General features: G+C 38.9%; 2 protein-coding genes across 3 annotated transcripts; both read left to right on the forward strand.

Moving 5' to 3' along the window:
* Positions 1-39,886: 39,886 nt before the first annotated feature.
* On the forward strand, positions 39,887-41,993 carry LOC135082796 (putative nuclease HARBI1). Its single transcript, XM_063977557.1, has 5 exons — positions 39,887-40,128; positions 40,205-40,399; positions 40,470-40,602; positions 40,711-40,852; positions 40,965-41,993. The coding sequence occupies exons 2-5, from the start codon at positions 40,383-40,385 to the stop codon at positions 41,066-41,068; spliced, it is 396 nt and encodes a 131-aa protein (XP_063833627.1). The 5' UTR covers positions 39,887-40,128; positions 40,205-40,382; the 3' UTR covers positions 41,069-41,993.
* A 12,552-nt stretch (positions 41,994-54,545) lies between these two features.
* LOC135082591 (THAP domain-containing protein 5-like) lies at positions 54,546-59,603 on the forward strand. 2 transcript variants are annotated; one of them, XR_010259415.1, is made up of 6 exons: positions 54,546-55,322; positions 55,557-55,801; positions 56,019-56,072; positions 56,482-56,634; positions 57,106-57,192; positions 57,310-59,603. XR_010259415.1 is itself a non-coding variant. In XM_063977370.1 (5 exons), the coding sequence occupies exons 1-5, from the start codon at positions 55,222-55,224 to the stop codon at positions 57,222-57,224; spliced, it is 672 nt and encodes a 223-aa protein (XP_063833440.1). In that variant the 5' UTR covers positions 54,546-55,221; the 3' UTR covers positions 57,225-57,286. The 2 variants fall into 2 exon arrangements, 1 of the variants encoding a protein (XP_063833440.1); XM_063977370.1 differs by lacking the exon at positions 57,310-59,603 and having other exon boundaries at positions 57,106-57,286.
* Positions 59,604-69,702: the final 10,099 nt, after the last annotated feature.

Genomic DNA, 69,702 nt, shown 5'->3' on the forward strand with positions numbered 1-69,702 from the left:
GATTCACGAAACCCCGTCTGAATTTCAATAACCAACAGCAAGGCTCAACTCAATCTCAACCCCAACCTTCGGGTTCCAATTCCACTGTCGTATGTCGGTACTGCAAAGCCCCTGGGCACACTATCGACGTCTCTCGGAAATGGGAACATAATAACAGAATGAGGGGTCAAAGGCCTCCAGTCAACACCCCAAATCCTCAGTTCCGTAGGGTCAACTTCAACCAGGACAAACAGGAGGACGACGCAGGTCATGACGAAGTTGACTTCAATCCCTCAGAAAATTTAAACGAGTAATGGACTCCCGGCGGTGTCCCGCAAGTCCAAAACGCAAACCAATCCTATTTCCAAATGAAAAGGCACCTACTGCATCCACTGTATCCGCCGAACCAAAGGCAACCACTGTATCCGCCAAACGAAAGGCAACCACTGTATTCGCCAAACCAAAGGCAACCACTGTATCCACTGTAACCGCCGAACCAAAGGCAACCACTGTATCCGCCGAACCAAAGGCGACCACTGTATCCGCCAAACCAAAGGCAACCACTGTATCTGCCGAACCAAAGGCGACCACTGTATCCGCCAAACTAAAGGCAACCACTGTATCCACTGCATCAAAGTCAATCACTGTACCCAATACAAAATCTACTACACCCAAGCGCAGGCCTTCCCTGACGACTCCACTAGCTGAAAAAAACAAATATACGAAATATCATTTGATCCCTCAATCAAATTGTTACCACACGTTGTAATTAACACAGCCGTTTCCGAAATGCCACTGTCGCTTTTAATCGACACACAAACCCCAAACTCCGCTGAACGAGGAAAAGCTCAAACCTAAAAGCTTTAACTCTGCTGACGAATACGTCCCAACGTTGGGCTCACTCAATTTAGCATTATACCTAAAAGACAAATCCAAAATTTTCATCAAACACAAGTTCCACGAAGTGGGAGACATTGATTTCCCCTACGACGGCATAGTGGGTAACGACCTCCTTAACCAATTCAATGGCAGCATCGACTTCACGCGCGAAGTCCTGAAGCTTGGAAAACATAAAATATTATCAAATTTTTTTTTTCATAGATCCTTATTACACCATTCCAGTACGCTCATACAGTGTTCAGTTTCTAATCATGATCTTAAAGAAGGTGTCATCCTAGATCAGCATATGTCCGAGAACCTACTAGTATCAAACTGCCTAGTAAAGGTCAAAGAAAATGATAAAATCAACATAACGGTCGCCAATATTTCAGAGCAACCAATAAAATAATGTCAAACCTCTTCATACCTCTGCGTATCCAGTCAATACAAGTATGCAAACGACATCTAAAGAACAGAAGAAGTAATTAATTCAATCAGAGCAAATCTAATCACTTGAACCATGAAGAGAGAGATGCTCTTATAGATCTCTGCTCCCAGTATTCAGATATCTTCCACCTTCCAGGGGATCAGCTAACCTTCACCACCGCTCTCGATCATAAAATCAAAACCACAGTCGACGAACCCGTTCATACTAAATCCTACAGGTTCCCAGAGTGCCACAAACAGGAAGTAGAGTCACAAATTACCCAAATGCTGTACCAGAATATTATCGAGCCCTCTTCGTTACCGTGGAGCTCTCCCATCTGGATTGTTCCCAAAAAATTACCCTTCGGCCGTTAAGGAAACCGAAAAAGCCTTTTTTTATACTTCTACGTAACTGGTTTCCTAAAAGGCTTTTTTTATACTTTTACGTAACTGGTTTCCTAAAAGTCTTTTTTTATACTTCTACGTAACTGAATTACTTATCAACCTCTTTTGTATGTCTGGCCAGTTATCGTTTTAGAAGACGTCATCTATCAGTTAATTACCTATGATGCACTTGACATTGATTATATGTCAACAGATAATTTTGTAGTTTGGCTTATGTATTATTGCTCGGATTCATTAATATAAATTATTTACAATGGAATTAAGAGATGTGGAATTCATATCAACGAAAAAAGGAGGAGTTGCCGTCCTACATGAGGGACACAAATATCACAGAAAAAAAAAATATGAAAACGGTAACTCGTTCTGGCTTTGTAGCAATTATAACCGAGGGTGCCATGGCAGTATAACATTGAATGAAAAAAACGAAGTCGTAAAATGTAATCCACATTTTGAGTGTATGGCAAACAATGAACAAAATTTAGTTTTGAAGCAACTCGATAATCTAAAAGACGCAACAGGATCTAATTTTGAGTCCATACAAAAACAGTACGACGAGATGGTGTATAAATTAGAATGTGAAGGAATACATTTGATGGCTGACATTCCTTCATATGAAAATAAGAAAACAGGATTAGTTAATAATCGGAATAAAGTCTTGGGTGTACCTAAATTGTGATTTCCAACTTCATGTGCTGTAGTAGTGCCAAAAAAGTTTGAAGAAAAATTCCTTTTAGCGGACTACATCAATGAAGAAGGTGATAAACGTATTCTTATATTCTGTAACAAAAATGTCCGGCACTTAGTAAAAAACTTCAAACATATATTATGCGATGGGACGTTCAAGTCCTGTCCAAAAGTTTTTAAACAATTATACTCAATACACGGTTATAATGAAGAACATAGATCAGTAACACCATTAATATATTGTCTACTCCCAGATAAGAAGCAGCAAACTTATGAAGTCCTTTTCCGACTTATCGAATCGATTTTTAAAGATTGGAGGCCGTTAAAAGTTACGATGGATTTCGAAAAGGCTGCTATGAAAGCAGTAGGTAAAGTTTTTAGAGGAATCGAAATCAAAGGCTGTTATTTCCACTTTAACAGATGCCTATTCAGAAAGAGTAAAAGGTTGAAAATATCAACCCCTGCCAAGAAACGCCATGTATCACGTTGTGCCGGAATAGCACGATTGCCACGAGATTTCATAAAAAGTGGTATTCAGTATGTGATGCTAAAGTCGCCCGCCGGTGAAGACATAAATAAATTCAATACATATTTTAAAAAAGAGTGGCAAACCAATAGTGTCATTGAGAAAATTTGTTGTTGTGCTACGGAACAGATCCGAACAACCAACAACTTGGAAGGCTTTCATAGCCGGATCAACAGATACATTGCCAAGAAAAATGTTACAGTAGCTCACTTGCTAGAAATTTTGATTAAAGAGACTAAAATTACTAATATTTTTAAAAGTAATACGAAAAAAAGTATAGCCTACCAAGAAATAGATACTGAAATTAATAATGCATTAAATGATTTGGAAAAGGGACTAATAACTGTGGGGCACTGTATAGAAGTTATTGCTCCATATGCATTTTTATTTTAAGTTGATTAATATTTTATTTTAGTTTTATTTCATGTCAAAAAGAGTATTTATGTTTTAAGTGTTTTGATTATATCCAAATATTTCAAAATTGGTCGAGTAGTTAAATCCGCCCTCTGTCCAGTAGGATCTACTATCTCGATCCATCAGTGGATTTAATAGCACGCTGAAGTTCACTGATCCACCATTTGGCTCGGCGGATCCTGTGATACTTGCATCTATCTTTGTAATACCTAATTATTGACAATTATTGACAATTGACATATCTCTATCTGTACCTATTATTCGTCTAATACTGGGAATGCACTGGCTGCATACGTGCCTAGTGCCTACTAGACTAATGAATTTGTTATTATTCTTGAATAGATTGGTAATACTTATTATTAATTAATGTCACATACATAGTTATTACTTTAACGGCCAAAGGGTACTGGATGGAGGGTAAATCCGGTTATAGTTTCATAGGCGGCTGAAATAACAGAAACATAGTACTTTTAGGAAACCAGTTACGTAGAAGTATAAAAAAAGCCTTTTAGGAAACCAGTTACGTAGAAGTATAAAAAAGGCTTTTAGGAAACTAGTTTCCTAACTTCGGTTTCCTTAACGGCCGAAGGGAAAAATTAGATTCCCAGGGCAGAAGAAAATGGAGGGTTGTTATCGACTATAGGAAGTTGAACGTCATGAGATAGAGCAAAGAAGTCAAAATTTGTCGGAGGTAAGAGGGTCAATTATGCCCTTAAACGTGCATATCAAGCCAGATGTGCTGGTGCGGTTGTATCATTTAATACAGGGCGAATTCTCACTGCAGTCCATAAGACCATTCATAGTGAGAGTCCTCATTCACGAATAAAAAATTTGAAATGGATGTAGAGAGAAAGAGAGCATACAACCAAAGTCTTCAGCGTAAGAAAAACAGAAAATTGTTTCCCAAGAAGATAAACTTTGAATACGGGGAAAACGCCAGTAAACCAGACATGGCCGCAGAAACGTACGAGCTTGCAAAAACAATATTTCTGGACAGTTTGAAAAAGACGGAAGCTGAACGTCATGAGATAAAGCAAAGAACCATTCTACAGAGTGAAAGTGGGGAATGGTTAGAGCTGCGAAGAAATCTTTTGACGGCCTCTAACTTTGGAAAGATAGTTAAAAGAAAAAAAACCAGTCCATGCAATAATATTGTTAAAAATATGCTATATAAACCAAACATCGATCATGTTTCCTCTATACATCACGGGAAAAAATATGAAAGTGTTGCTCTGGACCAACTTTCAAAACTCCAAAATATTGATATTCAACCATGTGGACTTTTCATTGATGATCAGCATCAATTTTTAGGGGCAACACCAGATGGAGTTACAGATGACATGATTATAGAAATAAAATGTCCCGTGGCAGCATTTAAAACTGGAATAGACGATGCAATAAATAATAATAAAATGCATTTCTAAAAGAAAGATAAAAAAACAGGCAATATTTATGTAAATAAAAAATCAGACTGGTATTTTCAAATCCAAGGCCAATTACATGTTTGTAAAAAAGAGAAATGCTTATTAGCTGTGTGGTATGGTCAAAACAAAATAAAAACCGAAATAATAAAAAAAGATGACGAGTTTTGGTTGGACAACATGGAGTCACAGTTGTTATCTTTTTATTTTGATTGCATATTACCAGAGTTGATAGACCCTCGGCATCCAAGGAATATGCCTATTCGTAATCCAGACTATGTGATTATGAAAATTAAAAAAACTTAAATGTAAATAAAATAATTACTTTACTATCTTATACAAATAAAACTTGATTTTTTATTTTAATGATTGTTTTAATGTTTACATATTTATCTAAATCAAAACCTGTAACCTAACCTATGTAGGGTTCAAAGATATATAATATCAATGGGTATAATATCAAGCGGTTTTGACGATATATCAATAAATTATATATTTTTTTAATTTTACTGTATTTTTACTTTTTTGACATAAGATTTTATGCTTTTGCTTTGTCTGATTTTAAGTTTTAAAAACATTCAAAGTATTTTCTTTTTTATCATAAATAAAATACATTAAAATAATAGTAGCCTTTCATACAAAATTGATATTACATATCAAAGTATAGGTTTTTATTCAAATCTAACAATAATCTATACATATAACAACAAAATGTTAACAAATAACTACTAAACTAAACTATAACTAAATAAAAAAGGGTAAAAATTAAAATTATGAAATATATAAATTAATATCAAAGTTGATATAATATCACAAATATCCGATATATTATTGATATTTATAATAAACATTTTCCGTATTTTCGAACCCTGCTATGTAGACCTTCATATTATTTAAAAAATTATAATACCTACACTCTCTATCCTATTTGTTCCAAGCCATCGTAAGAATTAAAATGACTATTAATAGCAGATAAATAAAAAAATTTAAACCGACTCCAAAAAACCTGCACTAAAAAAGTACAAAATAATTACGTTATTTATTTATTAGGACAAATATATTATACACTATGATTGATATTCTCGGAGTCGGTGCCAGCCTGCTCAGTGCCAAGGTCAAAATTTTTTCTATATTTATTGATATTTTTGGAGTCGGTGCCGGTAAATTTATTAGTATAGACTAATATGTTCCCCCGCTAATAGAATTGCTACCACAGACCGTCATCCAAGTCTTTCAGATGAAGACAGCCATGGACTCATGGGTGGAATCAGTATCTATGTCAGATCAGCAAGAATTAGAGTGCGTCTTGTCGGGATGTCCAATAACTTGCTATGGAGACATAATAATGCTCCAAGTGAGTTCAAGGACATGTTATGTGGTGCCTTATACTTTACTGCTATGTCTTCGAGACATCACAAATAGCTGGTTCAGCACCCTGTTATATTCGCACATGTACCGGGACAAATACTCAGGGCACGATCTATACGAAGAGACCTGGAGAGTGATTACATCGGGCTATCAGACCCTGCATATGCTGCATGAGGGCACATATGCTCTCCTTAAGATGTGGCCATCTCTCGTCATAAGCGTAATCCTCCGCGATAAAGAAAGAAATTTATTGTTCTGGAATACATTGCATGAGTCCATCTCGGAAGAACTCAGATCCACGCCCCTCTATTATTATATGACGCAAACAGTGGCCACTCGGGACGATGTGATGTGTGCGCTGGAAATGTCAGGTCTATGGAAGATATTTGGACATCCGATCATAGATAGCATAGCAAGCGCCCAAGCTTGGATGCGGAAAGGTCTGGTGATGAAAACTGGGCTCGAGGATGCTGGCAGGCTCCTAGACAATGGGTTTAAGCTTGAGTTTGCACGGCAGTACTACAAACAGCACGGAAAATGGCCCAATCTCAGTCTGGCCTCAATAACAGATCCTGAGCTTAGGAGATGTTATCTAACAAGAATCTGGGGTGAATGCCCCACCAGGCGATGGTATCCAGAGATGTTCTCAGGGGTGAGGTTCGAGAAGACATTTCAGTTTGATTATCAGGCGGATGCAATCGATGTTATTGCTGATAAGTCAATAATACCAAAGAAAGAGGAGTGGATATACGAGATTGACTGGAAAGCCCACAGGACTCTTCATGGGAGGATGCCCGCAGGATCCCCATCAACTACTAAGAGCGTCATCCTTCATTATCTAAACCAGGAAACCGTTTCTTGCGAAGAGATCATACGAACTATTGACAGAGGTATCATCCCGGAGGACTGGCGAGTGATGGTGGCCGTGTACAAAGAGCGTGAATTCAAGCAGAAAGACGCCAGGAGCTACGGTAAGCTTACGCCAGAGATGAGGCTATATCAAGTGATTACAGAGAAAAACACAGCAAAGATAATTTTCAGATATGTAAGACATCAGTCAATGACCCTTTCTGAGGAAGAGCTGGTGCGTACACTGCTCCGAATGAGTGCTCCCTCAAGCACAGGAGATTACATGTTTATCGTGTTGGACTTTTCCTCTTGGTGCACTCACTTCAGGAAAGAACTCCTGGAGGACCTGTTCAGGAGTCTCGACGACTTGTTTGGGTTTGATAATGTATATAGGTTCACTCAGACATTTCCTCATCTATGTCACTTAATCTTCCAGGACCGATTTCGTCCTCCTCGGCAAGGCGATGATGGTGATCCATGTGAAGGAAGCCATTGCGTATTTGGGCCTGAGGCCTGGTTAGAGGGTTTGCGTCAAAAAGGATGGACTCTTGCCACCGTGATCCTGATTTTACTGGCCTCGTGGCAGTGTGGGACAACAGCCTCCCTCCTAGGACAGGGGGATAATCAAGTAATCTTGTTGAAATTACCCTCGGCGAAGATCCTAGAGCAGCGTGGGGAAGACGTAGATGCTTACATAGCCAGTTTCTTAAAACATTTGAACAACCTTTGTGATGCAGCAGGGATTGTAATCAAGACTCAAGAATCGTGGTACTCCAGAAAACTTCTTGAATATGGGAGGAAATATTACTACGAGGGGGCACAAGTCAGCTGTGGTCTAAAACGTGTCTCGAGGCTGACCAGCGAGGCAAATCAAACCCTCCCCACTTTGAACACCGTGTTGTCAGGCATCTTTGCTTGCGGAGCATCTTGCGCCGGGGAGGATTATAGTCCCATCCCAGCCTACACAACCACAGTTGCTGAAGCTGTGTTGCTTCTTTACTCACGATTCCCATGGACCAGAAGCCAACCAAAGGAATGGATGACAGTGCTGCTCTGTATGAGCAGAACCATAGGGGGATACCCCATCTCACTATTTCATCAGTTTGTGACCCGTTCTGTCCAGGACCCATTATCTACCAATCTCCATCTTATGCGCACCTTATTGCGAGACCCCACATACTCCCAACAGGTTAGAGCCCTCCTGAATTTGTCCCGTCCATCCAATGTTGACCACATGGCACTGATTAAAGATCCACCAAGCATACCCCTCAACCACCCACCCCAACCCGAAAACATGGTACGCAACCGCATCAAAGAAGGATTGCCCTCTATCATTAAGAATGTTCAAGTCGCCTACTTATTCTCAAGAGACTCTACAGAGAGTGAAGAGACGCTCAGGGATGACATACTGTCCATAGAGCCGCACCACCCCAAATTAATGAACAAGCTGTGGCAGTTGTCAAACCTCGGACAACAAGAGAAGGTCCTCGGGAAATTCTCATCCTCGCGGTCGATACAAAAGGCGGCTTTGGACAATTGGATTAGTGAGCGGGACATGCTAATAACTATCCAAGCATTGGAAAAAAGACAAGAGGACTTCTTCAGGCGGGCCCCTCCCGCTCGAGCACAGGATATACTTGATAAGCTCAGAAACACACCGTGCGTTACTCGTTTCACCCAAGCCTTAAGGGAACATCTATGGCAGCTAGATCTAGAGGGTATAACCATGGCCCCTATGCAAGAGTTAATCACTGTCGTGCCTTGGAATTCAGTCCCGGAGTCTCTCACAACTACTGCCATCTACGTCGAATGTACTGCACCCACTGATGTTGATCTTGTCAAACAAAGGGGACCTAACACCCCGTACATAGGGTCTCAAACAAGACTAAGGGCAAGAAGATCTGCTCTCCAGGTAGCTGAGATTGGCTCCCTCGTAGAATCAGTTAAGACCCTTATGGAACTTAGGAGTTGGTTGAAAGGTAACACCGCAATGCTTGAGCTTGTCGACAAGCTCATAGGGGAGAAAACAAACTTGCCAAAGGAAACACTAGATCGGTTTACCAACAAAGTATATTCCGGTTTGCTTACACATCGCCTCCCGTGCCCTGCTTTGCGTCGAGGAGGAATGATTAACATGAACTCGACACTGTGTTCCTGGTTACGGGTAATTTCCGACACTGCCCTCCAGTACGCCAAGCAGGCCACCAACTATAATTTATGTTGGCAGGAGATATTCTTAACTGGTGTAGCGAGAATAGCCAACATATATCATAGCCAAAAGTACCTGCCCCAACGCAGCGCGATTCTAATCCACTCCAAGTGTTGTGTTTGGGAGTTACCACCCAAAACTTTTGAAATGCGTCACAGTGGCTACATACCGTTATGCCACACATCCTTCATAAGTCATTTGACTCCTACGGAAGACCATTATCTCGTGGATCCCAAGGACGTCACCGACCCGATTGTGAGCTACTCTGTCCATATGGCGCATAAGTTTACTGCCTGGATTCTCAACCTCTCCAAAGAAGAATTCATCACAAGCTTAGAGAACCGGGCCTTAGAGGAAACATATCGAGCCTCTTTTGTTAACCTCACAGAATTCCAACATTGCAGGTTAGACATCATGCTCCCTTGCATGGTCTTCTACATGATGTTATACAACAGAGACTTCATCAGGGAAGGTGCATCACTACTCGACAATATCCTTGTGACAAGTAGGAAGACCCCGTATGATGTGTTAATAGATACCATTTTATCCTGCAACAAAGCTCATGAACTGTACAACAGGCTCTTAGACCTCACCATACCAAGATGCTCGGACATTATCGCCGACAATGATCTCACTGTTTTACCATCCAGTGGGTTCCTCAGCTGGGGTCTCACCCATCTTCTAGACTCTTCAACTTGCCGATCAGCACCCACTCTTCAAAGAGCCTACTCGACTGCACTGGAGACAGCTCGCATATCATGTAAAGACTACGGGCTGACATATTATGTTCCCCCGCTAATAGAATTGCTACCACAGACCGTCATCCAAGTCTTTCAGATGAAGACAGCCATGGACTCATGGGTGGAATCAGTATCTATGTCAGATCAGCAAGAATTAGAGTGCGTCTTGTCGGGATGTCCAATAACTTGCTATGGAGACATAATAATGCTCCAAGTGAGTTCAAGGACATGTTATGTGGTGCCTTATACTTTACTGCTATGTCTTCGAGACATCACAAATAGCTGGTTCAGCACCCTGTTATATTCGCACATGTACCGGGACAAATACTCAGGGCACGATCTATACGAAGAGACCTGGAGAGTGATTACATCGGGCTATCAGACCCTGCATATGCTGCATGAGGGCACATATGCTCTCCTTAAGATGTGGCCATCTCTCGTCATAAGCGTAATCCTCCGCGATAAAGAAAGAAATTTATTGTTCTGGAATACATTGCATGAGTCCATCTCGGAAGAACTCAGATCCACGCCCCTCTATTATTATATGACGCAAACAGTGGCCACTCGGGACGATGTGATGTGTGCGCTGGAAATGTCAGGTCTATGGAAGATATTTGGACATCCGATCATAGATAGCATAGCAAGCGCCCAAGCTTGGATGCGGAAAGGTCTGGTGATGAAAACTGGGCTCGAGGATGCTGGCAGGCTCCTAGACAATGGGTTTAAGCTTGAGTTTGCACGGCAGTACTACAAACAGCACGGAAAATGGCCCAATCTCAGTCTGGCCTCAATAACAGATCCTGAGCTTAGGAGATGTTATCTAACAAGAATCTGGGGTGAATGCCCCACCAGGCGATGGTATCCAGAGATGTTCTCAGGGGTGAGGTTCGAGAAGACATTTCAGTTTGATTATCAGGCGGATGCAATCGATGTTATTGCTGATAAGTCAATAATACCAAAGAAAGAGGAGTGGATATACGAGATTGACTGGAAAGCCCACAGGACTCTTCATGGGAGGATGCCCGCAGGATCCCCATCAACTACTAAGAGCGTCATCCTTCATTATCTAAACCAGGAAACCGTTTCTTGCGAAGAGATCATACGAACTATTGACAGAGGTATCATCCCGGAGGACTGGCGAGTGATGGTGGCCGTGTACAAAGAGCGTGAATTCAAGCAGAAAGACGCCAGGAGCTACGGTAAGCTTACGCCAGAGATGAGGCTATATCAAGTGATTACAGAGAAAAACACAGCAAAGATAATTTTCAGATATGTAAGACATCAGTCAATGACCCTTTCTGAGGAAGAGCTGGTGCGTACACTGCTCCGAATGAGTGCTCCCTCAAGCACAGGAGATTACATGTTTATCGTGTTGGACTTTTCCTCTTGGTGCACTCACTTCAGGAAAGAACTCCTGGAGGACCTGTTCAGGAGTCTCGACGACTTGTTTGGGTTTGATAATGTATATAGGTTCACTCAGACATTTCCTCATCTATGTCACTTAATCTTCCAGGACCGATTTCGTCCTCCTCGGCAAGGCGATGATGGTGATCCATGTGAAGGAAGCCATTGCGTATTTGGGCCTGAGGCCTGGTTAGAGGGTTTGCGTCAAAAAGGATGGACTCTTGCCACCGTGATCCTGATTTTACTGGCCTCGTGGCAGTGTGGGACAACAGCCTCCCTCCTAGGACAGGGGGATAATCAAGTAATCTTGTTGAAATTACCCTCGGCGAAGATCCTAGAGCAGCGTGGGGAAGACGTAGATGCTTACATAGCCAGTTTCTTAAAACATTTGAACAACCTTTGTGATGCAGCAGGGATTGTAATCAAGACTCAAGAATCGTGGTACTCCAGAAAACTTCTTGAATATGGGAGGAAATATTACTACGAGGGGGCACAAGTCAGCTGTGGTCTAAAACGTGTCTCGAGGCTGACCAGCGAGGCAAATCAAACCCTCCCCACTTTGAACACCGTGTTGTCAGGCATCTTTGCTTGCGGAGCATCTTGCGCCGGGGAGGATTATAGTCCCATCCCAGCCTACACAACCACAGTTGCTGAAGCTGTGTTGCTTCTTTACTCACGATTCCCATGGACCAGAAGCCAACCAAAGGAATGGATGACAGTGCTGCTCTGTATGAGCAGAACCATAGGGGGATACCCCATCTCACTATTTCATCAGTTTGTGACCCGTTCTGTCCAGGACCCATTATCTACCAATCTCCATCTTATGCGCACCTTATTGCGAGACCCCACATACTCCCAACAGGTTAGAGCCCTCCTGAATTTGTCCCGTCCATCCAATGTTGACCACATGGCACTGATTAAAGATCCACCAAGCATACCCCTCAACCACCCACCCCAACCCGAAAACATGGTACGCAACCGCATCAAAGAAGGATTGCCCTCTATCATTAAGAATGTTCAAGTCGCCTACTTATTCTCAAGAGACTCTACAGAGAGTGAAGAGACGCTCAGGGATGACATACTGTCCATAGAGCCGCACCACCCCAAATTAATGAACAAGCTGTGGCAGTTGTCAAACCTCGGACAACAAGAGAAGGTCCTCGGGAAATTCTCATCCTCGCGGTCGATACAAAAGGCGGCTTTGGACAATTGGATTAGTGAGCGGGACATGCTAATAACTATCCAAGCATTGGAAAAAAGACAAGAGGACTTCTTCAGGCGGGCCCCTCCCGCTCGAGCACAGGATATACTTGATAAGCTCAGAAACACACCGTGCGTTACTCGTTTCACCCAAGCCTTAAGGGAACATCTATGGCAGCTAGATCTAGAGGGTATAACCATGGCCCCTATGCAAGAGTTAATCACTGTCGTGCCTTGGAATTCAGTCCCGGAGTCTCTCACAACTACTGCCATCTACGTCGAATGTACTGCACCCACTGATGTTGATCTTGTCAAACAAAGGGGACCTAACACCCCGTACATAGGGTCTCAAACAAGACTAAGGGCAAGAAGATCTGCTCTCCAGGTAGCTGAGATTGGCTCCCTCGTAGAATCAGTTAAGACCCTTATGGAACTTAGGAGTTGGTTGAAAGGTAACACCGCAATGCTTGAGCTTGTCGACAAGCTCATAGGGGAGAAAACAAACTTGCCAAAGGAAACACTAGATCGGTTTACCAACAAAGTATATTCCGGTTTGCTTACACATCGCCTCCCGTGCCCTGCTTTGCGTCGAGGAGGAATGATTAACATGAACTCGACACTGTGTTCCTGGTTACGGGTAATTTCCGACACTGCCCTCCAGTACGCCAAGCAGGCCACCAACTATAATTTATGTTGGCAGGAGATATTCTTAACTGGTGTAGCGAGAATAGCCAACATATATCATAGCCAAAAGTACCTGCCCCAACGCAGCGCGATTCTAATCCACTCCAAGTGTTGTGTTTGGGAGTTACCACCCAAAACTTTTGAAATGCGTCACAGTGGCTACATACCGTTATGCCACACATCCTTCATAAGTCATTTGACTCCTACGGAAGACCATTATCTCGTGGATCCCAAGGACGTCACCGACCCGATTGTGAGCTACTCTGTCCATATGGCGCATAAGTTTACTGCCTGGATTCTCAACCTCTCCAAAGAAGAATTCATCACAAGCTTAGAGAACCGGGCCTTAGAGGAAACATATCGAGCCTCTTTTGTTAACCTCACAGAATTCCAACATTGCAGGTTAGACATCATGCTCCCTTGCATGGTCTTCTACATGATGTTATACAACAGAGACTTCATCAGGGAAGGTGCATCACTACTCGACAATATCCTTGTGACAAGTAGGAAGACCCCGTATGATGTGTTAATAGATACCATTTTATCCTGCAACAAAGCTCATGAACTGTACAACAGGCTCTTAGACCTCACCATACCAAGATGCTCGGACATTATCGCCGACAATGATCTCACTGTTTTACCATCCAGTGGGTTCCTCAGCTGGGGTCTCACCCATCTTCTAGACTCTTCAACTTGCCGATCAGCACCCACTCTTCAAAGAGCCTACTCGACTGCACTGGAGACAGCTCGCATATCATGTAAAGACTACGGGCTGACATATTATAAATGCGAAAGTAACTCTGTCTGTCTCGCTTTCACGCCTAAACCACTAAAAGGATTTTGATGAAATTTGGCATAGAGATAGTTTGAGTCCCGGGAAAGGACATAGGATAGTTTTAATCCCGGTGTATGAAACAGGGAAGCGCGCGCGATAAAGTTTTCTGTGACAGACAAAATTCAACGCGGGCGAAGCCGCGGGCGGAAAGCTAATGGTTTATATTTTTGTCCTAATAAATAAATAACGTAATTTTTTTTCTACTTTTAGTGCAGGTTTTTTGGAGTCAGTTTAAATTTTTTTTTGTTAATATTTATTTATTTCATACTTTTTAGTTGATTAGTCCTTGTTATTGTCACTGAAGATGGACACTATGGACAGTGCCTATGTTTAATAAGATTGAGACTAATAGTTTTCCATTTTAAGTGTAAATAATCTTCCCTACAAAATACAGGCTACCTACTTTAAATATTGGCAACTAAAAAGTATCATATAACTCCTAACTTACGAAGTTTGACCTTTCATCATCAGCTCACCTAAAAAACCTGAAATAATACGTTAAAAAAATAACATACGTTCGTTCGTTCGTTTCAGCCAAATGACGTCCACTGCTGGACAAAGGCCTCCAAGGTTTTCCACAATGAACGGTCCTGCGTTGCCCGCATCCAGTCTCTTCCCGCGACCTTCACCAGATCATCGGTCCACCTAGTAGAAGGCCTGCCCACGCTACGTCTTCCAGCCCGTGGTCGCCACTCGAGAACTTTTCTGCCCCAACGAGGGCCGTTGGGGCAGAAAAGTTCTATGAGCTACGAGCTATGTGCTCTGCCTACTGCCTCTTGATTTTAGCAATTCTGCGAGCTATGTCGGTGAATTTGGTTATCCTGCGAATCTCCTCATTTCTGATTTGAATACGCAGGGAAACTCCGAACATAGCCCACTCCATTGCCCTTTGGGTGACCTTGAGCCTTCTTATGAGGGCCATAGTGAGAGACCACGTTTCAGATCCATATACTATCACTGGCAACACACACTGGTCAAAGACTTTTGTCTTGAGACACTGCGGTATTTCGGACGTGAGTATATCGAGAAGCTTCCCGAACGCTGCCCAGCCGAGTTGGATTCGACGATTGACCTCTTTCTCGAAGTACCTATCTAACTTTGAGCCGAGAATTCCCGGGAAATCGTTAGCCTCTGTTCCCGGGAAATCAATCTCGAGAAAAGTCGAGAACTCGAGAAATCATATACATATAGGGTCCTTCTAAATCAGCTACGTTCCGTTTAATGGGAGCATGTATACGTCACACTGAATACGTTCCCAAAGTTTGAGCCAAAAATTCAGGCTAGTTTCCGAGATAATTAAGGAAACAACTTCATTTCTTATCAACCCAATACAACACCCTGTTCAGCTGATTCACTACTACACTGACAAAAATCCGCACGCACACGAGCTTACGTAATGGCCGCCATTGCGCTTGTGCTGCCGTTGGGCCACTGGCCGCGAACACAAGAGTGCCGCCGGACGACGGACCGGCGGGCGGCGCCACACAAGCTATTCTAGGGCTACTACTAGTTATTTAAGGAATTAAATGAAGCAGAAAATTAAAGTTTATTTATTTTTGGTAACATAAAAAAATCTTATGTGGTAAGTACTTATTTAGTGGCCTTAATGGAATGATGTTTATTCAAAAGTTCGTTAAAATACCTTTGCGCTTGCAAAAATCTTTTATTTCAAACGTAGCAACGAAACGAAGCAACGAGACGAAGCAAAAAAGTTAGTTGCCGAAATCAATGACTTATTTTTATGCCATACACAAATGGGATAGTTACCATGACTACGAAATTTAGAATTACGGTTAAAGCAGGCACATCTTTCATGTTAATTTTAATCGCTTAATATCCCCTTAGCAAATTAAAAATGTGATTCGTAATTGACTCGATCATAGCAGAAACTAAACGCTATCGAATTATCTACCTGTGATTATCGGCGGTCTTTAGTATTCCGAAGTAAATAATTGTTCCCAACTATCAATTTTAAACTGAAATAATAATCATTAAAATCATCGTAGAAACAAAAAAAAATTATAAAAGTAAATAAAGATAGTTTTATTATTGTTAAGATTAGGAAGAATTTTGGAGTTGACATCCTTATTTATGCGTGGCGGAGTCGGTGGTATCATCAAAGACAGCCGTCCCTCACAATAGCCGACCGCGCTAGTGTTGTAAGAACCTCGAGTCTTTAAAGTCCTTATTTCGAGACTTGAGTTTATTTTTAAGACTAGGACTCGTTAGTCACATGAATAAGGGAATAATTGAGTCTTCCGAGTCCTTTCGAGTATTTTAAGTTCTTTGAGCTAGACTGAATCATGACATGAACTTGAGTTGGTGTATACTAATAGGCAATAATGAGTGATTTCATATCATCATCTTATGTTATATCCTAATTGAAAATAAAATAAATCGCACAATACAAATGTAATATCAATAAAATTGCATTAAACGCAAATAATCGAATCAGAAGTATCCATCTAAAGACTGACGATTTTCGTAATCAAAAAGTTAAAACGGTCCAATAAAATAATAAACACACAGTCTTAATTCATTGCTATTTTATTTTCTTCAAACTTTTAATAAGTAAGATTCCAAGACTCGAGTGTCGTATCGTACAACACTAGCCGGCGCAGCAAACGAACTTGCCGCCGCCTTTAGACACGTGCCGCCGGCCGCCGGCTAGCGCAATGTACACTCACCAAAATAAAATTAAGAAATGCAACAAACTTTTTTTTACTATTCAAATTAAAATTGTGTTTATTGTTAAATCACAGGTACATAAGATAGGTCATAAATAAATACCAAGTTGGAACGGAAATGATTCGGAAATTTTATTTAACTAATTAGGTACCTACCTACCTCATCTACTTTTCTATTGTGATAGAAATGATGACATTAACGATTAATTTAAGAATGGACTGTGATTTAGGATAAATGGAATATCAATACAAACAAATTGAAGAGTTTTATTTGCTTCAATAGTCTAATTTAATGTTTCTAAATAATTGACTAGGCCTTTGAATTACCTTCACTAAACAATAAGTTTGATTAATTTTTAATTATTATCTGTTATAGGATATTTTACCATGAAATACTCAACACCATAATTTAGATTCGAATCAATTGAAATCGAAAGCAAGCAGATAAAATAATAAACAAATAAGTTTCTTTTTTGTCGACTGTACGCTTATGCCAACTTTTCGGCTCTTGCTTTGGCGGCGTCGGCGTCTTTGTGTCAACAAAAGGCGTGCGGCTTGTCGGCATTTGTCGGCGCGTGCGCTTTGATTTAATTCAGTTTTTGACTAGCTTTCTTGTGTGAAGGTGCGTTTTGTAGTGCTCGTGAAGTGAACTATGACGCACAGGTGCACAAATGCAAATAAATTTACTAAGACGCGCCTTAAAAATCATGGCCTTTGCTGGTTGATTTTTCGATGGTATCGTGAGTCCGTTTTACTGTGATTAACATAAGATAATAAGGATAAACAACGATATGAGAGTAGGCCTGCAACATTGAAGTGATAGCTCGCCCAATCAGTCGATCAGCTAATCGGCTATCAGCTGTGACGACTGCTGTGAGTTGTTATGACGTGAGTGTAAACAACAAAAAAGTGTGCAGTGGTCAGCGTTGCCAGACGTCCCGATTTTGGCGGGACGTCCCGATTTTTAAATCAAATTTAAATGTCCCGCGCGGGACAGGCTCTGTCCCGCTTTTCGGAGAGAGACACTCACTTCACCAGACTATTGTTTGAAACTCCATATTATTCTAAAGAATAATTTTTTTATTTCGATTTTTGTTTTTTTATTGTAAAGACGAATTTAACGATAGAGTAAATCTGATTTAAAATATTATTTTTTTGTTAAAATACATTTTCTATGGCTACTTTTGCTATCTATTGTCACGTAAACGTAATTTTAAGTCAAATAAAAGGATAAATATTTGAAAACCTTTGATTATATACGTTTTTTTACTATGTCCCGCTTCTGACGGAAGAATCCCGCTATTTTCACTCAAAAAGTACCAAAGTCCCGACTTGGCGAAAAAAAAAACTGGCAACGCTGGCAGTGGTAGTGAGCGTTGTGTGTGTTGTGTCTCGTGTTCCTGTGCAGAATGAATACACTACAGCTTTGTTGTGTGAGTAAAAAATACAGCATGTTCCATTATGTAAGACGAAATGAATTTTTATTTTTGTTAGAAAATGTAACGTTGTAAAATCATTATAAAACACATACTCAAATTTGGTGAACTTGTTCAGTGTACCGTATAGATGCCCCCATTAAAAGGAATGTAGCTAGTTTAGAAGGACCCTGTATATAGAAATTAAATCGCTGTTTGTTGTGTTGCGTGGCGGCGAGGACCATACCGCAGCGACACCCTTTGATCTCGCTGCAAACGCTCTGCGGCGTCGTTTTTACACGTTCATTCGTGTTTCCACTCTAGCCAAGTATAGTTTGTTTATAAATTCTAAATAACCAGCCAAAAATGGTGCTGTATGTCATCACTACATAGTATAAAACAAAATCGCTTTCCGCTGTCTGTCTCTATTGTATGCTTTTTAGAACTACGCAACGGATTTTGATGAGGTTTTTTTGACTCAAGAGGAAGGTTTATAGGTATCAAACATGTCATTGTATATGTTACAGTCAAAACTGATAATCGGTCAAAGCCACTTTCGATTGTAAAAAAAAGTCGCCAGATGCCCTTGGTCAATATTGCTTTTGACTGATTTTTCCAGTCAAAAGTGGTTTTGACCAAGTGCGTTAGTCAAAACCACTTTTGAGTGCAAAAATGTATTTATCCGGCCGAACAAATTGATAATCTACTTAACTTTTACCTGAGAATATCCAGATTTCTTAAAAGTAGTACCTAAGGTAGGTGTGTTCATTTTGTATGCACATATCAGAAAAATGTTACACTTTAAAATGATTTTATAACACATTTTTATGATTTCTAAGTAATTTTCACTAATCCTAACACTTTGTATGAATTTTGACTGATTGGTAAAATTTTATATCAGGTGAAACCACTTATTGACGGATTTTTGCACTCAAAAGTGATTTTGACTACGCGCTTGGTCAAAACCACTTTTGACTGCAAAAATCAGTCGGAGTGGGTGGGTCGGGTGGGTGAGTGAGTGAGTCAGAATGGGCGGAGTTTGTTGAAAACAAATTTTACGAGGTAGCGCCTTAAACTGAAGTAAGAATCAACTAAAATAATCTGGGGGCACGGCAGTGCCCCCACCAAGTCGAGCAAAAAAGCGGCACGGCCGTACCATCCTTTTCTCGAAGCAATTCAGGCCATTTTCGACCGCCTGTAACTTCGTTGTGGATAAAACTAGAAGGCTGAATTTTCATTAGCTATGCAGGCATTGTAAAGACACGGTATATTTAAAATTTCATTCAATTTGAACCAGTAGTTTAAGAATTATAACGGGTCAAAGTTACTTAATTTTGTCACTCACTGACTCACTGACTCACTGACTGACTCACCGATCATCAAAATTCTAAGGCACTTCTAGCAGACCTAGAAGCTTCAAATTTGGAATATAAGTAGTGTTTGGTGTATGAATCAAGGAAAAACTAAAATATTTGGGGGCACGGTAGTGCAACCGCCAAGTCGAGTAAAATTTTTCAATTTCGGTCCAGTTTTCTAGATACATAACTGCTGTCTACAAAATACAAAAAGAAATGAGATTTGGGGGCACGGTAGTGCAACCGCCAAGTCGAGTAAAATTTTTCAATTTCGGTCCAGTTTTCTAGATACATAACTGCTGTCTACAAAATACAAAAAGAAATGAGATCCCATCAAAAACAATACTTGTCAAAAAAACCAAGTCTCGCAACTCAGTTGTTCTACGGTAAAAAGTTGTGAGATCCATGTAATACCCAGGCCAGGAAATCTTTAACGTTTTACATAAATATATTGACTTGGCCATCGCATGAAAACACGTGTAAATTAAATTATTTAGTGCGATGGCCAAGTCAATAATTTATGTAAAACGTTAAAGATTTCCTGGCCTGGGTATTACATGGATCTCACAACTTTTTACCGTAGAACAACTGAGTTGCGAGACTTGGTTTTTTTGACAAGTATTGTTTTTGATGGGATAAACTACTACTAAAGGCCACTCCATGAGTTGGGGCCTAAGGGGCTAAACTGTGTTAAGCGGGGACCCACGCGGTTTCATACAAAAGTTGTCCATCGCGGAGACACGCATCGGCCAACCATACAATTGCAGCAGTATTGTTTTAATGCTTCCCGCCCATTAAAATTATTTTCATAAATAAACCATAATATATTTTACGGCTGCTACTGGTCGAAAGTGTAGGGTAATCGTTCAGTAGGTTGCTGGCTGTGTCTCTACATACTTCAATAGTATAGGAACCGTTGCCTCTGATATGTTCCCCATAATATGATCGAGCCTGTTTTAGCTGGTATGTACCACATGCTATTAAAATAAGTTCACTAAATTCCATTCTAGGGAGTGACACATTTTCGATGTTCACATTTATAATGCGAAAGTCTGCCCGCCGTCTATTTAAATTATATTGTTTAGCAAAATCAGATAATACATTGTCAGTGTACATTTTTTGATTTATTATGTCCAGTATTATACCTGCATCCTCTCGATCAGTAAAACTCTGGTGAAACCTGTTTATAATTGCTGCAGCAACGCGAAAATCTGTCATAGCATGTTTAGATGCGCGGTTGAAAAATTCATGCCTAAGCAATTTGAAACATTGTTTGAACATACTATTCACGGCTTCAATCATCCATGTACATACTGTGACAGATCTCGATTTGCAATTGTTGATGGCATGTGGACAGAATAATTACAGTTCCTTAACAGCGGCACAGAATCTCTGAAGCCCCTATCCACTATAAAAACATCTCCTTGTTAAAAATACAGCCTCAATGGCTTTGTCTTATCGCTAAATTCATTGGACATAATAGTCGCATCAGATGTTGTAGCTGGATAGGGGCCCAACACATCGACAATGTATCCATCGGTACATACGATTATAAAAGGCTTCATAAGGTATACTTGTGTAAAGAGTAAGTATCTTTTTGATACATATAATTAGAACTTTTTTGAACAAATAAGTATGTTCCATCAATTATAACAATTGGTTTACGATCGACACCACCGAACAATCAAGTCTTGGTAGTTCCGAATAGAGCTGTTCGAATTTGGCTTTTGTTAAGCTACAGATACACATGCTCGAAAGTAGCACGAAAGCATGCTATTTTTGAGCAAATGCTATCAAGTAGCACGTGTGTATTGGGCCTTGCTGGAAAATAGCATGCTAGTTAGTAGTTTGCTAGTAAATCGACCAACTGTTGATTTTTGAGCACGCTACCTGAGGAGCGGGGTAGTGGGGGCTGCGTTTAAAGCATGTGTGAACGTGTTTGCTTTGTAGCATGCTTGTTAGTAGCAAGCAGTGAGTTTAGTCAGTTCACTGTTGGTTGTGCGTAAAATGGCGCGTTGGGGAGACGAGAAGACGCAAAATTTTGTTATTAATTATATTACCGTAACCATGAGTATTTGTGGAATCCACGTTCACCTCTGTATAAAAACAACATTGCTCGAAATAATGCTTACGCAGATTTATTAAGTACTATTGACGAGCCAAAATTTACATTAAAAATGTTGAAAAGTAAAATTAAAAATTTAAGATCGGTATATCATACAGAGTCTAAAAAAATAGAAAGTTCAAAGCAATCTGGTTCTGGTGCGTCCAATGTATATAAGCCCACTATTTGTTGGTTTGAAGAAATGCACTCATTTTTGAAAGACTCGAATGAGTATCGTCCAACTACAAGTACTGAAGTTTCTCATGTAAGTATTATTTGCTTCTTCTTATATATAAATTATATGTATAGTTATATCCAACACCGTTAATGATGGCATGTGACCTCTCTTTTTAATTTAATGGCATTTGAAATTACAAACTTGTGAAAGAAAGAGAAGCGCCGCGCTTCAACATGAAGCTTGCTAATATAAATATCTAAATGTTGATCATATAATTTTGACAGGGTACCGCTTCTGTTGTTTCAAAAAGTTGTGCGTATGTATTTCTAATGGCAACTGCTTGTCGAGAAGCGTGGTTATTACGTGTCGGTGGTATATTTTCCAAAGCTGAGCGCATTTGCTGCCGCCATGTTCCTGGTACTACACGGCGTTGTTGTAAATCTTCAAAATCAACACACCGTTGTGTGATATACATATCAGAAGTTTTAATTAACCAATTGTATAAGGATATAGCTGCCCATGTAATATCATCAACTTTACTTGATGTCATTTGTATTGTTTTTAGAAACACTCGAAATCTAGTTACTAAAATCCCAAAAGCGTTTTCTGCGATCCTTCTGGCTCTGGATAAGCGATAATTAAATATCTTTTCTCTCTGGGTAGGTGTTATTGCATATGGCTTCATTAGATATGGCTTTAAGGGAAATGCGGCGTCTCCAACGATAACAGATTGCTCTGGTATACTTAAAGATTGGCTTTCTAATGCTTGTCCCAAAGATGATCTTGCGAAAATGCCTCCATCAGAAGCTCTTCCATTTGTTCCAATGTTCACATATGAAAAACAGTACTTATCATCAACTAAAGCCAGCATCACAATGCTGTGGTCCCCTTTGTAATTAAAATAATCTGAATTATCGCCCGGAGCAAAAATATTTACATGTTTACCATCCAGAGCTCCAATACAATTAGGAAAATTCCATTTAGTTCGAAATCCGTATTTGATTAACTTCCATTCATCATAGGATGGCATCTGCAAAACACACATTACTCAAATTAATAACATTTATGTCTTATGAGTATTTTTTTATTTTTCAGGATGACCCGGGATCACCAAATAATGACGACACCCAGCGGCCTAGAAGTGCTTCGCAGTCATTAATGAGCGAAGATAGACCTGACTCTCGAAGCACTACACAATCGGAAATGGAAACTAGACCTCGGTCACAAGTAGAAATTGGACCTACTGATGAAGAATCTACCACGAGTCATTCTAGCCGAAATGTAACATATCAGAGATTCACTCGCAGAGAAAGAAACGCAGTGTCTACGACAACAAATGATTCAGTAACTGCTGCTTTAGAGCGCCTAGAACAAATATCCTCTAATATAAATAATCCACCACATTTTGATGAATTTCATTATTTTGGTCTTAATGTAGCTTCGCAACTACGCGCACTGCCATTACATTTAGCATTGGATGTGCAAGCTGAAATTCAAGCAAGTTTACTATCAGCTAGACGTCGACAGTTGTATCCAAATATTGGTAGCGTATCCATTCCTACTATGTACACCCCAAATCAACCAATTGTGATTCAAGAGAATCCAGCTAACTCACAAAATGTGCAACCGTTGCCATCATTTGGACAGGCATCTATTCAAGGTACTTCAGAATGCACAAAGTATTCATCTAACATACAAAATCAAGACTCTTTTTCGTTACTTAGACGGACATCTATGCAAGGCACTTCAGAAGGAACAGCTGATGTCCTAAGCAAAGCTTGGGATATGTCTTGAGTGAAATATTTCTCAATTTGATTTTGATTGATGCTATAAATGTTGATTTTTTAATTAATAAACATTTAAAAAAATAATGTTTGTTTTTCTTACCTTATTATATTCCTTTAAAGACATGGTTATAGCAGCACAAACTTCGGGTATAAATTGAGATATAGTAGATCTTGCCACTCGGTGAAGTGCCTCTAATGTGTGCAAAGAATCTCCAACAGCTAGAAATCTCAAAGTGATTTCTAATTTAACTCTAGCAGGAATAGCATCTCGCAGATGTGTGTCCCGCTTTTGTATAGAGGCTTCAACTTTTGAAAGTAACGTATCAAATTGATGAGGCAACATGCGTAAATGGTTTTTATAGCCCTCGGTATCTTCGTCTCGCATTTCTGCCAACAAACGAGTGCTCGCTCCAAGATTGGCTCTTCTTGCTATCCAATCACGAACCCAAATCGTTCTATTTCTTGTTTTTTTGGTGTTTTTCAGCAACAATTTTTTAGTACATTTCACCGCGAGCAAAAACACAATTTTATTGAGTTCAGTACGAATATCTAATTGATTATTCATTTCAAGGCAGCGCTTGTACTACCAACAAGAGTTCTGTAGCAAGTGTGACTGGGATGTTTGCTTTGAGCATGCTAATACAACGGCATACTCAAAACTAGCATGCCAATACCTAGCATGAGTACCCAGTACGACAGCATACTCAATATTAGCATGCTGTCAAGCATGCTTAGTAGTGTGCTACTTTCGAGCATGTGTATCTGTAGCTTTTTTTTTTTTTTTTTTCGTCAGGAAATGCATGAAATTGCATACCCACTGGCCCGGGGGAACCAGTGGGTTATGTAAGGCTCTCCCTGCCAGATGGGCAGGGCCTACTTACTAAAACCTGACGGTGTCCTCCCGAAGTCTTTGGGACGGTGCTGCGAGTAGTACCGATTCGCGTGCAAACATACCTACGATACAATGTTAGGTGCACAGTACGGAGTAGTAGTGGGCGATATAAATCGATACTAAAAAAATATCGATACATTACGCGATAATATCGCTTCCATCCGATATTATCGAAACGCCTAGTATCGAATTGAATATCGATATATTTCATCCGATATACCAAAAATCGAATTGCTTATTCCTTTAAATAAACTGGTTCAACGAATTGGAAAACAAATAATACCAATGAAAGTCTTTCAGATGAGTTATCGCTTTATTTGAGGACTCCAGTGAGTAGATTGACGAAAACCCATTAGAAGTGTGGGCAGACTATAAAATACAGTTCCCAACGTTATACAATGTGGCTTTTAAATATTTAACCATGGTGGCTAGCTCAGTTCCATCTGAACGACTTTTCTCAAAAGCCGCACAGGTTCTTACACAGCAGAGAAGCAGATTGCAAGCCAAAAGGGTCATTAAAATTTTGTTTTTGCAAAGCTTAGAGAAGAAATACTGGGATTTATAAATCTTTCACTTTTGGGTCGTATGGCCATTGATTTCATTTGCATGATATACAGTGTGAGTCACGTTAAAGTGTACATATGAAAATAGATGAAACTAGACCTATTTTTATCGACAAAAAAGAGGTCAAAAAATTTTTGAGATTTTTTTTTAATTTTTTATATAATTTTTTTTCTTCCAATTACTTATTGTAAAGAAAACGTAACAACTTTTAAACTAAGCTGTATATCCTAATAAAATAAAAACAGTAATAATGCTAAATAACAGGCGATACTAAAAAAATACATAAAATACACAAAAAAGGCCAAAAATAATAAAAAATTATACTTTTTGAAAAAAATCTGCTTTTAAATTCGTGTTTTTTTGGTTATTTGATAAATTTCTCCAAAAAATGCCCCTATAACCGGTGGTTTTTACTACTTTGTATTATTCTCTATCGTATTACCTTCGTAAACCAAAAATCGCATGTCTCTATCCCTATCACAACATTTGCAATGAACTTTAACGTGACTCACACTGTATAAATAAAGTTGATTTGTTCTAGATGTTGTGACTCATATTAATAATATCAACCTTCCCTATTTAATATTAGAAACTAGTTTAATACGAGTAAGTAGGAAATTACTTACGATATTTCAAAAATATCGATATATATGTTCGATATATCGCAAAGTATCGATAGAACATTACGATATATTATATCGAAAATAATATCGATATTTTTTTAACATGAACATCACTAGTACGGAGTTAACCACCTTTGACCACAATCTGCAAAGCTGGGGGACGTATAAAGGTCGGTTATGCCAATATTTTGTGGCAAACGACATTGGCGGTGAGACGGATTCGACGGGCAGAAAACGGAAGGCAATATTACTCAGCGCACTCGCAGAGGGCACATATGATCTCGTAGGGGACCTAGCACTGCCCAAGAACATCGCAGAAGTGCCCTACGAAGACGTACCTACTGCTCCATCTGGACAACCGTTTCACTCCGAAGCGTGTGGGGTTTGCCGAGTCATAATTTCTACGCCGACGCGCAGCAGCCGGGCGAATCGCACACGCAATGGGCCGCTAGATTACGAAGATCATACATCAGGTGCGATTGTGATCAATTACCTGCCTTGTTATGCATAAAAAAAAAAAGATTGACAGCGCATTGCGTATTTTTTAACATTGAAGAAACGCTAAGAGACAAGTTCGTCATGGGAATGCGGCCGGGACTGGAGAAGGAGAAGCTGTATGCGCAGGTCCTCTCCGGCCTCACGTTGGCCAAAGCCCTGGAACTTGCGAAGAGCTGGTGCTGTGCTGTGCGGCAACCAAGTATTCAACATCTCGAGCAGCGGCAAAAAGAGTGAAAAGTGGCCAAAGTGAAGTGCAGTGTTTGTGGTCTTACTAACCACAAATCTTCAGAATGTAGATTTTCTAATTATAAATGCCGAAACTGTCACGTGAAAGGGCATTTACGTAGAATGTGTACGAAAGTGAATTACGTTGAGTTAGATGACGGTGACAACCGGTAACACCTCTCACACCTGAGGAAGCCCATGTAGAGAGGGTACGACAGCATGAAGTAACTACACAAGGTTTCTTTATTCCCATGCGATTACTGTATTTACATTTGAATCCAATATACTGTTAAAAAATATTTTCTCAGATTGAAACTGAAATAGCAGCATCACCGTCAGCACAGGGACTATAAGAACCAAATCGACGCGTCAACCCTGACCTCCATAGAGGAAAAATGTTGCAGAACCCTCATTCAGAGATTATGGAGAGAACGACGGAATGAATTAAATTACATTTATTTTGGTAATTTCGATTTTTTATTTATAAATAAAAAATAATAGTTTAAATACCTAAAAACTAAAAATCATTCACTATCAAAGCCTGTAAACACACAACTTTTGCCTCGAATGGCGTCAATTAAAGAGCACAGCAATTCAGCCAAACAATAAAAACCTGATTAAATAAAATAAATAATAAAAGTAAATGTTGTTTTCCTTCCGATGAGATTATGCACATCTCATTCAGGCACTGCTCGATGCTTTACATCCAGTTCTGGAGTTCTGAAGTGGCCACCACTTCCAGTGGTTCCATGACTTGCTCGGCGGGCTGGGCATGGGCTGAGAGCTACGGTGCGTGAGCGCGCTCCGGTGGAAGGGACTTCCTTCCATATTACTCTTTTCTGGATCATCTCAGGTTCGTTCGTTCGTTTTTACCCGAAAGACGTCCAATGATATCGAACCCGAATTCATAGACGAGATGGTCCACTTCAAATACAACTTATAAATAAAGAGAAAATATACCTGCCAAAAAATCTTACAAGCTGATTGATGGTAACATGGCACAATCGGCATTCCCAAATGTGATGACGGCACTGCGAATTTACAGAAGTCTTATGATTACGAACGCAAAAGGAGAACGAAATTTTTCTAAATTAAAATTAATAAAAAATTGTCTCCGGTCAACAATACGATTTTGTATCTAAAAAAATTAGAAGGGTTAATATTTAAACACGCTTCCTAATCAGTACAACAAGTACTCGTATGTACATTTTTATTTTTAATGTTTATGTTAGTTTTATAAAAATATGCAAGATTTTCCTATTCTTTGTTTCATTTTTAAATGACTCCGATACTTCGTTCTGTAGATTGTAGCGAAGTCTCTTCACTTGAAGGAAGGCGTATAGCTTTGCAATGTGATGACTGAAGTCTGTTGTTGATGATGATGGTACATTCATTCTATTTTGTGCCGCCGGTGCATGGACTTCGGACACACCCAGGCGCGCTGCCCGGCCCGCGATTCCACCTGCGAGCACTGCGCTGCCTCGGGGCACACGGCTAGCAACTGCGACAGGGCCGACCTGGCTCCCACCTGTGTAAACTGTGGACCTGCTCTAGCTATGTGCCTCCGCCACCACGTCAATCAACGTACAGATACCAAACATCCCCGACACCTGACTGGCGGGTCTTCAAGGACGCCCTGGCGATTACTATCGCTCGGGAGGACGTAGACCCGGACAGAATCGCTGGCTTTTTTGCGGCCGAGCTGGACGCCGCCGTGCTTAATATCACAGCGGCGGTATGCCAGGTCGCCGAAACGATTCCAAAGTGTGGCGGAAACCTGGCACCCCCGAGGGCGCCGTTCTGGTCCTCCGAACTGGCGGCCATGAAGGCCCAGTTGACTGGTCTTGGCCGCCGGGTCGGGAGAATGGCCAGGCGCGCTCGGCTCGTACTCGACGACAACTCCGTCTACCCCCGAACTCTTCTTCGAGGAGTACGCTCGCCGCAAAGCTGAGTACACGCGGGCCATCGCACGGGCCTCATCGGAACACTTTCGGAAGTTCTGCCAGGACCAGACACTCGACAAGGTCTGGGCTATCACTTAACCCGGTGATACGCGCTAACCCAGCAAACTCCCGTCCTCACTCATTACCTCTTCCAACTCTATCGGCGGAGGAGTCGGCAGAATTTCTGCTGAGCCACATTTATCCTGATGACCCGGGGGCGGAGGGCACCTCGCTCCAGGCGGCGATGAGGAGGGCCAGTTACGACCCACCAGGTACCCGTGACGACCTGCCTTTCACTATGGACGAGGGTGCTCGAGGCCCTGGGCCCATTTCACTTAAAAAGGCTCCGGGAATGGACGGGCTTACATCGGACATTTGTCTGGTGGCGGCCAAGACGTTCCCAGAGTACTTTGGGGCGATTTATAACCGGTACCTGGCCCTGGGTCATTTTACCAGGAGCTGGAAGACCGCGGTGGTGAATCATCCCCAAGCCTGGGTCCTCGGGTGCCGATTCCATCAAATCGCACAGGCCCATCGGCTTTATCAACGTATTCGGCAAGGTCCTAGGAAAGCTATTTGTCAGCCGGCTTCTCCATCACTCGGCTGTTATCTCATCGACATGCTTTCAGAAAACAAATGGGTAAATTGGCATCCAAAGGATCAAAAAACGAAGGTGTCAAATGTAATAAAAATAAATAAAGTCTCCAAAGTAAGTGTAACTGATAGACTAGATAAATTAAGTGCTGCCCGATTGGAACTTGTACAGCTGCAAATGGAAACTACCAGGAAGCAACATCAGTTCACAGAAAATCATTCAATCAATTTGTCCGGATAATTTGTGTCCATCCATTCTGTTACTTCTCCTGATTTGCCACTTAATCTGATTCGAGACATGTGATTTCAGCATGATGGCTGCCCTGCACATTTCAGAAGAAGTGTCGGAGAATGGATGGACACAAATTATCCGAACAAATGGATTGGACAAGGTGGGCCTTTACCCTGGCCAGCCAGAAGTCCGGACCTAACCCCCATGGATTTTTATGTTTGGAGGCATATGAAGAGTCTCGTCTACAGTGAGCCCAACCCAATAACATCAATAGAAGTATTAAGAGACAGAATTATTAATGCGGCAAATGAAATGCGAAGGACTTTGAGTACTGGTGTAGTAAAAAGTGGACTTCGAAAGAGAATGCGAAGATGTGTGCAAAACAGAGGCGGGCATGTTGAACATCAACTTTAGAATACGATGAGATGTCAGAACTTAAAATTTTATTAAAGGATGATGGGCACAAATGTATGGAAAGTGGTACCCGCTCCAATAGCCATAACCAATATATATTTTAAAAGGCCTTTAGATGTAGGAAAATTTCTGCTATGGGGCCAGTTCTAATTCACGTTTTGAAAGCAGTAATTCCACTAAGTATTATAATGAAAGTATAACACAATCATCCATGTATACGAGTATGTATTATGACTACATTCTAATAATATAACTAAAAGAAGCATTGAAAAGGAAAGGATTATACCTACGATGAACTACCCAAGCTATTAGCCCTTTATTCGCTTTCATCATCATCATCATGATAATTTTAGCCATAGGACATCCAGTTGAACATAGGCCTCCCCCAATGATTTCCACAATGGCCGGTTGGTGGCGGCCTGCATCCAGCGCCTTACCGCTACCTTTATGAGGTCGTCGGTCCATCTTGTGGGTGGACTTATTGGGTTTTGTGGGTTTATTTGCTTTAGCAACCCATAATAAAACCCTTAAGAAGTAATAAAACTTTAACCCCTTTATTAATAAAAGTTACACCCTAGTTGAACTCTGGCTTAAATTGTCGTTTGGTTTGGAAATGTCATTTTAATCCAAGGCTCTTCCTAGGTGTAACTTTTTATTAATAATGGTGTAGTACTTCTTTAAATAAAAATATTTATTTCACAATTATCCCCATCAATAATTATAGAGTTAAGGAAGGATGCTGGAGCAGTAAACCCTTCCTGCCTCGCATAATATAAGTACCATACGATGGACACGTATGATACTTCTTCTTCTTCTTCCTCGGTCCCTCACTGATGAGGATCGCGACCACAGATAGTGTTTCTCCACAGACTGCGGTCATAAGCTGTGTGGACCGCACGATGCAAACTCCCGCCCACCGTCTTCCTCACCGCGTCCGACCATCTCGTCGGTGCCCTGCCCCGAGCGCGTCCCCCTTCATACTGTATGATACTTAGGTTACACAAAAAGTATCTTTATCTTCGAACGCAAAAAGATCTGAGGCTGGTGGCCATAGTAAATGTTGTTCGTCTTGGTAAGACCTTTCAAATGACACTACAAACATAACTATTGGAGCCGGGTACAATTCTGCAAAAAAGTATGTATATCTTCGTACACAACCAGATCTGAGGCTGGTGGTCATAGTAAAAGTTGTTCATCTTGGTAAGACCTTTTAAACGATACTAGACACATATCTATTGGAGCCGGGTACCATTTTGCCCATTGTCCTTTAGTATCTTTTACTCATCTATTGTTTTATTTAGCTTTTTTGCCTCCCCTATGTAGCCTATGAAACTAAGTTTTTTCTACAAATTTTTGATAAAATCGTAAATTATTATACCTCGTTGGATAGCTGATGAAACGTAGATATTTGTAGGCACATCTGCAAAACAGGCGCCCATAGCTTTTTTTTTATTATTCTTTAAAGAAAAATAAACTTTCTAACTATTTATTTATTTTTTAAAGTTTTAATCGTCTACACGGACTTATGTATTCATTTCACGTACAATGTTGGTTACTGAGGTCATAAAGCATCTTATTTTACTTGTAAAAATCAAGTAATAGTAATAATAAGACTTACACATTTCAAAATATCTAAGCTGATAGCCAAAAATCGGGGATTTTTATAAAAAAACAATTAAAATTGTTTTTACGAAAATAGTTAGGTTTATAATAGGGTGTTCATAGTCAAATCAGTAGGGGACGTTGTGAACTACACGCCCTTAACGGGAATAGGTCGACTTAACCTGTAACCCTGTATATTATGTAATAATAAAAGAACATTTTGAAAAACATAATCTTGGAGAGTTAATTAAAACTTGTGAGATTCATAAAGATGATATTATAAATTTTATTTTAAAAATATCTTGCCGGTTTTTTATTTATAATTATTGTAAAGAAATCAATAAAATATTAAATTTGTTATTTAATTAAAATGATTTATTTAAAATTAAGGCCAAGAAATATTCTCCCAAATGTTTTAAAAGAAAAAATAAATAAATCTTAATTAATAAAATGTGTTTTATTAATACACCCTTTAATAAAAAGGCATATATTTCAAATTAACACATGTGTACGATAATACATACTGCACATGTGTTAAAATTTGGAATATAAAATATGCTAAAATAAAAAGTCTAAAGTGAGGTCCTACAAACATGTAGGCATCGTAAAGTTGCCAAAACAGCTAGTCGCAGGGCGACGCTGTCGTTTCCAGTTTTGACGGCTGAGATAAGTCTCTATTCCCTATACAGGGTGGAAACGATAAGAGATCTCATTCGATTATTTCTTAACTATACAAGATATCGAAAAACTGATTACTGATCCTGAAAGTGCTTCACGAGCTCTTTCAAACGATATCAGTAATAGGTTACAGAATGAACTGGATCCATCCGAAAATTCAATGTTTTTAGCCTCCATACTAAATGTATGCCACTATGCCAGCCACACAATGTTAGAAGTGCTAATTTTTTTATTTTAAATAATAAACACTTAAAATTAACTTGTAAATTGCATTCTTATTTAAAATTATTCATGGAAAACATTGGTTTTTGGCTTTACTTGCTATAATATTATCAAGACATGAGTGCCATGACTGTGGCAGTACTAAATGTATGGAAGCTGTGTAATAACACTTTTTTTTCTTGGCGAGATTAAATACTTACCGATTTCCACAAACAAACATTCCAACGGACCGTAAGGTCACATCTTACAAAGTGTACAGTATTTCCTTTGTCACTCGATTGTGTCGTTGTTAGTGATTCACTGAATTTGGATTAACTTCTATTAAAATTAATTACATTGTTTTGGTACACAGAGCAATAAATAACCTCACTTTTCGAATGTCTCCGTTTGACAGATCAATGCGTTACGTTTCATTCTTTTAGTAAAGAAGAAGTGTATAACGAAATTAAATATTCAACACTAAATTTTTAAAAACTTAATATTTAGGCTCTTTAATTTAAATTCTAGCTATCTCTAGTACTTTCCTCAATGTTTATATTAAAATAATATTGTAATGTATCTTGATCGATCATGGATTCGGAACGTGAGACAATAAACGTGAAACGAAACGCGCGGGAGACGGTCCGAATACTGCTAGTGGAGTTTCTTGTATTTCTAAAAGTTTAATAAATTAATTAAATTTAAATCAGTGGAGCAGTTTTGTGAGTCCTCATATCGAAATTATTCAATAAGAGGCTGGTTGACTCAAATAGAACTTATTGGAAATAGAAATAAAAAATAAAAATGAAGAAACATTTTTTATTGTTTGTTGTTGTTGGGTTGGATTCGGACCTCGAGTCACAGGGTGATGACTGACGACTTTTGAGTGGCCCCTTTGCTTTGTTGGCCGTGCTCGCGAATGGAAGTTCTGGTGTACGTGGTGTCATAGTGTCCCGATTCCAAGAGGTCTGAACCGTGCCATTCCCTAATAAACGGGCAGGGCACGCATCGTCATCCTCAGCGAAAAAAGGGAATTCTGGAATAAATCCGAAAGCCCCGTAATTTTGCGGACCCACTGCCACGTGCTACACTTGGACCCACACTTGATCGAGATTTTGGTTGGGCAGTGCTCGGTGGCGAGCTCTGCGCTGTGTCCTGCTATAGCGGCTGTCGCCGGATTTTTTCCTCCGTTGAAGGAGGTGTTTGGCACCGGCTGTCCCGCAGTGCCAGACGCTTGCTGCGCCCGACGGGTGCGGAGGGGGTTGAGCCGAGTGGTGGATAGTAGCGCGCTAATCTTAAGTATTTTTAATCTGTACCAACCAAACGGCCCAACAACCCATCCCTTCTTTTTTTATTTAGTTTTATTGTCTCACCCGCAATAAATTGTTGTCAATTCAAAAATCTATTTTTTTATTTTGCTCCGGCAAAAATTTCTTATTTACAGCTGGTAACATTGAATTTTCGGATAGGTCCAGTTTATTTTATAACTTATTATTGGTATCGTTGGATAGAACTCGAGAAGCACTTTCAGGATCAGTAACCAGTTTTTGGATATCTTGTATAGTTTTTAATATAATGTGGTTTTACTAAATGTATGGAGGCTGGAAACATTGAATTTTGAGATAGATCCAGTTTATTTTATAACCTATTATTGGTACCATTGGATAGAGCTCGTGAAGCACTTTCAGGATCAGTAACCAGTTTTTGGATATCTAGTATAGTTTAGAAATAATCGAGTGAGATCACTTATCGTTTCCACCCTGTATATAAAGTACTCTATGCAGATACCAAACATCCCCGACACCTGACTGGCGGGTCTTCAAGGACGCCCTGGTGATTACTATCGCTCGGGCGGACGTAGACCTGGACAGAATCGCTGGCTTTTTTGCGGCCGAGCTGGACGCCGCCGTGCTTAACATCACAGCGGCGGTATGCCGGGTCGCCGAAACGATTTCAAAGTGTGGCGGAAACCTGACACCCCCGACCCACCGTGAGCAGGAATCCCTTACCGCCTCGGTGGGTCCGAACCGAATCCGACGGGTAACTCCATTCTCGGCTGTGGCACGCCCGTCGGAACCACTTATTTAACTAGCATAAATTAGTTAAATTGTTCGTAAGAGAATGTCAAATCCTTAAATAAAAATCCCTGTTGTGGCTAAAATGGTAGCAGAAAAAAAAGAAACACGTCGACTTTGCACGCTCTCAGCGATGCAGTAGGACACATCAAGGACAACCATCGGGCTGGACTGCCCTGTGTGGCGGTCTCGATCGACATTCAGTCGGCGTTCAATCGGGCGTGATGGCCGGCCATTCTTGATCGACTGAGGGTCATCGGCTGCCCTCTGAAGATCTTTGGGCTGATCGCCAGCTACCTCAGAGACCGGATCGTCATCCTATACTACGCCGGGGCAGTTGCCTCGAAGGGAATGCAAAAGGGGCGCGTCCAGGGCTCAGCCTGCGGCCAAGCGCTGTGGAACCTGATCCTGGACGACCTCCTAGGAATCTCCCTGCCCCCGGCTTTAAAACTTGTGCTTTCAGAAAACAAATGGGTAAATTGGCATCCAAAGGATCTAAAAACAAAGGTGTCAAATGTAATAAAAATAGATAAAGTCTCCAAAGCAAGTGTAACTGGCAGACTGGATAAATTAAGTGCAGCCCGATTGGAACTTGTACAGCTGCAAATGGAAACTACCAGGAAGCAACATTAGTTCACAGAAGATGAACACAAACTGAAAATGTTGCATCTTGCTAATGACAAGACAAGAAAGCAAAAAATAGCGGACCACTTTCAAATGACATTATATACAGGGATACCCATGCTTATTTATACATTATATATTTCTGTAGCCAAGGCCCTCTACAAAATTGAAAGGCAAATTTTGCAGAGCCAACATTTCTGCCACCAATTGATCTACCTCTTTTTGATTAGTTACTATTAGGATTGGGTAAAAAATATCGATATAAATTAGCGATATTTTTTCCGGCGATATATCAATTTTCGATATTTATTTTCAGATATCAAAATCGATCATCATCATCATCATCAACAGCCCTTTACAGTCCACTGCTGGACTATGAGCCTCCTCCACTATAGTGGAGGGTTTTGCCATAATCTCCACGCTAGGCAGGCGGGTTGGAGATCGCAGTTTAAAAGATTGATGTTTTTCAGAGAGCGCTGCTGCCCATTCTCTGTTTGATGTGTAGTCCCTAAGTCGCCTCTTACGACACCCGCGGGAAGAGTAGGGGTTGGTGACAAATGTATTCTACAAAATCGATATATTTTAATATTTTTAAAGCTCTGCTATTGCTCTTAAATATTTGATATGTCAGGCATCTTCAGTGTCATCTGAAAGGGTAGCTTCAGTGGTAAATTTGGCTGTGCCAAATGATAGGAGCAGACTTACAGGAGAACACATCAAACAAAGAGTGCTCCTGATGTCAATATCAGACAAATACTGGTTTGAATAATGTTTTTTTGTCAATGTTTAATTGCTCATTCAAAAATAAATTGAAATATTACAACTTGAGTTGAAACAGCGACATGTGTTTTCTTTAAAATTTAGATAATTTTGGCCATTTTTATAAATAATTGCAAATTGGGCATAAAATATCGATATTTCTTGGGCGATATATAGGGTCCTTCTAAATCAGCTACGTTCCGTTTAATGGGAGCATGTATACGTCACACTGAATACGTTCCCAAAGTTTGAGCCAAAAATTCAGGCTAGTTTCCGAGATAATTAAGGAAACAACTTCATTTCTTATCAACCCAATACAACACCCTGTTCAGCTGATTCACTACTACACTGACAAAAATCCGCACGCACACGAGCTTACGTAATGGCCGCCATTGCGCTTGTGCTGCCGTTGGGCCACTGGCCGCGAACACAAGAGTGCCGCCGGACGACGGACCGGGCGCCACACAAGCTATTCTAGGGCTACTACTAGTTATTTAAGGAATTAAATTAAGCAGAAAATTAAAGTTTATTTATTTTTGGTAACATAAAAAAATCTTATGTGGTAAGTACTTATTTAGTGGCCTTAATGGAATGATGTTTATTCAAAAGTTCGTTAAAATACTTTTGTGCTTGTAAAAATCTTTCATTTCAAACGTAGCAACGAAACGAAGCAAAAAAGTTAGTTGCCGAAATCAATGACTTATTTTTATGCCATACACAAATGGGATAGTTACCATGACTATGAAATTTAGAATTACGGTTATTATTACGATAAAGCAGGCACATTTTTCATGTTAATTTTAATCGCTTAATATCCCCTTAGCAAATTAAATAAAAATGTGATTCGTAATTGACTCGATCATAGCAGAAACTAAACGCTATCGAATTATCTACCTGTGATTATCGGCAGTCTTTAGTATTCCGAAGTAAATAAGTAAATAATTGTTACCAACTATCAATTTTAAACTGAAATAATAATCATTAAAATCATCGTAGAAACAAAAAAAATTATAAAAGTAAATAATGATAGTTTTATTATTATTAAGATTAGAAAGAATTTTGGAGTTGACATCCTTATTTATGCGTGGCGGAGTCGGTGGTATCAAAGACAGCCGTCCCTCACAATAGCCGACCGCGCTAGTGTTGTAAGAACCTCGAGTCTTTAAAGTCTTTATTTTGAGACTTGAGTTTATTTTTAAGACTAGGACTCGTTAGTCACATGAATAAGGGAATAATTGAGTCTTCCGAGTCCTTTCGAGTATTTTAAGTTCTTTAAGCTAGACTGAATCATGACATGAACTTGAGTTGGTGTATACTAATAGGCAATAATGAGTGATTTCATATCATCATCCGTATGTTATATCCTAATTGAAAATAAAATAAATCGCACAATACAAATGTAATATCAATAAAATTGCATTAAACGCAAATAATCGAATCAGAAGTATCCATCTAAAGACTGACGATTTTCGTAATCAAAAAGTTAAAACGGTCCAATAAAATAATAAACACACAGTCTTAATTCATAGCTATTTTATTTTCTTCAAACTTTTAATAAGTAAGATTCCAAGACTCGAGTGTCGTATCGTACAACACTAGCCGGCGCAGCAAACGAACTTGCCGCCGCCTTTAGACACGTGCCGCCGGCCGCCGGCTAGCGCAATGTACACTCACCAAAATAAAATTAAGAAATGCAACAAACTTTTTTTTACTATTCAAATTAAAATTGTGTTTATTGTTAAATCACAGGTACATAAGATAGGTCATAAATAAATACCAAGTTGGAACGGAAATGATTCGGAAATTTTATTTAACTAATTAGGTACCTACCTACCTCATCTACTTTTCTATTGTAATAGAAATGATGACATTAACGATTAATTTAAGAATGGACTTTGATTTAGGATAAATGGAATATCAATACAAACAAATTGAAGAGTTTTATTTGCTTCAATAGTCTAATTTAATGTTTCTAAATAATTGACTAGGCCATTGAATTACCTTCACAAAACAATAAGTTCGATTAATTTTTAATTATTATCTGTTATAGGATATTTTACCATGAAATACTCAACACCATAATTTAGATTCGAATCAATTGAAATCGAAAGCAAGCAGATAAAATAATAAACAAATAAGTTTCTTTTTTGTCGTCGACTGTACGCTTATGCCAACTTTTCGGCTCTTGCTTTGGCGGCGTCGGCGTCTTTGTGTCAACAAAAGGCGTGCGGCTTGTCGGCATTTGTCGGCGCGTGCGCTTTGATTTAATTCAGTTTTTGATTAGCTTTCTTGTGTGAAGGTGCGTTTTGTAGTGCTCGTGAAGTGAACTATGACGCACAGATGCAGAAATGCAAATAAATTTACTAAGACGCGCCTTAAAAATCATGGCCTTTGCTGGTTGATTTTTCGATGGTATCGTGAGTCCGTTTTACTGTGATTAACATAAGATAATAAGGATAGACAACGATATGAGAGTAGGCCTGCAACATTAAAGTGATAGCTCGCCCAATCAGTCGATCAGCTAATCGGCTATCAGCTGTGACGACTGCTGTGAGTTGTTATGACGTGAGTGTAAACAACAAAAAAGTGTGCAGTGGTAGTGAGCGTTGTGTGTGTTGTGTCTCGTGTTCCTGTGCAGAATGAATACACTACAGCTTTGTTGTGTGAGTAAAAAATACAGCATGTTCCATTATGTAAGACGAAATGAATTTTTATTTTTGTTAGAAAATGTAACTTTGTAAAATCATTATAAAACACATACTCAAATTTGGTGAACTTGTTCAGTGTACCGTATAGATGCCCCCATTAAAAGGAATGTAGCTAGTTTAGAAGGACCCTGTATATCGATATATTTGAAAAATATCCATACGATAAATATCGATATTTTTTTCCGTTTGCCCATCCCTAGTTACTATCATACCATGAACCCTTATTATTTAATGACTCTGTTATAGAGAACTGTTTCTTGCATTGTTGTAAAGGTGTTAAACTTGGTGGTTCTTGACGTTGTTGTACTTGCTTTTTCGAGTGACAACAGCTTTTGATATTCGACTATGTGTTTCGACTTTAAGTGTATTTTTAAGGAGGTGGTGCCACCTCCTTTGCGAGAAAATGTTTTGCCACAATTTTTGCTTTTTGCAAAATCCACACCTAATTCTTCAAAAAATGACCATATTATGCTTGACGTAAGACGCATTTTAGTTTGCGTTTGCTTTGTACAACTGTACACCCACAATCACATTCACAAATTAAAAAATCGTACTCAAAAATCGTACATCAACAAAAAATCGAACAAACAACGACAAGCGCGGCTTTTGTGACAGACAAGTGACAGCTCGGTTGATTTTTTTTTTGTATCTCTCCTGGCCTAGAACTTTGTCCATTGGCCATCGAATAAAAAAAAACTGATACAAGATGGCTATTGGTAAAACAGGCTGATGACAGCCCAGAGAAAAACATCCGACACTTTTGAATCGGTCACGGTTACGGATATCCATAACATCCCTGCTATAAAATAGAAGATGCTGATGGATGGAGAAAATACAGGCAGCTTTTGAAAGTTGTCATTATGAGCTGAAACACTTAAACAGGAGCTGGAGGAGCCGGTGGACAGATTTGTGATGAGGTTGAAAACAGCAGCAAAATGTTGTAATTTTAAAGAAGAGGAATGGTTCGAGACATGTTAGTTATAGGCTTGAGAGATTCGAATGTTAAAGAAAGGTTATTAAGAGAAAAGGAGTTGAATCTCGACACAGCAGTGGAAATATGCAGAGCAGCGGAATACAGCAGACAAAATATGAGAAAGCTTGATGAAAAACTGCAAGAAATAAATTTTGTAAAGGAAAGTCCAGCATGTAATTATTATGAAGTTATACTACTTCTACTGGGTTCAATATGCTTTTCATTTCTCCTTACCAAATTACCTTTGTTGTTTTTAACTTCTGCTATTCATACTAACACCAACTAAAAAAAATTTCAGTGAGGCTAAAATAATGAATATTCGACAACTCTACATAGGTATTAGGTAGGTACATAGCAACTGCATTCTGATTAGGAAGATCATTAGTAAAACCGTTCAAACAAATTTGACTTTCATCAAAAAATCGCAAATCTCCAAACGCAGTCTTCGTCGACCTAGTTTGCTCGTATTGCCAAAGATGCGTACTAACTTAGAAAAAAAAGTATTATCTTTGAAGGAGCACACTTTTTTATAACAAACTACCTAAGACATAGATAACGTTGACGTTAATTCTCATGGAGGTGTAAATTTTATCTTAGTCCTCGTACGCAAATTGTTATAATATTTTCTTTGAAAGATAAAGCGGTGAGTGTTTGGTGTTAATGGAAATAAAATTTAGTGAACCACAAGAGTTCTTTTTCGGCACAATTTATTGTTAATCCGAGTGTTTTTTTTAGAATATAATAGCGCACACCTGCATGATGGGCATGATTGAACGTGAGCGTCGCATGAGACGCTCTCAGATGAGGAGACAAGCGCTGCGGAGAGCATCGATGTCCTGGGATATGCCGGATGTGGAGTTCATCAGCAATTACAGGCTGTCGTTGCCGTTATTTCAACAGCTTGTTGATGATCTCGCGCCGTTCATGCCCCAAAGGCTTAGCTTAGATCAACAGGGATCTCTGCGGAGTTCAATGTAAGTACCTTCTTTGCAAATGTGATTACTTAAAGCGAATCCGTCCGTTTTTTAAATGTTACTTTTAATATTATAGATCATGGCTGCCTTAGACTTTTACGCCGGGGGCAGCTAAGAGGCGGGTTGGAAAAGATTATAATTTAAGGCTCTGCCAGACTGCTGTCCACAAGTGTGTGGCTGAAGTCACAGATGCCTTAAATGAACCAGCAATTCTCTAACGGCACATCGCCTTCCCTGGTAACCGTGAGGAGAGAATGGCGGTTATGAGAGGGTAGGTACTCATTTCAAGCTGTTATTATGGCTCAAGAATAGAAAGGGACATAATCCAACTTTTTTTGCAGATTCATGGATGTCTTTGGCTTCCCTGGTGTTGTGGGCTGTATTGATGGCACAAACATTGCCATCATACGGCCCCATGATTATGAGGAGGCTTTCTTTAATAGGAAGCATTACCACTCCTTAAATGCAATGATTGTAAGTTTTTATTAGTATCTACCTTAGTTTGCTGCGGCACTTCTGACTATTTATTGTAGAAAAATGAGATGGGTTATTTATAGTTTTTTAAATTTTATAATTTTCTAGATATGTGATGCAGATCTCAATGTACTTCATGTGGATGCCTCTTATGGAGGTGCCAGCCATGACTCGCATGTGTGGAATAGGAGCGCTTTGGAGGCTCACATGCGAAGTCTGACTGAAGCCGGTGAAGTGTGCTGGCTATTAGGTAATACATGGAATAATATTTCACCTTTTATGTTCTAAGACTGATTTTCTACTAGAATTGTGCTATGCCTTTATCGTGCAGCATACCTAAGTAACTTATTTTTACCTTATAGAGGATTCTGGATATTGGATACGCCCAGCGGGAGTGGCTGATGACTCCTATTCTGCAAGCAGCTCCGGATTCTCCAGAAGTACACTACACAGATCTTCACTGTAGCACCCGCAACACTGTAGAACGGTGCATTGGAGTATTGAAGGCTAGGTGGCACTGTCTTCTAGCGCACCGAACTCTCCACTATGATCCAGTCAAAGCTGGGAAAATTGTCAATGCGTGTATCGTATTGCACAACATCTGCAACCGTGCACGCATTAAAGTTCCCACACTGGACGGGTATGATTTGAGAAGGGACGGCAGAAGACAACCAGCGCAGCCAGTCTATGTTGGAGATGGGGCCACTTCACGAGGGTTGGTGGAAAGATTGTGGAGGGACCGGCACAACTACAGATAAGCGCTCGATAACGATTACAAACGCTGCTTCTTCTCAGTACTAACCCACAATAGTTCAGAAGCAGTGGTAGGATAAAGTTATGTTGGGACATGTAAAAGTGCCTGATAATGAATCTGACGAAGAAAGTCATACTGATTCACAATCCGACGATGGAATAGAAAATGAATACAATTTGAATCAGTCATATTAAAATAACAAGTATAGACGAACAAATAAAACAAAGGCAGAAATGACGCGAAAATTCGAGAGCGTATTACCGCAAAAAAAAGGAAACTAGGGAACTATTACAAGTAAATATTACAGAAGAAAATATTGAAGAAGAAGTGAAAAATTCAAAATACAGTCAAACAATTTCTAAAACGTCAAGTCGCAAAAATTGGATTACTAACCCAGTTGTTAGTAGCACCTTGCTGTAAATGTCATCATAATTATATGGCTGTCCAACGAGGCAAAAATCGGAGCTAATAGTTCAGTATTGATAGTAGCGCCTTCCTGCTGCTGGGACGGCTCAGTTTTGGACAACTTTTATACGAATTATTGATAAATTCAATTTTTTAAATAAAATTTAAACCTTTTTTAATTAAAACAATTTGAAAAAATTCACTTTTAGCGTTCCTTTTACGGTATCATCGATTAATTTATTATTATTATTAATCACTATTTAAGACTTATCCTGCTAGGTTCGTTTCTCATTTTATACCTCATAATATTCCTATTTATGCGTAATATAATATATCAAAAACCTACCAATGTACAAGTCTTTATTTTTTTGGTTGTTCTCCTTTTTTTTGGATGCGATCGGGGATGGTCGACAACATGACCGCGCGGCCCTACGGAACGGATTTTCGAATTTTCGGCTGTTATCTCATCGACATGCTTTCAGAAAACAAATGGGTAAATTGGCATCCAAAGGATCTAAAAACAAAGGTGTCAAATGTAATAAAAATAGATAAAGTTTTCTAAGCAAGTGTAACTGGCAGACTGGATAAATTAAGTGCAGCCCGATTGTAACTTGTACAGCTGCAAATTGAAACTACCAGGAAGCAACATCAGTTCACAGAAAATCATTCAATCGATTTGTTCGGATAATTTGTGTCCATCCATTCTGTTACTTCTCCCGATTTGCCACTTAATCTGATTCGAGACATGTGATTTCAGCATGATGGCTGCCCTGCACATTTCAGAAGAAGTGTCAGAGAATGGATGGACACAAATTATCCGAACAAATGGATCGGACAAGGTGGGCCTTTACCCTGGCCAGCCGGAAGTTCAGACCTAACCCCCATGGATTTTTATGTGTGGGGGCACATGAAGATTCTCGTGTACAGTGAGACCAACCCAATTTCGTCAGTTGAAGTATTGAGAGACAGGATAAATAATGCGGCCAATGAAATGAGAAGGACTTATAACTAATAATACCCAAAGCTGTTTCTTGCATTGTTGTAAAGTTGTTAAACTTGGTGGTTCTTGGCGTTTTTGTACTTGCTTTCGTTTTTTTCCGAGTGACAACAGCTGTTGATATTCGAGTATGTGTTTCGACTTTAAGTGTATTTTTAAGGAGGTGGTGCCACCTCCTTTGCGAGAAAACGTTTTGCCACAATTTTTGCATTTTGCAAAACCAACACCACCATATTATGCTTGACGTAAGACGCATTTTAGTTTGCGTTTGCTTTGTACAACTGTACACCCACAATGGGGATGTTGCCTGGGTCAAAAAGCAAGAGTTTTAATTAGTCCGTCAGTTAACTTATCAAAAAATACTCTACTCGTATTTTTCACTTTTTCAAACTAATGAAAATTTAAAGAGATAAAGCGCCCCAAAGTTCATAAGAAGAGGCCCGTGACGTCAACGCTTGCTTAAAAATGCCGCACGTTGTGACGTCGTGCGCAACTTCAACGCACCATAACTATTTGTTAGATTGACAAATAAAATTATACGTGTCCAATATTTTTTATATTAAACATTACGGACTAAAAAAATTTTTTTAGGCAACTAGCCTATTATATTCACAAATTAAAAAATCGTACTCAAAGATCGTACATCAACAACAAATCGAACAAACAACGACAAGCGCGGCTTTTGTGACAGACAAGTGACAGCTCGGTTGATTTTTTTTTTGTATCTCTCCTGGCCTAGAACTTTGTCCATTGGCCATCGAATAAAAAAAACTGATACAAGATGGCTATTGGTAAAACAGGCTGATGACAGCCCAGAGAAAAACATCCGACACTTTTGAATCGGTCACGGTTACGGATATCCATAACATCCCTGCTATAAAATAGAAGATGCTGATGGATGGAGAAAATACAGGCAGCTTTTGAAAGTTGTCAATATGAGCTGAAACAAACAGGAGCTGGAGGAGCCGGTGGACAGATTTGTGATGAGGTTGAAAACAGCAGCAAAATGTTGTAATTTTAAAGAAGAGGAATGGTTCGAGACATGTTAGTTATAGGCTTGAGAGATTCGAATGTTAAAGAAAGGTTATTAAGAGAAAAGGAGTTAAATCTCGACACAGCAGTGGAAATACGCAGAGCAGCGGAATACAGCAGACAAAATATGAGAGAGCTTGACGAAAAACTGCAGACTTCTGGTTAATATTCTTGAAAAAGCGTCATCTGGATTGACTACACAAAACCGCTACGTTTTTAAAGAATGGAGAAAATTGAGCAACGTGAGGTCATCAAATACCTGTTTAAAAAAATTAACTCTAAACGAGATTCACGAATTGTCGAAGATATGTTAACAACATTGTAGGAATCTGCTCCATCGTATAAGATTTTGAAAAATTGGGATGCAGAATTTTAACGCGGACGACAAGAGTATTGAATATCCGGCAGGCCTACGACGTCTACGTCTATGACTGAAGAAAACATCGGGAAAATCTGTGATCTGCAGGGCTACTGTTATCGCGGCGTTTTATCGATTTTGGCGGCGTTTTATCGATTTTGACGTCTCTGTATCGCTTCATCTACCGGTGCTAACATGGCACCCCGAAAATTATCATGTCATCTGTCAAAATGTGATAGTGATAGAAAGATAAAGTACCTTTTTTTGAGCAGGAAAAAATTAAATTGGTTTATGCTTCAACATCATCCACTTCTGCATTGGAACCATCAGCTTCAACGTCATTAGAAGTAGTCGAAGTCGAAGATGACGCAATCGATGACGCTATTTTTGTTTGTATAAATCTATAAGCCTTACATATTAAATCTTTGATTGTTCAAATTGGCTTTTAATTACACCATTTTTACAAAATACTTTTTGTATGTATACTCACCGCCCCGGGAGAGGCGGCGAGTTATGTGGGACTACCTTGTCAGGTGGCAGCAATAGCGGCTGCCAACCGACAAGTATACCCACTAAAAACTTGCGATGCACCCTCTGCGTATTAGTGGTACGACGCCAGTTGCTTGCGATTCCAATTCCAGACCCACGCATGGCCCAGCCTTTGCCGGACCTCCCACGCTAAGGAGACCTACACTATACCCTAGAACTTGCAATGCAATGAATCTAACAGCAAATATGCTTTCATTGCATAAATTGTAGTGTTCTTAAGTAATTTTTATTCTATTTAATACAGACGAAACTTGGAATACTCCGGGCACGAGTCAAGAGCCTACGAGGGAGGCACCTTCAAAATCGGCACCACCGTTGGCACCGTCAAAGAAGAAGAAGGTGGTCACTAAGGCGGATAGAACTAGTGAATACTTCATAGAGGGTGAGAGGCGTTATTATGAATTGGAGAGAGAAAGAATACGTCAGAGAGACATCGAGTTTTTACAAGCTCAATGGCTCGAATTCATGGCTGCATTAGCATTGCTAATAATCCCATTCATCACAAGAGAACAAAGCATATAGATATAAAATACTATTTTTCAAGGGAACAAATAGAAAATAATATTTAAATTGGTTTATGTTCCTACAGGTCAGCAGCTGGCGGATGTACTAACAAAACCATTACCAGCCGTCACTTTTAAAGTTATGCGAAGCGAAATTGGTTTGGAATACATACATTTATTATTTTATGATATAATTTTTGTTTTGTTGATATTTAAGCTCCAAGGTTATTGAGTTAGTTATTTAATAAAGTGGTCTGATTAGGTTTTTCTGGGTTTTTCCTAATCCTCTGCAACAAATATTAATGTTGGACCATGATTATGTAATTTCTCCCAGAACACACTTCGAAGTTTATACGTTCCGTTTATTGATTAACATATTTATTTATGCAAATGTACATAATGTTATACTTAACCTTATTACATTAGTACATTGTTTAAGAATGTATGCTTTAGTTACCAGATAAAGGTAAGAATTAATTTTTGAAGGGGCGTGTTGAATGTAATTGCTTGATTGATGGCTTTTGATGTACGGGACTCCGTGGGTAGCTCCCATAGAGCATACTTTTCTTCTTTATGTTTTAATGGTGTAGCGGTAAGCGGTAACTCTTTGCGCCGAGTATAGTCTACGTCAAGGAGTAAAATACGATATTTTACAATATATTTTATAAAGTGATTACGTGAGTTTCATTAAGCCACGTACCCTTTAAAAGGCTAAAGACAATTTATTTCAGGAGATAGTGGATATGCTCTACGACCTTGGTGTCTGACGCCAATTTTACATGCCGAAGATGGATCTGCAAAATACAGATATTCGGAGGCTTTAAGAAAAGCACGTTCTTTAATTGAAAGATGCAATGGAGTACTTAAAGGGAGATTTAGGTGCCTCCATAAAGAGAGAGTTACATTACAAGCCAAATAAGGCAACCAAAATAATCAATGCATGTTGTGTACTGCACAATATGGGCATTGCACACAATGTCCCTGATCCTGGCATGCCTCCGGATGAGGATCTCGGATTTTATTCCACAACAACCACCATCTAGAGATGGTGAAACTTCAAGATTTTTTTTTAATCAGGCACGAGCCAAACAAAATTTAATAATTGACAATTATTTCAATTAATTATGCTTGGTGCACTCATCATATCTATGCATAGGCGCTGCTTTTGGAGACTGGTCAGTCTAACTTATATTTCTATGCTTGTCATTACTATTAGTATTGTAGTATCTATTTGTATGTCTAGATATCAGCAGCACATCACCTATGCCAATAATTTCTATGATTAAAAAAAAGTCTATACTGTTTGTGGTAATCAAAATAAACATGGACTATTTTTGCCGGTCAACATTGTTTTAATAAATCCAATTAAATCTTGAACAATTACAATTTTGTATACCCACCCATTCATAAGGCTCCTACACACAGTGCTGGTGGCAGGAATTAATCAAATTTCGTTTCATTGGGATGACGAAACTGTGTTGCTATTAATTGAAAAATTTCATGAAAATAACATATTACGGAATTCCTGAAATGCAGACTATGAGAATAGGAAAAAACGAACGAACGCATTGAACATAATTGCAAGTGTATTTGACATTGATAAAGACGAAGTAGAAAGAAAGTAAAAAAATTTAAACTCTCATTATTTTCGGGAAAAAAGAAGGTTGAACAGTTGCACAAATCTGGTGCAGGCATAGATGATGTACAGGAACCAAAGTTCAAAATCGTGATCAAGTGCATTGTCATACAGACTTCTACATCCTCTGTATCCAGTGAAAATAAACTCTGTATCCTGCTGAAGAAAATACTTATCCTTTCCTTTCCTTGTGTTAGCATTAAATGTGATATAATTATTCTGTAAATCTTATTTGCTTTGTAAATCGCATGTTCGAGCGGGCAACCCCAAAATTAGTGGGAAAAGTAAATACGTGGATGACGACACTGACGCTCGAGCATACGATGGTGGATTACGTTTTGATGCGATTGTAAAATGTGATTATTCGAAATAAGAATATTGAGTTCAAAGTACGTGGTTTCAATACATATCCTGGAGTATTTCAACACTTGGACATTTTACACTGCGCGTTTAGTCCCAAACTAAGCAAAGCTTGTACTATGGGTACTAGACAACAGATATAAACATACTTACATACTTTTTTTTTGTAAATACATACATACATACTTATTATACACAGAAAACACCCACTTATCGAATAATATACACCATACAAAAATGCGTGGTAAAATCAGAGAACTGTTCCTGAATCAACAACTTACCTACTACTGCTATTTCTATTTATTTTATTTCAACCGGCAGATATTGGTCGCTTTTTCTTAGCATTTGCCTTTTAATATTGGACTCGAAGTGCTGTGCTGTCAAAATGGGGACTTGTGATGGTGCAGGGAATCGAAATCAAGAAAATGATGATTCAAGCGTTGTTATGGCAAGTTTAGTAAGTACAGATTGTGGGAAGCTAATATTAAGTCTTTAAAGAATTGGACCAATAGCGAATTGGACAAATCGCGAATTTGTTTCACGATTTTGGACCAATTGCGAATTGGACCAATCGCGCCTAAACGGTACAATTTTGCTTGAGCTCACGTCCATTGACCGCGTTTAATGGTACATGACATGGACCAGGTCATTTTTTATTTGGCGAGACGCCTATCTTAACACCAGATGAGGATTTAACAGAAATTAAAAAGAAAGAAACCTTATTTACAACAAAAGTTACAATAGTTTTGTAAACGCTGGAGTCAAGAGGACCTTACAAAAACAGACATAAATGAACTGGAGTTCAAGAAAATATAGCTGTAAATGACATTGTGTTAATTTTTGAAAATAGCAACATTCAGAATTTTATGTTGGTAGTAATATCAATATTATGAGGTTGGTAGCAATGACTAGCAATATGGCCTACTTCTATGTAAATTGTCTCTGTTCATTACGGTGCAAATAAATAATTTCAAAAGTAAAAGGTTCTTCTTAAAACACCGGTATTGGCGGCATGGTAAAAATTCACGCTGACTCATTTTGTACTACAATTACTTCAAATAGCCAAAGGGCTGAGCCTAGGAGCTGAAATTGGACAAGCTGGAAATTCCAAGTTGTAATCCTGAAGGCGTTATGTGCTTACGACGTAGTGGATGGCTCACGTCCATGCCCCCACACAACAGAGGACATATAAGCATATTATTCTGATTGGCAAAAGCTAGACGCAATGGCGCAAGGTGTGATTGTAACCAGATTATCCCCAAATGTGATGCTACAAGTACAAAACTGCGAAACAGCTCATCAGATATAGAACAAGCTAATAACCTTATTATAACTTAAGCTAATACATAATAATAAAGATGAAAGATTGCCTCCAGCGAAGTGGCTACTTGGTAGAGTTTTGGACCCATCCATCCAAAAAGTTTATATGGTCTGTGGGATGGTAAAATTATTACACCCACGAGAGTATTTACGGAAGAATTTGAATGCTCCTTAAAAATGTGAGGATCTGCACTGAGCCAGGGTGCACCATAGGAAACCTGCGAGGAAAATAATACTAAGTGAAGAAAATAAGGCGATGAGAGTCCAATTCGCGCGAGAATACAGGGACTTTGATTTCTCGCAAGCTATATTTGCCGACGAAAAAAGTTTTAAATCAAACCAAATAGGACGTCGGCATTTATGGCGTGTTGACAACACTCGCTATGAGCCGCGTAATGTGTATTCCAACAATAACTCAGGCAGAATATGCGTAAACATGTGGGAATGGATGAGTACCGCTGGACCCGGGGAGCTCGTAGAAATATCTGGCAGAACCACTGGGCACGGGCAGTCTTACCTCGAGCTCCTCCAGGAGACGATGATCCCTTGTAATATAGTATGTAAGTAATTATAAGAATATAATAGCATAGTTTAGTGTACACCGCATGAATGCATGTAGGTCGATGACATACACGACCTCAGCGTGTGACGTAGTTTAAGTTAGAATATAATATTTTGTAATGCACTTTTTAATCCAATTATTACACGACTATAATCAAGACAACATTTATTCATCTACACGATCCCGTTACTACACCCCACTGTGCGATTGGTGTCATCCGGAGACCGAAGTGCCGGAATTTATATTCATGCAAGATAATCGTCCAATCCGTGTGTGGTGCAGGGATGGCTCCAGGCACAGCCTGCCATTCGCACAGTGCGTTGGCTTTCACGATCCCTAAATCTTAATCCAGTCGAAAATCTTTGGGATCAAAAGACGTGTAATTTTTGCCTCCACCCGGGACAGCGAAGTGCAAAAGTCAAAGTGCACCGACCTACAAGTAAAACCCTAAAAACCATGTTTTTTAGAGGTTATGTTTAAAAACTCACTAAAACGCCTCTGGAAGGCGCATCCGACGAAGAATCGGCGAGCAACAAAATTTTCCGGGTTGGTGTGATTGTCCCCTACCCATCTGGCGACATCAAAACTGCTGAAACTTCAGCGGTTTGGCGGTGAAGGGCAAAAAAAGACTCGCACGTGGAGATCATGTAACACACGATATTTAGACATGTAGTGTATGACGCACTTCTCCTCAGTACTGACTTAGTGCAAGGCATTTATACTTATAAGTTAACTGTAAGTAATTTTGAGACTAGTATTAAACCGATCGTCTACCAATTAACATCTTTCATTCCATCTCCTTGGTCCCCACATTACAGACATTTAGAGTAAATTGATTTTAAAATTTCAATTTTTGCACCGTAATAACTTTTTACAAAAGCAATATTTTAAAAATCTGCAACTGCTATTTTGTGCGCGCTAGCTCAGCCTAACCGTATGACTAATTAGAAAAATTTTAGGCCTAGCAGTCTGCACACCAAAAAATATTTTTTTATAAAATAGTAAATTTTCAGTTTTTCGCAAATCGGTCGCCGCGGCGAGCTGCATCTAGATTTTAGACACCTTAGTTTTAAATTTCAGATTTTTAGTGCAATAAATAACATATTTAAGTGTTTTTTATAGATCATAAATAAATAATTAATCGAGCTTTCTGGATTGCCAAACGGTCCCCCGAGTGCTTCATGCCAACTAACTTTATGCCAACCCACAGGGCCGACATAATTTAAATATCTGTTTACATGGTATTAAATGTTAAATAAATAAAATAGTTAATTAAATATCAGTAGCTCCAGCGCAGCAAATACTTATCGCTTAATACTATGCTTGTGATTCTTTTCAAAGATGCGTTAGTGATACAGCTGGTGTATAACATAAGACATAATTTAAATATCTGTTAGCATACTATAACATACAATATACTAGTTATCTCAATGCAGATGCACTAGACAGGCAAGAGGGAAAACCTTAAAAACCAATTTGACGGTGAACAGTCCACACAAAGATTTTTTTAAGAAAACTGTCACTTATACGCAATAATAAGCCAAGAAGTGCAGTCCATATGCATAACAGTGAATAATTGGTCATCTGTATGTCATGACTCAATGATGGCAGTTACTGGCCATTACATCAAAGAAGAGGGATTTGAACTTAAGTTTGTTCTAATGGATTGCGTTCCATTGATTGAAGTCACATAGACAAATATCTTCCGCGTGTATTAAAAGGTATTTGACGATTGGGGGCAAATATCAAAAGTGCTTTAGAAAAAGAACTTGGTTGGCAGCATTTCTCATGTTACACACATACCCTAAATTTAGTGGTAAATGACGCACTAAAAGACTGTTCAGGTACACATGCTTTCAATGAGCACGGTACGATTGCGCGGAACCTATTTAAATCTGCCGCCAACTCCGTCCCGCCAAAACTTACACGGCGAGCGCGCGCTACTACAGCAGCGCCGCGCTCCACGACGGCAAACGAACGAAAACTACGCAACGCGTTCTCTCGCGTTTGGACCGGCATCGCGAGTGCCACGCTTATTGTGTGCTCCAACGGAAATGTGAAATTTGGTGACTTTTTGGAAATGTTTTGTGTGTGAGGCCTCCACCATACTGTGCTTGACGTTAGTGACTCAAGTGAATCACCGAAGGCACCGGGCGAAGCCCTAACTACCGGCCGGCGGCGTCCTACAGAGTACCTACCAGCAGCGCGGCGGCAGACAAGGTACCTGTTCGATTGTTTCTGTGTTTTGTTGATTGTGTTGTGCCTGGACGACACTGGGGAACTCATATTCGGATAAGTTATCGAAGTAGTTAACAAAGACAAAGATTTTACCGACATTTTAAGCAAGGTAAAAATGATCGTCCGAAATTTCAAGGAGAGCAACGTCGCCTGGGAAAAGCTTAAAAAATACCAAGAGCAGACCGGTAGCGTACCTAAGATTGATCCAGAAAGTACCTACTAGATGGAACTCCTCGTTCGCAATGCTGATGCTTGCGCACCAGCTTAGGGCGGCTTGCACCATTTCGGGGTCTTTTCTCTATCTTATCCAGACATTTTACTACAATGTACAATTTTCCGAGTGGTACACAGACAAGACGGCATTCGATAGCGACTTTAAAAACAAAATTTTTTGGACGGACGAAGCGTCCTTCACAAGATCAGGGCTATTTAATTGCCACAATGCACATTTTTCCCTCGGGCATCCAAAGACTCCAGCTTTCAGCCGGTGCTGAACGTTTAATCGCTACCGGTGTAGCGAAAGTTTGGGCGGGAATGATTGACGATCGCGTTTTGGGGCCATTCTTTTTGCCACGAGCTTATATGGCCACTAACTGATAAAATTTTCTGCAACTCAATTTGGAGGAAATGCTAGAGGAGCTACTGTTGGCCACATACAGAGGGCTCATGTTCCAGCACGACGGGGCTCCCGCCCATTACTCAATTGGATGCCGGTAATACTTAAATCAGCGATTGGGCACTTGGATCAGACGTGGTGTCCCAGTACCGTGGCCTGCGCGTTCACCTGACATCACTCTACTTGATTTTTTCTTGAGAGGTCATGTCAAGAATGAAGTCTACGCAGTGGAATCCGCCAATGAAGATGAAATGCGCATTCTTATTCACAATGCCTTCGCCACCATAACACCGGCAATGCTTACGGCGAACACCGTAAGTTCCGTAAGCCAAATTCTTAGTAGAGCAATTTTTTCAACATTTTATTTCCCAGACCAATTCTTCATGAAATGTTATGTGAATGACAAGTGTTAATTAACTGTCAAATGTGAAAAACCTTTTGAATTTGTTCAAAAACACAAGTAAGTATAAATGATTACACTACATTAAGGCTACATTAACAACCCAAGCTTCACTATAATATTCCTGTAATCTAATGGTAACTATAAAAAAATAAATTTCATTTTCAGTGCCAACGGCAAGAATAGTATCACATGCCCAAGTGGAGACCCTGCTAAGTCTCTTGGAGGCTAACAGTGAAATAGCGTGTGTTCGTGTGATGGGGGTGCCTTGGCCAGTCAGTGTGGCGTCGATGAGTTCCGGCGCAACACGGCGCGGACACTAAACACGTTTAAAGAGGCCCAAGCCTGGAAAACGGTTAGGCCTGTTTTTTTACTGACATTAACCAGTAAACTGATCAACATACTTACACAACAGCGTCTAAGATGTATCTAAATTTTTCAGTATTGGCGTGAACTAAAATACCGGACACGGAAGCGGGACACAGCAATCCGGCAACCCGGTCGAAACTTCGGCCAAAAACAGGTCATTAACAGCCGTACCACTATTCCAAGACACAAGAATTACTTACCTGTGACCGTTACTACCAATACTCTAGAGTCTAGACTAGAGGCGTGGCACTCAAAATTAAACCGAGCAGTCAGTAAGAAGAATCTTGAAATTTTAAATGACGACATCCTGTGTTATTCTTCACATGAATAAAACAGAACCTCTTAAAAAAAGGATCTAATAAGTTCATTCTTACTGACGAATTTATTCAAGATGCTCAATTAGTAATATTATGTGGAGAGGAGGGAACATAACTGTCGTTCATTGCTTATCTGTATGCTTAGTTAAGATAGTATTTTATTGTTTCCAAGATGAGGAGTCTGAACCTATCCGAGCGGGGATTTTAAAAAGCTACTTATCACGCCGAACTGGTTCAGGATATACGCACCAGAGCGAGCCTACGAAGCGAGGAGAATATTACATCGAGTTCCGCATCTCTAACTTTCGAGAGCTGGAGGCTATTCCATTAGCCGATTGCTGACAGCATTCTCTGATCAACTTTAAATCAGCTGTCGACGAGAAAACCCCAAAGTGGAAGTGTTACCCAGTTGGTATCATGCATAAAAGAAGACTATCGCAACGTTCGCCCAATTTTGTATCCAACTAAGCGTTAATTTTATTTAGTGTTACATAATGCACCAGATTTAATTCGCTGGTTTCTTTCAGAAATCTGTAAATCAAAACTCAAATACAAAGTCTATAAAGTCTAACCATCTTATTACAAAACGTAGACTAAGTTTAAAACTGGTTTTAAACCTGGTCCTAACTATGGACTAGAAAAATTCTTATTACAAAACAAGTTTTATCACTAATTCTGGAACTATGTGTGGTACTAAAGATAAAACCGCAAGACCCCTAGTTTAAGCTTGGACCAAATTTTAGTAATCTGTGAACATTTGATTTTGACGTCTTTATCTTATGTCAAATGTCAAATCGCTTTTGTGAATTGGTTAATTTGTGGGTTAATTCGTTTCCAATTTTGATCTAAAATGGATATAAATGACATGGATCTGATGGATTTTGAGGACATGGATTCTATTGAACCGTCTCGGCAAACCATACGATACCGTCGCCGAGCAAATCCGTTTTTACTAGAAGAACCTGACTTCAAAAGTAAATACCGTTTTTCGAAACGTTTTGGGCAAAAATTGGTGGATTTGTTACGAGAGGATTTGGCACACGATCCTCGAGGCTGCCCCTTAAGCCCTGAGCTGCAGGTGGTTTGCGCCTTACGCAACTGGGCTCGCCACGAAGTAAGTGCTATTCAAACTTTAATATTGATAGATATTTTAGTCGAGAAACTTAAATTACAGTCTTGTCTTGTGATTTTGTTCATAGATTCAAGATGATACAGCTGATTTGCATGGTGTATCACAACCAGTTATCAGCAAGACATGCAAAAAGGTGGCAGAATGCCTCTCAAGAATTTCCCGAAGATTTATCAAAATGCCTGCAACATTGATAGATCAAGAAGAGAGTATGAGGAAATTCCGAAGCATAGCTGGCTTTCCTATGGTAATAGGTGCAATAGATTGCACTCATATAAGAATAAAAAAAGTGAGCGCCGATGGGGGTCAATTGTACATCAATAGGAAAGGATACCCTTCAATTAATGTATAAGAGTCTAAGCCCAAATTAAATAAAAAAAAAAACAAAAAAATATAACTATAAAAATATTTGAGTTTTGAGTGTACCTATCAGTGGGTAGACACTTCTCATTCAAAAACTAGTCTCTATATGTAGCAATTGATATACAACCTTATCCCTTAAGCAATAAAGTGCATTTTGGATTGATTTCACTACAGCAGGGGAACCCGCGGATCAATACCACCATACTAAAAATAATTGTTAGTGTCCTTATGTTGGTAGTATTGTTAGTTTGACAAATGAAAAAAAATGTCTGTCAATTGAGTTTGAGTTTTTAACCGGCGAATTGATTCGTGTGAAGTTATTTTCTCAGATTTGGTGCAATATTACTGTAAATAAACTTTTCTGTCGTTTACGTTGAGTTGATTAAGTTCCTCCGTATCGGGCGTGATAAAGTTTGCTGTTCAGTGTTATGTTTTTTGTGAGATAGAGACTCTTTTAAATAAGCTGTGTTTCAACTTCTACAGAAGTTTAAACTCTTATTTACTTTTCTGTTTCATGGGTATGTTATCTACTTACTTGAAATATTAGATCTATTACAAATCTATTATTCATTAAAAACAACCCTATGTGATGAAAATGTAAATGTACTTTCAAAACTGGTAAATGCATGAACCAGGGCATTGACACTGGTTGGAGAGAAATTATAGGCTTTGTTTAATTAATACCTATTTCATTTTAGGCTTCTACTGATAATGGAGAGTAGAAACAACAAGAAGTGCGTTATTTGTAATAAGAGGCGAAGTCGTGGTGGATCACCCTTACTTTTGAGTAGGTTTCCTCTGGATTCTGACCGGTAAGTTTCTAATAACACTCATTTATTACAAGATAATTTTACTGATTGTGTAAACTTAAAGGCTGGGATTAATATTTTTAATCATACAGTAAATAACCATAACCAATTTTTAATTTCAGTATTTTGTTTCGTACTCTGTAAATGAATTGCATAACAATACTAAAAGAAATTAGTTGATGAATAAATTTCAGTTTGTTATTCTTTTTCTTTTCTAATAGGTATTTCTTATTTCAGTTGTCGAATGTGGGTTAAAAATGCTGGCATAGAAGACTTAGCATATGTACCTATTGAAAAGTTACACCAACTGAAGTTTGTTTGTGGTGGGCACTTCACTCCTGAATCCTTCAATGCCAAAGGAACTCGGCTGAAGAACTCAGCTATTCCAACACTGGAATTGAGCAATCCCATCTTGCCAGATGAAGTTTTGACAGAGTTTCCTCTTCATGTAAAAGACTCCAATAAAGAAAACCTCAAGACAGGTATGATGATGACTTCAATTATTTTTTTTAAATTTAATTTACTATCAATTTTTCTGAATTATTTAGATGTCTTAATTAATTTTCTTTGGTTTCCAAAACAAACCAACCGAATGCAATTTAACAAGGTTCTTTCTTTGTAACCACAAACATGTGTTGTATGCTTATCAATAAATAATATATAATTTCAATTATTAATTATATCTATACTTTGTTACAGTTCTTTATGATCATTCATATTGCATTCCAAAGAAGTCAAATCCAGTTGAACGAGGTATGTTTATCTAAAATTATACTAATAATATAAAAAGGAAATATTTAATTGTTTGTTTGTATTTGATCGGCTCCGTAACTCGAAGCCAAGATAGCCTAAAGTGCGGGTTAGAACCCCACAGCTTGAATATTGTAGTAAACCCACTCGTAACACAATTTAGCTTAGAATGTGTGTTGAGTTAGAGGGACTTTAGTAATTTGTGTAATACAAATTCTTCAAAAAAAGTACCGGACCAATTTGAAAAATTTTAGGCAATCTACATTAATTAGCCAGGTCAGCTAGTTTAATAATATTTATAAGCTAGTAATTTTTAATGTGAGCAAGACATGTACTAGACTGATTGTACCCTAAAGTTGGGTAAGAACATGACATTTTATTACCCAATTCACATTTCATTATCTGCTTTCAGTTCCCCTTACAACTACAACCAAACAACTAAATTCAACATGTTTGGGAGCTGTGGATATACCAGATTCTGGTATTTCTGCGAAAACAACTTTTGAACCTCTTCCTTCTACTTCCAATGCACCAGAACATATGACCTATAAACCCATTACTCATGGTAAGTGTACAAACTAATTATTTACCTTCTAAAATATGCCTTCCCTCAAACTAAAGAATGCCACCCTGGATGCGTTCTGCAGTCTGCAGTCAGGTCAAAATGAACTTATATGTACAACATTCTAGGTTTCTGTACATTTTATATTAATGCTATTTGACCGTGCGGATACGAACAAAGAACGCAAAGCACACGTGACTGATTGCCTTATCACGACCACTTACAGATTGTCTTGACATACCCGCAGACCGCATCCAGAATGCAGAACATTAAAACCTCTAAATGCCTTTAATTTAATATTATGTCATTGTTATTGAAGGTGGGCCCACGCTTCATATTTTATGAGAAGAGCTATCATTATCCTGTCTTTGCATTTTTTTAAAACTTGATAATGATTGATTGATTTGGAAATAATATGTTTCATAAAACAACAAAATAAATTTTAAACTAATTTGCATATTTATAATATTTCAGATGATAAAAACATTTGCCATCAAGATGCACAGGCAGAAATATTAGTCCACAGTTATAAAAGACCTAAGAAAAACATTGAAATGAAAGGTAAGATAAAACATCCTAATTTAAAAAACTAAGTAAAATTGCTGATTAATTAACCAATATTCAATTCAATTTGCTTTAATGTTGTTTTTTTTACTAATGGAAATGTTTTTATTACAGACACTTCATCAACATTTACAATTAAAGAGAAGAGGCTTTGGCGACAGTTACAAAATGCAAAAAAAACAATAAGGAATATAGCGAAGTCAAGAGTGAATTTAGACAAGTTAGATTCGGAAGTGCTGACATCGTTAGTAAAGGATGTAGTGCAGAATAACAAAAAAAAGTCACAAGGAAAAAGGTGGACTTTAGCCAACAAAATATATGCTTTGGCTATATTTAAACGGTCCCCTAAAGCATACCGCTATATGCAAAAGCTGTTTACGCTACCAAGCACTAAAACGCTCCAAAGGATTTTAAAAAATATACCAATGGAGCCTGGTATAAATAAAAATATAATTGATATGTTAGAGGCAAAAGCATCAAGTATGCCAAAGGAAAATAAATATTGCTCGTTAATATTTGACGAGATGGCGTTAAAGAAACGGATAATTTATAACGAAATTGCTGATAAAGTGGATGGCTACGTGGATTATGGTGAGGGCGAGAACATGGGACGAGAAAAGAAAATTGCAGACCATGCGTTAGTGTTTATGATACAGGGTGCTAAACATAAATACAAACAATATATTGCGCACTATTTTGTGGAAGGCACAATATCAACAGCAAAACTGGCAAAAATTATATCGGACATCATCAAAAAATTAAAAGAAATCGGATTTATGGTTCTAACAACAGTTTGTGATCAGGGATCTACAAATATAGGAGCTCTTAACATGTTAAAAAGAAACTGTGGACAAGGCATAGATAGCAACTTTTTCTCTGTAAATAATGACAAAATTTTTATAATCTATGACATCCCTCACTTGTTCAAATCATTACGAAACAATTTCTTTAAAAGTGGAAATATGTCTTTCGATGGAAAAATTGCACAATGGAGGCATTTGGTAGTTGCAGAAGAACACAACAGAAATTTTTTAAATTTTAAAAAACTGAATAGTACCATTGTAAATCCAACATTCAAAACTAAGATGAGGGTGAAGTATGCTGCGCATGCTCTGAGTAATGCCGTGGCAGCTATTTTAAAAATGATGGCATGGAAAGAAGTTTCTGATTGCAATGATACAGCATTTGTGATTGAACAGTTAGATAAACTATTTGATTGTACAAATGGTCCATCATCTTTAAATGACGTAAAGAAAGGGATCCGGGAAAATGTTTCTACATCAAGTAATCACATTGAGTCTTGGACCTTTTATACTGATAAGTTAAAAACCATAAAATTTATAACAGCAGAAAACACGATACTAAAAAATGTTAAATGCGTAAAGGGATATCAAATATCTATCAAATCCTTAAACGATATTTGGGAAAAGTTAAAGAATGAAGGGTTTAAATATATGAACCTTAGACAGTTTAACCAAGACTCTCTGGAAAACTTATTTGGAATCATTAGGCAACACAGTGTAACCAATAGAAATCCCACTATCACGCACTTTACTGCAGCGCTTAAAACAAGCATGGTTACTGGGCTGAAAGTGCCTCATAGCAGAAGTGCTAATTGTGAAGCAGACAACAATAAACATATGCTGGAATATAAAGACATTTTAAAAACTAATTTAAAAACAACAGAAATAAAAATTAATGTTCAAGATTCCACAGACACTGAATTTTATCCTGTGTTGTCTATCCCGGACCCTGAAAACTTAGAACAGCCCATTGAAAATTTGTGTAGCCTTGAAAACCAACCAGTAGTATATGTAAGCGGGTATTTAGCTGCCAAACTATTACAGAACAGTTCTTGTTTAATTTGTGAAGAGTGTTTGAGCGTGAAAACTCCTGTTGACAATGATTTGTATGCATATATATCTCTTCGCGAATGGTGGCATGATAAAAAAAGTCTCGTTTATCCAACAATTCAATTATGTACCACCGTAAATGAAGCTAAACAATTTTATCATGACCATATTGCCGACCAGATATATATGGAAAATGTTGGAAAATTCATTTTCTTAATGTTGAGTACAAATTGTAATTTTAGTTGGTTTAAATGTCAACAACATAATAAAGAAATTTATGATAAGATGTTTAAAATATTAAGTTACCTTTTTCTAAGAAAAAGTTGTAAAATCATTAATGACAGCTTCATAAAAAGTGAAAACAATTTTGCTGACAAAAGTAAAAAAGCACAGCAACAAAGCATTGAAAAGTAATCTTGAGGCTGAGGTTCGATCAGCTGATAAGAAAATTAAAGATGTTTATAAATAAAAATCCTATTTTTTCTTAGAAAAAGTTGTGAAAATAAAAGTTTACAAAATTATCATTTCTGTACTTTGTTATAATTTTCAATAATTCCTCATGCCTACAACTGCTATGTCATGTTCAATACTTATTGTAATATACCTATTTTATTTCGAAATAAATAATTTACGTTACAAAACTTCGTTTTACTTACACATAGTATAAAATAAAAATAGTAATCATTAAAATATTGAAGGTTCCTATACTAGATATCGATATGCAATTACAACCCTAGCAAAGTATCGATAATCGATAAGTTATTACGAACGTCACTAATACTGTCAGAAAATAAGGCATTATGTTGGTAGCTCCGCCTGTAGTTTGTGCGGTTGGTAAAGATTTGCGGGTCGTTCTCTAAAATGCATATGTGTGCGTGAGCTCAAAAAATATCTATGGAGTGCCGTCTCTTACTCTTTTATGCTCTTTGGTACCTATCATTACTAATTTCATTTTTGATGGCAACTTTGTTCCTTAAATGCGAATATGTTATATCCAGGTATACAGGTGGTGTAGAGCAGGATTTGTACGTTTATCACGCGATCACTAGCCACCTGACAGAAAATGCCGCGTCTCGAATCATTGCTGCATTTCATCGGACACCGTGGAACATGTACCAGTAATTCACTTGCCCGAATTACCTACCAACGCGACGCTATCTGGTGCACTCGCACTCAACATGCACGGAATGACTTGTACAAGTAAATGTCATACGCATTGAAAAAATTCGATAGTAAATATTGGCAACTTGGCAAGCGAAGGAAAAAGTTTCCCCATCCCCGATCTAGATGATAAACAAAACAATAGAATCAGAACAAAACAAAAGAAAGGCAGCATTTACTCCATTGGAGACTAGAAAGCGCATTATCATGCATACTGAAAAAAAAATATTGAGGACCCCAGTCTTTCCAACGCCTCTCGAGACACGCGGCCGCGGTGGTGTCACAATGTTTTCGTGTGTGTCATAGTATTACTACATTCAAGCATACCGAAGAGCAATGTCCAAATGTGAGTCAAGTTAGAGAATAGCAGCGTCAGGCGACGCCGCACGATCACGCCACCGCTGACACCGCAACTTACCGCGTCATCGGCGCGTTTTCCTTTAATATTTCATCTTTATTAAACTTACTTTTCATCTTACATTGATAGGGTCAACTAGGCTTAGCAACTAATTGAAATAAGTTTTATTTTAAATTAAATTTTATAAAATCATTTTGGTTTTTCTTTTGGAGCCTTCGGCTGTGACCTCTATAATTTGTGTCACAATGATTTGTGTAAATTCAGTGTAATACGTATAACAATGAAGAAAACCCAAGGCATGGTTAAACTCTTGTGTGTATATCAAATACTAAACGCAATGATCATGTCAATAACATTACATTACACAATACAAAATAAAGATAAATACTTGGAAATGTTGGTAAGTTATGCGCGTATGTACGCTCGGAAAAACACCAGGCGTGAATTACTATGTATATTGATTCATTTGCGATGGTAAAAAGGAAACATAGCGAGGATAAAGCCAAAAAGATCAAGAGAAAAGTAGGAAAATGGAAGAAGCTACTTCTTCAGTCGCTTAGAATGGACGAGAGGGGGAGCAATACGAGCACGCCAACAAATTCAAATTACCGCCCATACTAAAGGCACGTACTAAATTCGTCAAGCACGATCATATCGCACCCTTAGAATGAAAGTGACCTAACTCAAAATTCCTGTTACTCTCGATTTCACCATAAACTGACCTTATAAAGCATGCTCTATATCCCTGTATAGATAAAGTGACCTATCTCTTAGTAAAGGCAGAGCAACGCATACTTCGGTCTCTTTCACTAGTCCCGCTTTTCATGTATGCATATTGTGTGAAAGAGGCAGAACTAGTTTTACGTCGGCGGTGCTTGCGAGTGTACGTGTAAAATATCGGCGGATCTCGAATTGTATCTGTTTATTACAAAAATACTGTAAAGGTAAGTTCATGATTTTTTTGTCATAAAGTGACCTTTTAATAAATAGGTCTGTATTTAAACTAAATATGTTAGAGTATTCAGTGTTCATTTATGGATTCGGTCTGTTTAGTTAAAAATATAAATGAAGGATACACGTCACTTTTACGAATAGGACTATTTATGACTGAACTAACCTAAGTTAGTTTTGATATTTTTGATGTTGCGCCTGTGTAGAAGAAAAAATAAAAAGGACCGATTAAAATATTTTTGGAATATGTCGCTTTAATATAAAATTTGTTTAAGATATGTATAAATTTATGTACTTAAGAGTTTCATAAGTTGTGTTGTTTCAGACTTTACTTCACAAGTTTACTAGTAAACTAAGAGCTAGTGAACGCCAGACCTACGTCAATTTATAAAAGCTGAAAGTTTGTCAGCGTATGCTCCCAATATAGGTTATAATGTTGCTGAATTATGAAGTTTGGGTCATCGTGACTTTGGGAGCTTTAGAGCTACCCTAAAAAACTGTCTGGCAAGGAGTTGGAACTGTCAAAACTGTGTGAGTGTTGGGGAAAATATTTCTAATTATTGCCAAAATATTAAACAAAAAAAATCAGATTTTATAGTATATCCTATATTGGGAGCATACGCTGACAAACTTTCAGCTTTAATAAAATGACGTAGGTCTGGCGTTCACTAGCTCTTACTCTATAGTCAAAATAACATCAAGACGAGTTAGTTCAAGATATGTTTAGTTTGATGGTAATAACACCTCCAAACATGCAAACTGATAATGAAAACAAAGACAGGGAGCTTTTTTTCCCTCGGGGATGACGGAGTCAAACAGCTTCTGAAGAGCCTTTAAAGCCGGCGCTCCACCTGCTTTCAGAAGCTCAGCCGTGATTCCATCATCACCCTGTACCTTGTTGTTTTTCAGGTGTTTGAGAGCCATTCTAATCTCGCACAGACTGACGTCCGAGATATCTTATAGTGTCGGGTCAATCTAGCTCTTGGGTTTTCGGCTAGATTTGTGATCAGGTGTGCGTACACTCGTGATAATTTTCCGTAGAACCTCAACCTCTTCCAATATCTCAGGCCCCGACGAGATGACTCTGCCATCCTCGGTCTTCAGCTTGGTCAGTTGGCTTTGGCCAACAGACAGATCTCTTGCTATAGAGCCCTTGTTACGCTCAGTCGCCTCTTTAATTGGGTCTGTATCAAATTGGCGTAGGTCGCGAGTTGAGTATACTTGCAGAACCAAGTTTCTTCTCTCTTCCATAAGTTGGTGAGGTCAGAGATCTTTTTGGTTTTTTTTGAACGACGGGTTTTCATGAACTTAGACCCAGTCGTTTGGACAATTCCTACGAACCTGTCATTGCATTCGTCCACATTTCCGTAGTCTCCTAGGCATTTGAAAAGATTTTGCAATTCGAGATAAAACCTTTCGGGGTTTTGGAGCTGGATGAGCGCTAGGCAGAGCGAAGACTTCATCACCTTCATTGGATTCGCGGAAGATATGGCTTCTCGATGTATGAAGAGCTTCTCAACAAATGGTTCTTAAAATGAACATGGACAAGACAAAAATCATGTCAAAATATATCCGTGTTGTAACCCACACCTCTGAAAGTTAGAGACTACACTCGAAGTTGTTGACAATTAAGTGTACCTGGGACAATCCAGTTAGGTAGGTCCAACTTCGAGAAAGAGGTCAACCGTCGAATTCATCTCGGCTGTGCTGCGTTCGGGAAGCTTCGCAACATTCTCACGTCCGAAATGCCGCAGTGTCTCAAAACAAAAGTCTTTGCCCAGTGTGTGTTGCCAGTGACAACTTAAGGATCTGAGACGTGGTCGCTTTCTATGGGCCTCATAAGAAGGCCCGAGGGCGATGGAGCAATGAGAGAAATGAGAAGATCCGCAGTAGAACCAAAGTGACATAGCACGCAGAATCGCTAAAATCATGTGGCAGTGGGCGGGGTACATAGCTCACAGAGTTGATGGGCCGCTGGGGCAAAAAAGTTCTGGAGTGGCGACCACGAGTTGGAAGACGTAGTGGCAGGCCCTCCACTAGGTGGATCGACGATCTGGTGAAGGTCGCGGGAGGTGCCTATGCGGGCGGCGCAGGACCGGTCGTTTTCGAAATATTTGGAGTAGGCCTTTGTCCAGCAATAAGTAAACGTCATTCGGCTGAAACGAACGACTAAGAAGCAAACTATACCCTTGGGCTATACCTCGGTTAGTTTTTTTCATACAAAAAGGCTACCTTATAGCACCCAATATCTGAATGTGTAATTCGAATTATCCGAATTATCCAACACTGTCTTATTGCTCTGCTCACCTACCTACACCAAGAAATCTTTCACCCAAAAAGTAGTTGGTAGTGTACATCGTATTATAGTTAGTACCTAGATAATTATTTTTTTAGGTTTGGTTAGGTACCTGACAGGTTAGAGCACTTGCCCCACCCTGCCCCACCGTGGCTACGCCCATGTTCACTACCTTATATTCACATAACATTAAGTATAGTAATGACTTATGTCAACAGATTCATTTGCAATATGCGTCATAAACAGACTTAATTAATAAAAAATCTCATCAGTTTCAAAAGTATTTTGTAATAAAGTGACCTAATTTAGAAGTACTTTATATTTTATGTCAAAATATATACTAAATAAAGTATAATTACAAAAAATTCTCTGCCAATGTTAACTCAAAAGGTTAATCAATAAATCTACTTAAAATCAATAAAATGCGACGGAACACGAAAGAGATATAGTAAAATGTATTCAAGACTACACTTTTTTGAAGACTTTCTTGTTCATTTACCACAAATTGCATTTTTTGGATTCGGTCACTTTCATTCTAAGGGTGCGATATTATGGTAAACACTTATTTTTCAGTTCAGTGCAAGTGGGTGTTGAAGAAAAAACTCGATAGTGACAATAAGGTGAGGTATCGTTCGAGGCTTGTGACTAAAGGATACTCCCAAAAGCAAGGTATCGAACTATCGATTATACTGAGACATTTTCACCTGTTGTACGTTATTCATACAACTCTCATTATTTGATCTTGCAGTTCAGTTAAAACTAAATGTGACAAATTAAGATGTGAAAACCGCATTTTTAAATGGAAATTTAGAAGAATTAATCTATATGCAGAAGCCAGAATGTTATGAAAGGCACTGGGGTTAAATTTCTAATCATTTGAATTTGACTTAAGATATCTCTTCTAAAGTATGACTTCTCAGTCGTCTCGATGATGTCAGCAGAATTCCACCGTAGCGAGAAAAATAAATTCTGGACAAGAAATCGCTCGACTGAATCACGATGTGATTGAAACACTAAGGATCGTAGGAATCCGCGATAAATGACCAGTTCCCCATGCTTTGACTGTATGGTTTAAACACATAACGCTGTTCTTCAACTCTCAGCAGAAGAATTTTCAGAAGGCACTGGCGTTAAATAACTTATCGATCGAATCAAGATGTGATTGAAAATTTGTTTGGGATTTATAGACTTAATAGGAAATAGTTTGACTTCTCATTCGTCTCGATAAAGTCAGCAGACTCCCATCGTAGCTAGAAAAGTAAATTCTGAACAAGAAATCGCTAATAATTTATCGATTGAATCAAGATGTGATTGAATTTTTTTTTGGGATTTACTGATTTGGAGGGATGAAGCGATTGTTTTATGATTATAAAGAGGATCAATAAGGATCGTAGGAATGCGCGATAAATGACCCATGCTTTGACGGTATGGTTTAAACACATAACGCTGTTCTTCAACTCTCAGCAGAAGAATTTTCAGAAGGCACTGGCGTTAAATAACTTATCGATCGAATCAAGATGTGATTGAAAATTTGTTTGGGATTTATAGACTTAAGAGGAAATAGCCTGACTTCTCAGTCGTCTCGATGATGTCAGCGGACTTCCACCGTAGCGAGAAAATTAAATTATGGAGCAGGAAGCGCTATTAACTTACCGATTGAATCAAGATGTGATTGAATTTTTTTTTGGGATTTACTGATTTGGAGGGATGAAGCGATTGTTTTATGATTATAAAGATCACTAAGGACCGTAGGAATCCGCGATAAATGACCACTTCCCCATGCTTTGACGGTATGGTTTAAACACATAACGCTGTTCTTCAACTCTCAGCAGAAGAATTTTCAGAAGGCACTGGCGTTAAATAACTTATCGATCGAATCAAGATGTGATTGAAAATTTGTTTGGGATTTATAGACTTAAGAGGAAATAGTCTGTCTCTTAGTCGTCTCGATGATGTCAGCGGACTTCCACCGTAGCGAGAAAAGTAAATTATGGAGCAGGAAGCGCTATTAACTTACCGATTGAATCAAGATGTGATTGAAAATTTTTTTGGGATTTACAGTCTTAGAGGAGGGATGTATTTTTTATTATTATACAGAGGATCACTAAGGATCGCAGGAATCCAAGATAAATGACCCAGCCCCCATGTTTTGATGGTATGGTTCAAACAATCAACGCTGTTCTTCAACCCTCAGCAGAAGAATTTGAATTAATTCCCGTAACATATCAAACCTAATAATTTAAGTAAATCATTCCATTAGTATTACCGTTTTATGCATACTAGTATAAATACATTCAGAAAATTCACAAAAGTATTCTTGATGAAAAAATAGAAAAAATATTTTTGAGGTGAACTTCTAACTTCTCTGATAATGAGCAATAACCAGTGTGTCAGTGTATTTTTTTCATCATCTCATGATAATGAAAATGACTTAGATTGTCCATATTTTGATAATATTTTAATTGAAACATGTGAAAAAGTTGAAGCAGCTAATAATGGGGAAGAAGATTTCGATCCATATTTTGACAAATACATCGGTTTGAAACGCCCAGCTAAAAGCAAGCAAGACATTATAAAGAAGGTCCGGCATTGTCCGATTCTTTAAGAAAAGCCATCAAGCTACCGAAAAGCTTCGGAAATATCAGAAAAATGAAAATGAGCTGAAACAGGACATGCCTACAAGATGGAACTCCACGTTCCACGTGATCAACTGATTCGTGGAACTGGAATCGGCAGGGTAAGCCACTTCAGCAGTATTATGCAAATATTTGCCTATACTTAGTTTGCTTACTCTGAAGCTGACAATGGGCGTAGATGGATTTTAAACCACATGATATTGTCAATTTTTAAATTGAAACATGTAAAAGTTTAAGAAACAACTAATGGTGAAGAAGATTCCATATTTTGGCAAGTGTGTGAAGAAATAGAAAAGTTACACAACAGCATCGGTTTGAAATGCCGAGCTAAAAATAGTCTATGTCCAAACATTACGTTCACATATCTAATTTGACAGTTTCCACCTCTCCCGCCTTCCGTACTTCTGCCTGTTGATCTGTCAAAATGAAAGTGATGTTTGTTGATCAGTCAAAACTTGATCGAGTGAAGTTCTGGGTTGATTTATTCTCGTAACTTATCCTCTCAATTTCTGAAGCTGTAATATTAACGTGCATAATGTACAACGTGCTGTGACCTTTATAGGTAACATTAATAAAATTAACAAGTGTACATCTTGGTAGAAAGTTAAACAAACGCTCATTGACATATCAGTCAATTAACTTATGTCGCACTACCGAAGAAGCATTGCTTGCAAAAGTAATGTACATTTATTACATGAACATGTTCGGGACATGCTCTACTATACCGTCATGCTAGTAGAAATTAATTTTAATTGGTGGAGTTGTAACCAACACCATCACACTATAAAGAACATGATGACAAAACGACTTAGTTGAATTTTATTTTATAATTTAAACGCAAACAAAATAGCAACAGGTTATAAGAACTTTCTCTGGTAGGTCGAGGAACCAGGGTCATAGCCGTGCGGCGAAAAAAAATACATTTTCCACCAGCTTTGCTATTTTTAACACAGTTGATTCATTAGAGCTCTTACACACGAGCAGCACATTGACGACAGCAAAGGCGACCGCAGTCGCCGTCACTTGTCGGCAGCTAGCCGTCGACGTGCCCGCAGCAAGCTGTCGACACGTCGACGTCTGCCGTCGACGAGTCGACAGCTTGCTGCGACGACCGTGTCGGCGTACGTCTTTGTACAGGAGCCAGCCAGTTGAAAATGGATTTCATTGAAGAAACACTGTTGTTGCATTTACTCCGTCGTCGTCGACGAAAGAGAAAGAACCGGTCATTGTGGGTTTAAGAAATGTTATTGAATAGAGAACGAGACTACACACACCGACGCCCATGCTCTATTTTTTAATGTTTTATTATGGTAGTCTTATGGTATTCGAGTTCCATATTATTTCATTGTTTTTGACAGCACTAATTTTTTAGCAATTCCGAATCAATTTGTTCGGAACTCATTAGGTGTGCGTGTAAGCTCCTGGACTACTGACTGACAGTTGACCTTCAAAATGGCGGAGGCGGCTAGCTGTCGCCACCTGCCGGCGGCGGCCGCGAACGCGTCGACAGCACGTCGGCAGCATGTCGACAGCTAGCCGTCGCCTTCTGACGTCGACTGCAGTTACATGCGTCGACAGCAAAATGCTGTTCGTGTGTAAGAACCCTTAGGGTTTAAAAAATAAAAAATCTCAATGATTTGGAAGACTGAAAAGCAAATTACAAATAAAGATTCTAAGGAGGATTTAAAATTAAAATTAAGTGGATTATGCTCAAAAGGTAAAGGCACTACAAGTGCGTACTTCATGTAGAAGTATTGTTTGATATCAACACCGACACTCAAATTATTTTTATTTGGTATTTTTGAGAAGTATAACATCACAACTAACTGTTCTCTAGAAAAAAATAATTTGTGGTGAACTTCCAACTTCTCTAATAATGAGCAATAACCAGTGTGTCAGTGTATTTTTTTCATCATTTCATGATAATGAAAATGACTTAGATTGTTCATATTTTGACAATATGTTAATTGAAAACTGTGAAGTAGTTGAAGAAGATTTCGATCCACATTTTGATAAATACTTCATCCAAGTGTGTGACGAAATAGGAAAAAAGTTACCCAACATCGGTTTGAAACGCCCAGCTAAAAATAGTTTATGTCCAAATTCAACACTATTTCGGTGACGGCACTTTTAAATGTTGCCTACCAACTATACACCATACATGGAGATATACAGAATGACTGGTTTAATTTTGTAAATAAACTATTTTCATCACATATCAAATGGACACAAATGAAGAAGCCCATATCGGGTGCAATATCCTACAGCGCTGGGCTAGAACTCAGAAGCCTGACCGGCGCGGCAGAACGAGAAATTACAAAGCTCACATAATACGACGATTAAGAGAGGAACTTTGAGGGAATAAAGACATCAATTAGCGAGTTAACATCTTTAACTAGGGCGTGAACGGAGATATACCAATATGGATTGCGACAGTTTATTATTGAACTTTGCAAGTTTAATCCATGCAGACATAAAGGCCTTTTGAAAACAAGCCGCAACAAAACTGTACGAATTCGCGACCGTTGAAAAAATAAAGGATTCCGAGTAAGGGTGCTTTACCACCATTGATGGTAATCTCCCAGAGGTGAATATTTTTCCTCTGGTGATATTTGGCTGGTCCCCGTTACAACAATTACTGGTGGCACGACGATCGTTTACGGACACTGCGCAACTATGGCTTCGAGCTGAACGTCCATTCAAAAGCTGGGACGATTTAAAAGCCGCAGTAACCAAAGAGTTCCCAGATACAGTAGACGTGAAAGCCATACACGAGCTCATGAGCGCCAGGACGAAGACTAACTATAACGATAACCGGTGTTTTTTGTATGGAGTTTGACAGATTTTTAATGTTTGTCAAAGTTAAAGTAGTACAGTAGTCAAAGGAAAAGCACAAAACACAGCGAGCGAGTCCTCGTGTCCAGTCTCATAGAATAGAATGGAGTGCTAACGGATTGAGTTTTTTGATTGAAGCAGATTTAACGAAAGCACAACATTTTTACTTTAGAAATTTAACAAAGGGAACTGTTCTATAATCCCAACATATTATAAGATACAAGCGATTAAACCTGAAACACAGGTTTTAACCTAGCTCAGGCTAAAAAGACTATAAACTAATGTAAAATCTAGCATAATAAGTTCTCATAACGCTCTTATTTTTTTTAATGAATAAACTATTAAAACTATTTAAACAAACCTGATATCCAGACTTTAACGATTGAAATACAATCATAAGGCGCAAAAGTAGTAAAA

Source organism: Ostrinia nubilalis, chromosome 22 (assembly GCF_963855985.1).
Source record: "Ostrinia nubilalis chromosome 22, ilOstNubi1.1, whole genome shotgun sequence".
Taxonomy (NCBI): domain Eukaryota; kingdom Metazoa; phylum Arthropoda; class Insecta; order Lepidoptera; family Crambidae; genus Ostrinia; species Ostrinia nubilalis.

What these genes read in the sequence shown, in the direction of transcription:
- LOC135082591 (XM_063977370.1), top strand. Translation starts at nt 55,222, where the DNA reads ATGGAGAGTAGAAACAACAAGAAGTGCGTTATTTGTAATAAGAGGCGA. An exon ending in TTTCCTCTGGATTCTGACCG is followed by an intron (nt 55,323 to 55,556) that starts GTAAGTTTCTAA and finishes TTCTTATTTCAG; the next exon opens with TTGTCGAATGTGGGTTAAAA. An exon ending in GTCAAATCCAGTTGAACGAG is followed by an intron (nt 56,073 to 56,481) that starts GTATGTTTATCT and finishes ATCTGCTTTCAG; the next exon opens with TTCCCCTTACAACTACAACC.
- LOC135082796 (XM_063977557.1), top strand. An exon ending in ACTCCTTAAATGCAATGATT is followed by an intron (nt 40,603 to 40,710) that starts GTAAGTTTTTAT and finishes ATAATTTTCTAG; the next exon opens with ATATGTGATGCAGATCTCAA. An exon ending in TGAAGTGTGCTGGCTATTAG is followed by an intron (nt 40,853 to 40,964) that starts GTAATACATGGA and finishes TTTACCTTATAG; the next exon opens with AGGATTCTGGATATTGGATA.